This window comes from Pleurodeles waltl, chromosome 11 (assembly GCF_031143425.1).
Source record: "Pleurodeles waltl isolate 20211129_DDA chromosome 11, aPleWal1.hap1.20221129, whole genome shotgun sequence".
In the NCBI taxonomy this organism is placed as follows: Eukaryota; Metazoa; Chordata; class Amphibia; order Caudata; family Salamandridae; genus Pleurodeles; species Pleurodeles waltl.
In genome coordinates, this window is record NC_090450.1 from 822,968,220 (window position 1) to 823,040,308 (window position 72,089).

The 72,089-nt window shown below is 45.6% G+C and overlaps 1 protein-coding gene across 2 annotated transcripts; it reads left to right on the forward strand.

The window, feature by feature from the left end:
- Nucleotides 1-4,610: 4,610 nt before the first annotated feature.
- PLA2G3 (phospholipase A2 group III) lies at nt 4,611-46,420 on the forward strand. 2 transcript variants are annotated; one of them, XM_069214656.1, is made up of 8 exons: nt 4,611-4,663; nt 6,975-7,192; nt 11,167-11,299; nt 12,891-13,025; nt 25,008-26,902; nt 30,537-30,666; nt 39,360-39,479; nt 41,355-46,420. In XM_069214656.1, the coding sequence occupies exons 1-8, from the start codon at nt 4,638-4,640 to the stop codon at nt 41,602-41,604; spliced, it is 2,907 nt and encodes a 968-aa protein (XP_069070757.1). In that variant the 5' UTR covers nt 4,611-4,637; the 3' UTR covers nt 41,605-46,420. The 2 variants fall into 2 exon arrangements, with proteins under 2 accessions (XP_069070757.1, XP_069070756.1); XM_069214655.1 differs by lacking the exon at nt 4,611-4,663 and having other exon boundaries at nt 5,547-7,192.
- The last annotated feature ends 25,669 nt before the right edge of the window (nt 46,421-72,089 follow it).

The window sequence follows — 72,089 nt, forward strand, 5'->3', positions numbered from 1 at the left end:
GCTCATTACTAGCTGATGTGCCCACTTACACATTGAGGGCTACTTCTGTCTCAGCTGCAGCAGAGGCTCTAGCTAGACGACAGTTATTGATGGGAAAGAAAAGGGCTGAAGCAACTTATAAATCGTCCCATCTGAAAATTCCCTTTGGTGGCAGTTAGCTTTCAGTGAATTGAAACACCATGATCACCAAGGCTAAGGACAGAAACCCGTCCTTACCATACAAGGGAAAAAGATCTAGATCTGATAAGAAATGGAATTGCCATTCCTATGACTTATCCAAAAAAGATTCAAAGGCTCTCACAAGTAGGAGAAAGAAGTTTCAGCAGAAAGTCGAGTGGAAAGGATGACTCCAGCAACTAGTCTGGAGGGTCCAAACGTAAGTCCGGACAACTATCCGCTAGCTTCTTCAGGAGCTGTGAAGGGACAAATACACAGGATTTTTCATGTTTGGAAAAAGTGTGTTGCTGATCATTGGGTACTATGCATAATCAAGAGAGGCTATCACATAGAGTTCTCAGATTGTCCTCCCAATTCAGGACACCGTCTTATGCCTGTTCCCAAAAAATCCACCCAAACGCAAGGCTTTTTGGGATGGGATCTTGGCATTACTTGAAAAGAAAGCAATCATCCTGGTCCCCCAGAAGCAAATCAGTATGGGAGTGTACTTGATCCTGTTCCTAGTACAGAAGTCTCTGCGGTCTTAGAGGCTTTTGTTGAATCGTTGAATCTAAAAAGATTGAATTGTTGGTTAGAGGCATTACATTTCAAAATGGTGACTCTGAAGAGCATCTTTCCTCTGGTTCAAATCCAAGACAATGTGAATACCATAGATCTGCATGAAGCTTATTTGGATATCTTGATATACAAAGATTATCATAAGTTTTTACATTTTGCAGTAGAGCATCGCCATTTCCTGTTCACAGTCCTACCTTTTGGACTGAAATCAGTGCTGATGCTCTTCATAAAGGTGTTGGTTCCACTGTTAGTGATACTGTATCAGGGAGGGATTTTCCTTCATCCCTGTTTTGATAAATGGCTGATTCATGCTGCTTTAAGAATTCAGTTCATCCAGCAGATGGAGACGGCACGTTTTGTTCTGATGTGCCACGGTATTCTGTTAAATTGGAAGAAGTCTGAGCTAATTCCATGTCAGAACATTGACTCTAAATTATGAAGTACATTTTGAGCTGCTGAAGTCTGGTGTCACAGAATCTTACTATATGAATTCCCAAGTCCAATTCTGCACAGAAAGAAATGAGCTGGTAGCTGAACTCTTGAAATATTTTGCAGTGGGCACTGTTATCCCAACCGCTTCCTCTGATAGTGTCAATGAATGCCACTTTTATAGGCTGGAGGGCCTGGATGGAGTCCTACCAGGTGCAGACTAACTTGGCCCATAATTTAAAGCTTTGGGTGCTCTGAAGAGGGTTAAAGATTATTTGCCTAGCTCTGTTGGCTTTTTTCCAGTTACAGGAGGGAAGAGTAGTTCTGGTAAGGACAGGCAATGTGATGGTGAAGTCACAAGTAAGCATGCAAGGAAACAAGGTCATTGGCTTGGTCCTGCATCTCAGATCAAATGTTTTCTTGGGCAGAACTGAACCTGATTTCGACTTGCTAGTCCTCATTCCGAATCTGTGCAACATGGCTGCAGACAGTCTGAGCAGGACTCTTATTTACACCTGCAGGCGTTTACTCAGATTTGTCAGAGATGCAGCCAGCCAATATTGGATCTGTTTGCTTCCCCACTCCCTCCCCAGTGCTCAGGTAGGGAGCTTTTACTCGATGGAGAGTGCAAAGGGATCCTGGGGGTAGATGCCTATTTGTAGTGGAGTTGGTTCAAATCTTATCTTTCCTCCATGGTCGTTTTCACGTGGTTCTGAAGGTAGCCACTTTAAAGATACAGGGCCAGATTTTTCAAGGTTTTGCGTTGCACTTGCGCCACACAAGGTGGTGCAAGAGTGACACAAAACCTAAGTGAGATTTATCAAGCGATGCAAAGCCACCTTACGTGGCCCTGTGAGGCTGGATAAATCTAGAGTAACGCAAGGCAGTTGAAAATGCTGCCTACCATTACTCTGTGGCAGGGAGACATTCCAGGTGTGGAGCGTGGGTGCTCCCACGCATCCACTCATGGATTCTGACACATACCCAGATTTACCAACACTAATGTTAAGGGTTTGCTTCAGCGTCTGCTTAGGGCATCCTGTCTTTCCTTGTGGAACTTGTCATTGGTTTTAGAGGCCCTCAAAGATCCTCCTTTTAGACCCTTTGGAACCAGTCGACATTAGAGGGCATATTTACTAAGATTTCATGCAATACAAGGCAGTAAGAAAGTTGCTGTGCTGCATTGCCTGGAAAGGAGAGAGGAGAACTGTGCCGTATCTATTAAGGTATGGTGCAGTTCTTGTCTCTTGTAGTACTGGCAGACTTCTGGCTGCCTAGGTGCCAATGCACAAACCCTTGCGCGATGACGCAAGGGTGCCTCCATTGTAGTCAGAATAGGTTTTGTGCTGGAACATATCCCTTCCTGCACAGAAACTATTCTTAGAGGATTATTCCTCTTTGCATGTGTACTGCAGAGCTCTGCAAGCATTCAAAGAGGAAATAACATGGAGAAAAATAATTCTCTTTGTCACACCAGACTCAGGCAGGTGCATCATTTTGGTGCAAACCCATGTTTACTGACTTTAATAAATATGAGTTTGCAAACAATACTGAAGCACATGTGACATATAGTCCAGAATATATAAAGTCATTGAGATTCAATTAATAGTTTCCAGAAGTTTTATACCAAAAACGTCCAAAGTTTTATTTTTCACATGGACCTTGATTGCACATTTGTATACAACAACTGGCAGCTGACACCTGTTTCGTCACAAGGGGACTTTTTCAAGGCTCAAGCACAAGTCATTATGAAATAACTAACGTAGATGCATCCAATATTTCAATGAGTATCGCAAAAAAGCTAGACATCCAATGGTGAATGGTCTAAACAACTAGTAGGCAATGCTACAGTCAACTTTTCCCAAAAGGTGCTCAAGTAACGGTAGTCTGTCCATAAGCAGCAGTCAGCCAAGGTCAGTGCCGTGTGGGCTCAGAATTAAACCAAAATTAGGGCCTTGATAGGCCTCCAAGTGTCCTTCTGTCATTCCGAAAATTACAAATTCTCTTTTCAGAGGGAGCAAGAGGTGCTGCAATGTGTTTCTTTTTTAAATCGTAAGATGTTAGGTTGCATAGATATGATGTAAGGAGAGCTTTTCTTGTCTATTTGGAGAGCGTTTCCTCTTTCAGAGCCCTGTTTGTCAATTTCGGGCCAGCAAGAAGAGGAGAGAAGCTTCAATGTCCTCCGTAAGTCGATGGGTTAGGAACCCTGGTTACTTTGGTTTATAGATCATTGGGTCATCAGGCACCTTTTGTGGTTCAGGGCAGGTCCCACAAGGGAGATGCCAACCAACCTCTCTTGCAAAAATTCAAGGGACCTCAATTGTGGAAGTTTGCAGAGTAGCCAACTAGGATACCATGTACTGTTGATAACCACTCTAGAGTGGCGCAGGAACTAGATTTAGAGGACATTTTTGGTTCCAAGATTGTTTCTTCTATGGAATAAAAAGAGAGAGGGTGATTGATTACAATATGAAATATTTTTATCTGCATACAACCTGGTTTTCCTGGATTTTGGGTTAGCATATCTCATAATGGAAGGATTTTAAGCGGGAGATGGACAAAGGGATAATTAATCAGTTACTTACTGGTAATGTAGGGATTTCAAGCAAGTGGGTAGAACTCACAGTAATGCAATTACCGTTAAGTAATTCGTGCATTCCTTAGACAGACTGATGTCCGTTTCTCACACACACCTACAATCCTCTCACACACTCAGTTTCTCACAGACACCGCCCTCTCTCAGAAGCAGTTGCAGTCTCTCGAACTCTAGAAGCTGGCCTTTCGCTTTCTGCAGTGCCAAGGCCAAAACTCATGCCAGCAGAGGAGAACTTAATCCCCTCCCCGCCTCCTCACAGTTGCTAGTTTTGGGATGGTGCCCACTCCCGCCTCGTGTAAGCCGGCGAGGATGGCCTTCACCCAGTTCACCTTTCCCGATGTTTCTTCCAGCACAGTGAACCACGGAGACACGCTCGCTCGGGGAGAGTCCTCCCCTCGCCCTGGCTGGAATGCTCCAAGCCCCCACCCTCCAATGGACACCTGCACAGCTGGTGGAAGGGGCAGTGCTTAATTTGTAGATAAAAAAGTGCTGGTGCTCAAGGCCCTTCTCTTAAACACGCGACTGTTGCAATGAAATGTGCGAACACGGAATACTGAGGCACCGTAATCCCGGAGCTATCTCGGGCCCCTTTAATCCTTAAAACCACTCCCTGCCTCTTCAACTCACTCCTGCAGTTTTCTGCTTTCTCTCATTGTGACGCTTTTTCGTTTTTCCCTTCCTCCGGTTTTCCCATATGTGTCTTTTGCTCGCTGCAAATGCTTGAGGCAGAATTAAGCCCCGGCCCTCAAAAATAAGTGCCTGTGCTGAGCACCGGAAACAACAAGCACAAATTAAGCACTGGGAAAGGGGCAGTCGGGGGTTGTTATAGAGTCGGAAGGGCACGTGCCGCCGAGGGGCAGAGAGGCGTGCGTGATGTATGGCGCGTGCTCGACGCAAAGTATGGTGAGAACGATTGAGTCTGAGAGGGGTGGGCGGGAGTGGGTTCTGGTTGGGACTGGGGGGTCTGAGAAAACAGCTGCGTGGATTCAGGGGAGGCTGCAGGGGAGAATAGGTGTGTGGGTACGAGATGGTGTGGTGTGAGGAAGGATGGTTGAGGAGGCAGGAGGGGGGGTTTGAGGGCAACGGGGTAATAGGATATGGAGGCCTGAGACGGGAGTGGGCTAGGAGTGACGAGTGAGAGGTGTACGGGGAAAGGATTAAAAAGGGGCCCGAAGGAGGATTAGTGTGGTCCTAGAGCAGACCAGAGGAGAGCAGGGCTGGAGCAGTGGGAAGGTGTGAGAGGGAAGGAAGTAGGGTGTGGGGCTAGGAGGAGTGTGAAAGAGTGATGTGCAGTGTGGACGAGCGAGGGGCCGTGAGAGAACAAGCGGAGTGTGGAAGGATAGGGTGTAGAAGTGAAATGTTGTGAACATAGGTATTACGAACATAGGTATAGGGGGAGTTTGAAGGAGCGGGCGTGAGAGCGGGGAGCGTGGGCTTGGACGAGAAGAGGGAAGAAAAGGAGGAGCGTGAGGGTTAGACGCTGCGAAATCATGGAGGTGTATGGAACTTGTAGAGAGAGGTGCGAAGGTATGAAGTGTGTGAGGGAAGAGGGCGTGGTCAGAACTTGCAGGGCTTCAGGAAGGAGGCAGAAGCGGACTGGTCCGAGGAAGGAGGGGCTTGGAGGTAGGAGGGCACGAGGAAGGGTGCATGAGGGGTAGGAGGGAGTGTAATGAAGTAAGGGCGTGGGAAGGGCACGGGGCGGTTCCCTGGCAGGGACGGGCACACGGCAGCACCAATCAGACGCGGGGCTGGCGGTGCGCCGCGGGCTAACGCGGTGGATTCGGTGAGGGAGATCACCTCATGGTCCCGGGCTGTCTTTAAAGCTCGCGCCGGCTGATTCATTCATTCCACCTCACCGGTTCCTCCAGCTGCCTGCCCGCCCTCCGGTGGCTGCACGCCCAGGCCTCAAGCCTTTTTCAAAGGGGTGTCCTGACGGCTTCTCATCCGTGAACCGCTGCCAGTCTCAGGGACCATTGTAGGGCTCAGGGAAGACTTAGCAGAGTGCGCTGAAGACAGTGTTTGGGGGCCACAGGTATCCGATTTGAAGTACAGAACACATTTTTGGGCCACAGAGAAGTGCCAGCCTCTCAGGACAGTTAGATTCTCAGGTCACATTTTTCAGTCTCGCGGTAGCAGAACGGCGCCGCAGTCCCACGAGACGAGTTTGCAGTGTTACAGGGTGTTGGATTCTCATAGTGCACTGAGCAGCCTTGAGGCTCATTACTGCGGTCTCATAACGAACCTCGAAGTGGTCCAATCCCGGGACACGAAGTGTGTTTCAGTCTCAGGATAGAGTGCTGTAATGTGATGGCACAGTGTTGCAGTCTCAGGGTGCAGTGTTAGTCTCATAGGCACAATGTTGCAGTCAAGGGGAAATGCGCTAAATTCTCAGGCGTAATCATACAGTGTCTGGACAGTGTTAATAGCTCACTGGAATAGTCTTGTCGTCTCGGGTAGAGTATTATAGATTTGGTTTAGACCGTAGAAGTCTCTGAACACACTGTACAAGTTTGTTAGCAGCGCTGTAGTCTAGTGAACAGCAACACAGCTCAGGTAGAGTTTGCATTCTCAGTGTTGCAATCTCAGGACACAGATGCTGTCTCAGGGTTGAGTTTTAGATACTCTGCTGTCAGTCTCACGGTACAGCGTTGAACTATTAGTTTGCCGTGTTGTAGTGTCGGGGACGTGCCAGGCTCTGCAGATAGACTGTTGCACTCCTGTGGGAGAGTGTTAGCCTTTCAGGGCACGGTTTGCAGTTTTGGGGCAAAGTAAGGTTCTTAAAGCACACTGATACAGTCTCAGGGTAAAGTAAAGCAGCCTCGGGAATGACCCTCTCAGTGGCAGCAAGGCTGTTGTTCTCTTTTGCATGTGTACTCTCAGTGTTTGCTCACGAGGAGTCTCTGTCCCTCTTGATTAGCCCTCTCACCTTCTGTCACACGGTAGTGTCCACCTCAGATCAGGTGTATGTCAGTTTCCTGCACACTGACCTGGGTCACGTGACTCTCTACCAAATAGTCTGGGCGCTGCCCGACCGCCATCTCCTTGAATGTACTATCCAGGAGGATCAGTCCCTGGTGGGGTTCTATCAGTCATTTTGTGAGGCTTCCCAGGCCAATTCCACGCAGCACACTTTCACTGACCACCAGGACTCTGAAGTCCTACAGACCCTCTCTGCTTTCCAGATGCTACAGAAGTCGTGTCTCATGTCCTCCAGGAGCCTCTCTGATGTCCCTGAGGGGAGGACCAAAAGAGACACCTCCACAGGAGATGGACCCGTTCCAGAGGCGATCCCATACCAGAACAAGGCTGCTGAGGCTGTGCCAAAGCCCATACTAGAGGGGAGTCCAAGGACGAGAGCAAAGAGAGGGTGGACAATGCCTGGAACGCTGTGGTGTGGAGCCGGCAACTCTGCTGTAAATGTCACAGATATAGGTAAGGAAATGGGAGTGTCTCCTATAGGTCTTCTCCTAGAATTGCTGTCATGCTCCTTTGGGGCAGATAACTGCGTACCAACCAAGCATCAAGATGAGGATCAGTATTAGTGGTATGTTGTGGTCAGGGTAGCAGTCATAGTCAGAGTTACAGTTAGGGCAGAATTGGGGTAATGTAGGGGTATGTAAGGGTCAGAATAAGTGTTGGAGTCCAGGTTACGCTTAGGAACAAGGTTTGGGTAAGTTTAAACAAATACAATTTTTCAGTGAAAAAAGATTTCAACCAAACAGCTTTACTTGAAATGTCACTTTCAAGCAGGGTATAACTTGATCTCAATATTTAATTGAAATAGTGTTCGTTATAATTTTTTTCTCTGAAATCAACAGTCTTCCCTTAGCTATCTGTTGAAACAAAAGGATTGGATAAAGAAATTCCTAAAGTTCAAGGGAAGGAATACAAAGAGGAAGACAAGGTGCTCCTTCCGTCCACTCGAGAGATATGGTACTTTGAAAAGTAAGCACATTGAGCAATGGTAATGTCTATTTTCACTGCAGACATTACTAGATGTACAGCTCCATCCGTGGGTACATGTTGCTCCCTTTTGTCTCTCCCATCCATCCACTGCATTTCTCACACTACTACAGTTGAGAGCAGTTCCATGTTTACACCACACTTTCTGTGCACTTCATTGTCTGAATATTTTTCCAGAATCTGGAAATACTCCCCACTACACCAGCGGGTCCACCCCTAGTAGTCTTTCAAGCGTGTCCCATTGAGACATCTTTGGGTTTCGTTATGTGCAGTACATAGTCCAGGGACTGCCCCATTCTCCATATCCTCCTCTGGGCTATATCAATGCTCTGCTCCTCTTAAACTGTGACATGCAGATGCGGACCCAGTGCTAAGAAATAGGAATCACCATTGAACTGTAAAAAGATAGTCCGGCTCCTTTGTCCAGTGATGCCTGCATCTCTGATGGACATGCCATCATCCCTCTTTACCTCACAAGCAATGTCTGACATGTAAAGGACACACTCTGGTCGTGAGATTTGAGCACATTCTTTCCTGTGTGGTCCTTCAAACATATCCGGCCTTTTGTCGGGTAGGCACTATATTTATAACGCTACATTCAATGCATTTAATTCAAACTAGCACCGCCTTTCAGCTTTTTCAACTCTTACATTGTCTGTGAACTCCAACTTGTGCAGTCAACTTTGTTTCACAACTTAGTCATCTGAGAATTAGCATACGCTCCATTGCATCCCTTCTACAATGTTGGTAAATAAATGAGGGATCTCAAAGCTCATTCTTGCAACACTGAGATGGTAATGTTGTCTCACTGGTGTGGAGTCTTTGTACCAGAGCTCTTTGTTTACTTGCAGCACTTATTTTTAACCTAACAGCGTTCCATCAGAAGACCATGCAAGGGAGTTTTAGCTAATATGTGGAAGGATGTTGTGGGCTTTATTAGAATACAGCCAAACCACACCACTTTTTCTGCTGATCTGATCACCTAGTTCTGCTCAAAACCCTTTTATCTTATTTGTCTTTCAGAGCTTGAGCCTTGTGAATCATCACCTCCCTATCTTTGTGTACCCTTCTGGCTTGTTGTTGTTCAGCAGTTCTTTCCATGAAAGATTCCAATAACTTTCACATTACCAAGTCAGGCCAATAAATCCGCAGTTGCCCAATTCCTGTCTGTTGAATCTTTTATGGAGTGAGACTGGAGACCCTATGCTTCTAAGCCTTTGTTGTGAGATATTGTTATTTTACATGGTATAATAAACACACCCAATTTAACTTAGCCATATTTAGTCTCACTTATGTGCACTTCAAAGGTCTGTGCACTTGTCCGAGTGAATTTGTTTTTCCTTATTGGGTACTTCATCAGTAGTTCGATAGCCAGAGCCAGAGTTATTGCTCTGTCAGATTACTATCTGTCTGCCTTTACATCCTAACTGTTGTCTGACCCTGTAGATTGTCTCAAATCAGGCGATCTGAAACACATGGCTCGAGATCCAAGTGGGTCAGCAAAAAGCTGTGACTGAGTTGCTTTGTGGGTGAGGTGATTCGGGTCTGGGTGTGCATAAAGTTTTAGAGGTAAGATAATTTGCGGACTGCGTATGCAAGCTATTATGTTTACATTTTGTCACTAGTTACAAACGCTAAATGAATCTGTGTATTCATCATGACACCAGTTGTTAGCAAATGCCTCAGTGGGTAACCACAGGCCTTTATTTAGACCCTAAACGTGTTAAGATATAATAAAGTAGATATGCTTACAGGCAGATAACGTTTTACTCAACCTAGCTCTGTTTACATCTACTGAGTGGTGGGTAATCAGGTGCTTGTGTTCACTGCCAAAATTAGAAATGTGTGGCTTTTATTTACACCTAATGGGGTGTTAAGCACCTCGTGGTGTTTATTTACATGCAATTGCTTTGCTGGGTTAGAGACCTGTTTTCTGTGTTTGCATTTGATTAGTTTTTAGGTAACCTGTGGTCTATTTTATACAGGATGTTAACTTCTTGCCTTTTTTTGCAGATTGCTTTATTGCATAACATGTGATCTGGGTTTACATGTAGTTGGTTACTAGATCACCCAGGGTCTAAGTTAACATCTGCGTGTTGTTAGACAACTCATGGCCTGTGTGTACAACTAATAGGTTAATTATCCATTTTTACACTGTATACTTTGTTAAATAATGGCCTATTCTCAGACCACATGATTCAGCAGAAAACTCATGAGTTATGTTTAGACTCAAGGGTTGTTGAAAAAAAACACTGGTCTTTCTTCACAGCTTACTAGGTAACCTGTGGCATGCGTTTATATGTGATAATCTGCAATGAACCCTGTTTTTTTGGTTTACTCCTGATGGGTTGTTAAGTAACCCCTGGCCTTTGTTCACAGGTGAAATTATGAAGTTATTAAGTGCTACGTGTTTACACCCAAAGAGTTGGCAGGTAGCTTACGGTCTGATCTTCCAATCACTTGTGAGTTGCCTTCAGCCTCTGTTTAGACATGTGAAAAGCCATTTTAATTGTATTCGGGAGCGAGAGGTTACAGTTGCTTTGGACCCCTTTATTTCTTAGGTTGCTTATCCTTGCTGCTGGCAGGGCCTTGATTTCCACTGTATCATACATACGGAACAGAAACAGTCCATTGAAGAGAAAGCAATCACAGGCAGAAACGTTTTCAGGCATGGGCGACGTGGGAAATTACCCAGGGCCCTCAGCTTTCAAATGCACCCCCACCCAGATAATAATCTTTTTTTATGTATCTACCTTACTTCTGTCTATTTCCATAACTCAGCTTCTCTCCTCTCTGACTACCTCTAACTCCAAATTGTTCGTACTTTGGACAGTGACAGTTTAAAGGTTTTTAGGGGCCCTGGAAAGTCATATTCCAACTGTTTTTATGTGAGCCCTGTTTCTGAAAATGTGTTAGCATTATGCGGGCTTCAATTAGCAGAAAATGAACAATAACACTGGGAACAGATATGGGGACAAAATATGTCTTGCACGGGGCCCTAAAAATCCTTAAAACGCCACTGATCACAGGCTTGACACACGGGTGTAAAAAGTCCACCTAATTTAGGAGCAAGCTGGGCAAGTAAACAAACATCATTCGGCCTCTTGTTGCACAACTCAAAAGGTCTCCTGAGGAAAAAGTGTTCTCCTCAGGAGAAGCACAATGACGTCATAGTTGGCCCTTCAGCCCTTCGGTCTCTGCGCTCGTGCGTGCCTCCTCCAATGATCCTCGGCTGGAGAGAGCGGGCTCCGCCCAGGACCCGACGTCACAGACTGGACATCCTCACCTCAGGCTTGCATTGTACACCAGGCATATACATGATCAGCAATCTATTGTGTGCAGCCCTTTCAATAAACGGATGCGAAGCGGATATGCGATAACGCTCAAAGCCCTTTGCAACATGTTTTTGTTCTCCGTCATCTAACACGCACCTTCTCTCGAAGGAATATTCCAGGGGACAGACCTGTGCTGCCGGGAGCACGACCACTGCTCAGAGAGACTGCTAGCCCTGGAGTTCAAGTACGGCGTCCGGAACTATCGGATGCACACAGTCTCACACTGCGACTGCGACTACAGGTGAGAGAAAAGAGAGCATGTGCTAGCTACCTGTCTTCAATAACCACCAAGCAATCGCTGCAGGGAGCAAGAAGCGGCGAGAATGTGAGAGGGCGGCTGGAAGAAAGTAAAAGGGAGTGGCAGGGAGAGAACCAGTTGGAGGGACAAGCAGTGAGCCTGAGGGAGTGAGAGGCCTAGAATCAGGGAAAGTGGCAAGACGAGAGGAGATGGCGTGGCCTTAGGCAATCTGAGGAGAGACAGTGAGTCAGAGGGACTGACAGGCGGGTCAGTGGCAAGGACGAGCAGTGAGTCAGACAGAGTGGAAGGCAATGTCAGAGAGCCTGATAGGCCAGGTGACGGAGTGACATGCGGTACACTAGTGACAGGTGGTTCAGAGGGAGTAACAGAGATTTATAGGAAGCGAAAAGCAGAGTCGGAGGAAGTGATAGCAGAGTCGGAGGAAGTGATAACCAGAGTATCGGAAGGAGAAAAGAGGAGGGACGGCGAGCAGAGTAAGAGGGTGTGACAAGCAGCAGAGAATCAATGTCAGGCGGAAGGTCAGACTAAGTGACAAGCAAAGGGCCAGAGGGCGCTACAAGTAGATAATAAGAGTAAATGGAAGGAGGAAAGTGAAGAGGACCACCAAGGAGAGTCCATGGGTGCCACAAGCAGAGAGTCGGTGACAAGCAGAGTTCAGAACGAGCAAAAAGTAAAGTGAGGAGGAGTGACAAGCAGAGTCAGAGGTACAACAAGCAGAGAATCAGGGCTAGTAACTAGTAGAGAGTCGGGGGGCAACAACATGAGAGTAAAAGGAAATGACACGAAGACAGATGGTCAGAGGGAGCGGTAAATAAAAATAGTGATTGATCAATGGAGGCACAGATAGAGAAATACATAGAGGAGCTAGAAAGTGGAGGCAGAGGAAGGAGAGGGACCATGGGCGTCAATTCACCAAAATGCCATGGGTAGCGGAAGTGACATCACACGCCACGCCATTTGACTCGCACACACACATGCGTACACATATACATATTCACACACACTCTTTCACACAAACACACACTGACCCGCAAGCATGCATACAGCATACAGTTAATTGTACTCTATTTCATATTACACAAATAGTGAACGATACTCTTTAGGTAGTAAAAAAAATGACAGAAAACCAGGAAAGTGGGGTCCGAGCTGCCCGTGTTCCAGGCACTTATTTTCCCACTTCTGAGTTCAGTGGTCGCAAAGGCAGTGCCAAGGGTCGCAGGGGGCACCCAGGGGTCGCAGTTGCGACCCCTAAATGAGTCCATGAGAGGGACGGGGAAAGTGAGTGTGAGAGAGACCAAGAGAGTGAGTGGAAGAAGGTCTGAGAGAAGAAGAAGGAGAAGCCCTTCGGGTAGATATGTGGTTGTTTGGTTGAATTGGGTAGATGGGCGAACAATGTGCGTGTATGTGGGAGGGAGAAAGAGAGAGAGACAGACAAGGCAGCGATTAAGAAAGCGCAAGAAATGAAGCGAGTGAGTAAAACACCCACAATGGGAATGAGTGAGAGGGAATGTGGGGGAGATAAGAACACACACTGATAACCATGGCATAATTGATACCCTTTCTTCTTTCCCAGGTTCAAACATTGCCTACACCAATTGAATGACACAATTTCCACGTTTGTGGGCATCACATTTTTTAACCTTTTGGAAGTTCCCTGCTTCACGATGGAAGAAAGGGAAGGATGCCAGGCTTGGCACTGGTGGGGTGGGTGAGTACCATTTACCATTTTCCAGTTTGGAAAGAGGGTGTTCTGTAAAGAAAGAAAGAACACCCTCGCTTGCTCTCCCTTGAAATGCACCGCCTAGAATGATTTGTAAGAGATTTAAAACAAACTGATGAACATTTCCAATTTCTGTACTTCTGAGTAGAACAGTCGGTCCTAGTAGGGGGCAGCTGGAGTTTGTACCTGCTACAGAGCAGACATTCCTGTGCTGCAGGCCTGCGGTAGAGCATCTCTGGGTGTGCACAGGCATGGCAGGAGATTTTTTACGGGGCCCAGAGGAAACTCCATGCGAAACCAAATACCCTAAGTGTCTATTTTTATGTTTCAAAAATGTTCTCCATAGAATGGGAAATGAAAGGAGGACCAGCGTCTGGCCGCATCTATTGTTGTAGGTGTGTTAGCTACCTAATCATTAATAAACGGGACATACGTGCTTCAAAATGTATAAATACATTTGGAGTGCGAGTCCTGGGCTTTGAAAACGTGTAGTGCTGGGGAATAACCTTTCCTCGTGTCAGCCTGTCTGATGGCCCTGGGAGTACAGCAGAGGGGCACCTCTGCTTGCATTCCCAGTTAGTGTTCTGGCTGGATGTGTCTTTCCCTGCACCTGAGTTCACTGCAGCCTTTGAGTAAATATAACTTCTGCAAACAGCTGCTTGCAATAAGGTGTTTGGGTAGCGCATACATTTTCTAAATGTTCCAAAACATAAATACATAAATATACAGAGACATGGCTGCAAATGATTCAGTGGGAGAATAAAGGTTGTATGTTAGAATATTGTTGTCAAATAGCATCAGGCATAATGATTGTGTCCTAAATATTGTCTGAAAAAAAATGTTCTCGGTAAGTGTAGATTTTCTGTTGGTAACTCCAAAGGAACGATATTTTTGTAGACGGTTTTAAGGGCACACAATTTATGCCAGATGATATTCTGACAACGAAATTTTATTAGCATGCCCTTATTACTCACAAGCAGTCCCGGCTGTGGCAAGCATCTCTTTTGGGCTAAGGGAACTGATGCAAGAGAAAGGGACACTGGGAAAGGTGGCATGTATACAGGGACAGAAATGTTTATACCTCGCCTGGGTGGCATGTACACTTGAAGAGGGAGATGTTTTTTCTGTGATATGGTGGCACACACCCTGTGACCGAGATGTTTATACTTGGAAAGGGTGACATGTACACTCGAGCAGGGAGGTGTTTATGCTTGGAAAGAGTGGCTTATACACTGGAGCAGGTAATCTTGTACAGGATAGAGGCATGCACCTTAGGACAAGGAGATGTGTATACGTGAACACTGTAGCATGCTCAGTGGGACATGTTTAAACTTGGTCAAGGTGACTTACACACTGGGGCCTCAATACTTGTATACCTGAACAGGGTGGCATTCCCACTCAGACAGGGAGACATGTACACTTGGAAAGGGAGGCATGCATACTGGAGCAGGGAGTCTTGGGCAGGGAGGTGTGCACCTTAGAACAGGGAGACATGTATACTTGAACAGTGTAGCATGCGCACTGTGACATGTTTATCCTTGGTCATGGTGGCTTCCACACTGGGGCCTCAATACATGTATACCTGAACAGTGCGGTGTGCACACTCAGACAGAGAGACGTATACTTGGAAAGGTGGCATCTAAACTGGAGCAGGTTGTCTTGGACAGTAAGGCATGCACACTAGGACAGGGGAACATTTAGACAAGAACAGGGTGAGGGTGGTATGTGCACTGGGAGAGGGAGATCTTTATACTTTGACAGGGTTGCATGTGTACTTGAACAAGGAAATGTTTATTCATTGGTCATAGTGGCTAGCACACTGAGGTACGGATACTTCTGTATTTGGCAAGCGTGATATTGAAACTGGGGCAGGGAGATGCTTATACTTGGGAAGGATTGCTTTTACATTAGAACAGTTTAAAGTGGATATTTTTACAAGGTGACACATAAGCTGGGACAGGGCGATAGGTACACTGAGACAGGTACACATTGTGTCATCGAGAAACACTTGAGCAAGGAGAGCGTACAGACACCAAAGACACTGACCCTGCATAGGGCATGATGACACCACCCTAACTCTGAGACAGGAAACAAACAAGATCAAGGTACATACAAGCAATATATAGGAAATGGAAGAGTGAACGCTCAGGGCCTGATTTAGAACTTGGCAGATGGAATATTCCGTCACAAACGTGACCCATATCCCATCCACCATCCTATGATCCCATTATATCCCATGTAGATCATAATATGGTGGGCGGGATAACTGTCACATTTGTGACCGGAGTATTCCATCCACCAAGTTCTAATTCAGGCCCAAAGTGCCTGATTCACAAAGGTAAACGTACATTTTTGTGTAAGTTTATGACTGTTTGCTATTCACAAAGCTATTTTCTGAGTAGTATCTTTAAGACTGTGGAGTCTCCGCACATAAAAAGGTTGGACAGTTCTATCTTTTTACGTGTGAAGGCTCATTTAAGGACACAACTGGTAAAATACCTTTGTGAACAGCAAAGAGTCCTAAACTTACACAGAAATGTAAGTTTCTTTGTGAATCGGGCCCACAGAAAAAGAAATGGGAACGTACCTGCACCACCACAGAGACAAAAAATATTTTCTTGACTAGGGAAAACCCCAAAAGAAACCCTTCAAAATAGGGGCAGGATGGGGTAAACATATAAGAGGGTGCCTCGCGCCAGACTTGGAAGTAACCCAGCAACCTCAGAGAGTTCATTTGTAGAATCACCCTGAACAATGAGGCACAAGTTCGGAAAAAAGTCCTCCACATCCCCTCCTGACTTTACCAGGTCTGCCCCTTAGTCCTCCCCTTGCTTATTACGTGTCAGGCAGCTCAGTGACGCGGTGAAGTTATTGGAACAAGATGCCTCTCAAACTGTGCATGAAACAGTGAGTGCATTGTTGCACTTAGGAAAAAAACCTTCGACATATAAATTTATACGTTAAAGTACACACAAGCGGATTGTTAGGCAGGCGTCCATCAATTCCTTCCATGACTCAGTGTTTAACTTCTGTATAAAGGAATTAAAACAAACTCAGTGCGGACAAAAGCCAGCCCTGTGAGAAAAGAGCAGGGTCTGGCCTTAAACATGACCGCACACCCCTGACAGAAAGAAAGTCCTCATGTGAAAGTCACCATTCTGGGTTCTTGCACATTGAATAGAAGCCAGGGTCCGACTGGGGACCCAAAGCAGCCTTGGCAAACTCTGTCAGCCCAGCTCCGCATTCGTTGTATAGTGAGCGAGTCTGATCACTACTATGGGGCTAGGTGGGGCAGGGGGCCCTCCTCCCCCCCAAGAACATTTGGGGAAAAATGGCAAAAATGATGTATTCTACAACACATTTTTAAATTATATATTCAATTGTATTAGTTTTAAAGCATAGTAAATGATGACCGTACACTGCACCAGGATTCAGAAATCTTTATTGGGGGGCTCTTCAATGATTCCCTCACCTTCACCCTCTAACAGTGCCTCTAATCTCTCCATAGCCCCGCTCACATATGTTTTATAGTGCCTCAGACCAGTGTACGGTGTTGTAGTACTTTGCATCACACACACATACAGAGATAATGAATCATATGTGTGTAAATCAGTTTACAGAAAATAATGACAAAGGGGAATACAAGTCGTAGGATTGACACATTATTCATACTGGTAGGCATTTTTAAAGAGTGCTTGGTCTGGGGAAGCATAAACTTAGGATTCAGAACATAACACAGGTGTTAAGGTTGACTTTACTATTAACAATTTATTTCTACCAAAACAACACCATATTAGCAACATTAGGATGCTCAAAGACTGGTGAAAGAACATAACTTTGTAACCTGTACCATGCAGTCTGCGTGCAGCTCTTTGACAGCAGTTAATTGCTCACCATGCTAGATTATGATTGTAGTTTATGAACTGCACAGTAACAAAAATGACTCTGTGACAAAAGCAGTATCCCCCAGAGCTATGCACATAACATACTATTCTGTGATCTGCATATTACATGTTCTTTGCAGCAGGTATATTAACCCTCCGCTTTCACTTAAATGAGTCGAAACTGACTCTAGGCAAAACCCTGATCTTTCTCCAGCAGGTACATTAATCACCAGAGTTATCTTGGCACTTTTATTGTTGCCTGAAAACTGTTGGGTATACACAGAACACTTCAGTGCTTTTAAAACTGCTGCCCTGCTACAAAACCACCCCACAGTAACAAAAGCGGCTGCCCACCCAGCCTCTCGGGGAAACGCCCGATGCCCGGTACAGCCAGTCTGGCCTTGTTGAAGGACTTTGCTGCCTGGGTCGGACTGGAAACCAAAAACCAGACCTGGACAAATGTTCAAACCAGCCTCACATTCCAGTTGACTGATGCTAGAAAGTCATCTTGAGGGTATGGACAGAGGTCGAGAAAGAAAGGCTTGATACTCATTGAGTGGCTTCAATGCACAATGTGTAAACACAAACCCAGGAATCTTTCTTGTTTGCTTAAATGTATAAACAGAGGCAAATATTTTATTTTACATAGACTCCTGTTTCTTCATTATTAGCGTCGAGCATGCGAGTGCAGGCGCTAGTGCATGCCTAGTGTTTGTGAGACTTGTGTACAGTAAAGGGCGTGGAGCCCACTTGTCAATTACCATTTCTTGGCTTGCGTGACACTCTTCTTTACAGCCTCGTAATTAGTTACTTCAGGGCAAGCATAACTTCTGTTCCTGTCTGTGGGGCAGGGATCAAGCACTGATTGATTCAACTTAATCAGTGCCCATCCACTGCTCCTGATGCAATCAAGGTACTATTTTGTTCTTTTAACGCCTAGTGCCCTGCAAACAGAAGGAGTGTGACTGGCAAAAATGTGCCCAACAGGACAAACAGACCTGCTAATCTTTTTTTCTATAGTAAACTTACTTTTATGTTGCCAAGCCACCGTTTCTCACTTTGCACTCATGGGCTCTGTTTTCAAAAGATGACGATTATCTTGTTCTAAATATTGCAAATCAACATTTTTTCTTTAGTATGTGTAATTTCTGAAATTATGCTTTAGCACATAATCATGCAGTACAACCTAAACCCAACCCCACTACAATCTGCCCCACTTCAATCCACACCACCCACACCAATCCACTCCACACCACCCCAATCAACTCCAACCCACCCAGCTCCAATCCTTACAACCCATCCAATCTAATCTGTCACACTCCAATCCAAAACACTCTCCCCCACTCCAATCCAAAACAATCTGCCGCACTCCAGTCTGCCACAGTCCAAAAACAATATGCTCCATGCCAACCCAAAACAATTTGCTCCACTCCCATCTACCTCACTCCAGTCTGCCCCACTCTAATCAAAAACAATCTGCCCACTCCAGTCTTCCCAGTCCAAAAAATCTGCCCCACTGCAATCTGCTGCACTTCATTCCAAAATAATCTGCCCCACTGCAATCCGACCCACTTTAATCCAAAGCAACCCGCCCCACTCCAATCTGCCCCACTCCAATCCAAAACAATCTGTCCTACTTGAATCTGCCCCACTCCAAATCAAAATGATCTGCCCCACTCCAAACCTCCCATTCCAATCTGCTCCACTCCAGTCCAAAACAATCTGTCCCACTTCAACCCGCACACTCTAGTCTGCCCCACTCCAACTCAAAACAACCCGCCTCCCCCACTCCAATCCAGAACAATATGCCCTACTCCAATCCACCTCAGCCCAATCCAATCCACCCCCCACCATCCCAATGAAACCCACTCCCATCGACCCCAGTCCATCCAATCCACCCCAACCCACTCCCATCCAAACAAACCTACACAAACCCACTCCAATCCACCTTAATACAATCTGCACCACTCCAATCCAAAACAACCTACCCCCCTCCACCGTGCCCCACTCAAATTCCAAACAATACACTCCATTCCAAAACAATCTGCCCCAACCCAATTCACTCCATTCCAATTCAGTCTACCCCCTCCATCCCAATTCACCCCACCCACCACAATTCACCCAACTACAGTTCAGTCCACTCCACACCAGACCATTCCACACCAATCCAATCCACCCATTCCAGCCTAGTCCAATCCACTCCACACCAATCCAATACACCTCACTAAAATCAAATCCACCTCACCCCAATCCACTCCAGTCCAATCCACCAACTCCAGCCTGATCCACCCCACCCCACTCCAATCCAACCAACACACCTCACTCCAGACCACCCCACTCTAATTCAGTTCACCCCACACCAGTCCAGTCCACTCCACCCCACTACAATTCGCCCAACTACAGTTCACTCCACCCCCACACCAATCCATTCCACACCATCCAATCCAGCCCAGTCCAATCTACCCCACACCAATCCAATACAGCTCACCAAAATCAAATCCACCCACCCCAATCCACTCCAGTACAAACCACCCCACTCCAATACCATCCACACCACTCCAGTCCTATCCAACCAATCCACCTCACTCCAATCAAGTCCACTGCTACCCAATCTACCCCACTCCAATCAAATCCACCCACCCACACCACCCCTAATCCATCTCACTCTAATACAATCCACTTGTATCAACCCCACTCCAGTCCACTCAAGTCCACATGAATCCACCCTACTCCTGTCAATCCACCCACCTCTAAACTGCCTTAATCTACTCCACTCCAATCCATTCCACCCATCTCCATTTAATCAACCCCACTCCAATCCACCCAGTCCAATCCAACCCACTCTAATTCAGTCCATCCCACTCAATTCAATGTACCCCACTCAATCAAATCTACCCCACTCCATCCAATCCACAACAATTCAATCCACCTCACTCAATCTGATCCACCCCACTCTAATTCAGTTTACCCACCCCAATCCAATCTACCACATCCCAATCCACTCCATCCCACTCAAGTCCACCCCTCTCTACTCCAGTCCACCCAACTCTAGCCCAATCCAACGCCTCCAGCCCATCCCAGTGCAGTCCACCCCACTCCAATCCACCCCAAGTCCTCCCAGTTCATTCCACTCCCCTCCAATCAATCCAATCCAGTCCATCCACCCCACCCCACTCCATCCACCCCACTCAATCCACTCCACTCCACTCAAACTCTCCCTACTCCAACCCACCCCGCTCTAGCCCAATCCAATGCCCACCCACCCCAGTTCGGTCCATCCCACTCTAATCCACCTCAATCCAATCCACCTCACCTCTTCCCAGTTCATTCCACCCCCTCCAATCCATCCCACTCCAATACACCCTGCTTCAATCCACATCACTCCAATCCACCTAATCCAATACACCCCAAATGCAATCCAACACACCCTACTCCAATCCAATCCACCTCACTCAGTCTGATGCACCCCACTCAACTCCAGTCCACCCCACTCTAATTCAGTTCACCCCACCCCACCCTAATCCACTCCTTCACTCTCTACTCCAATCCAGCCCACTCTAGCCCAATCCAATACCCCCACCCCATCCCAATTCAGTCCACCCCACCTTAATCCAATCCAATATACCCCACCCCAATCCAATCCACCCCTCCTTCTCCCAGTTTATTCCACCCTGCTCCAATCCACCCCACTACAATCCACCCCAATCCACTCCACCCCACACCAGTCCACCCCTCTCTACTCAAATCAACCTCACTCTAGTCCATTACAATGCCCCCACCCAATTCCAGCTCAGTCCACCCTACTCCAATCCACTTCAATACACCCCACCCCATCAATCCACACCATCTCCTCCCAGTTCACCCCACCCCCCTCCACTCCAATCCGCCCCACTCCAACCCACCCTAATCCAATCCACCCCAATGCATTCCAACACACCCCACTCCAATCCAATCCACCCTACTGCAATCCAGTCAATCCCACTGCAGCCAACCACACCCCAATCCAATCCACCCACACCATTCCTATCCCCCACCCCACACTCCAACCCACTCTACTCCAACCCACCCCGCTCTAGCCCAATCCAATGCCCACCCACCCCAGTTCGGTCCACCCCACTCTAATCCACCTCAATCCAATCCACCTCACCTCTTCCCAGTTCATTCCACCCCCTCCAATCCATCCCACTCCAATACACCCTGCTTCAATCCACATCACTCCAATCCACCTAATCCAATACACCCCAAATGCAATCCAACACACCCTACTCCAATCCAATCCACCTCACTCAGTCTGATGCACCCCACTCAACTCCAGTCCACCCCACTCTAATTCAGTTCACCCCACCCCACCCTAATCCACTCCACTCCTTCACTCTCTACTCCAATCCAGCCCACTCTAGCCCAATCCAATACCCCCACCCCATCCCAATTCAGTCCACCCCACCTTAATCCAATCCAATATACCCCACCCCAATCCAATCCACCCCTCCTTCTCCCAGTTTATTCCACCCTGCTCCAATCCACCCCACTACAATCCACCCCAATCCACTCCACCCCACACCAGTCCACCCCTCTCTACTCAAATCAACCTCACTCTAGTCCATTACAATGCCCCCACCCAATTCCAGCTCAGTCCACCCTACTCCAATCCACTTCAATACACCCCACCCCATCAATCCACACCATCTCCTCCCAGTTCACCCCACCCCCCTCCACTCCAATCCGCCCCACTCCAACCCACCCTAATCCAATCCACCCCAATGCATTCCAACACACCCCACTCCAATCCAATCCACCCTACTGCAATCCAGTCAATCCCACTGCAGCCAACCACACCCCAATCTAATCCACCCACACCATTCCTATCCCCCACCCCACACTCCAACCCACTCTACTCCAATCCACCACTCTACTCCAATCCACCCCACTCTGTCCCACTCCAATCCAATCTACCCCACTCCAATCCACCCCATTGCCAAGCTAATCCACCCACTCCAATTCAGTGAATACAATTCAATCCACCCCATTCCAATCCAATCCACCCCTCTCCAGTCCAGTATAATCCACCCCACTACAATTGAATCCACAACACTCCAATCCAGTCCACCTCACCCCAGCCCAACTACTCCAATCCAAACCACCCACCCCAATCCAATCAAATCTAATTCACTTCACTCAAATCCACCCCAATCCAATCCTCCTCATCCCATTTCAATCTACCCAATCCACCCCACTCCACTGCAGCCAAACCACCCCACTACCTCAATCCATTTGAACCCAATCCCTCAATCCACTCCAACCTACTCCACCCCATTCCACTCTGACACTAAGCCAGTGAACTCTAGTCCCCTCTACTCAACTCTGACTCTTTAATCCCCCTATGCCACTGTAAAACACTCCAACAAATTCACTCTACAACACTCTGCTCCCCATGCCACTCTGACACTCCATGCCACTACCTTTTAGCCATTCTGGACAGCAGCAACACTGGTGTACAACATGGCAAAACACATTGCTGAAGTCTATACCTGTTGTAGAGGCGAGGCCTATTAGCTTTGCCAATGCTTGTCATATATGTGACTACATTCAAATACATGAGTTCAGAATGTGACCTGTGCAAAGCCCTTTTGTGTTTAGTCTATTAAATCAATAAATCAATGTTGCTCCATTTATATTTAGAATCTATGATAAGAATCTAGGCCACATGTAGGGTACACATGACAGCTGACTCACCTCTTAGTTTGGTAATGGCATTGTCTTCTGTGGATTGTTTTTTGGTCGGAAATGCTTCGAAGTTCATGTTTAAAAACTATACATTTTATTAAAAACCACTCAATGCGGTGATATGATCTAAAGTACTAAGAGGAAACACATCAGCATGTCAAAGAAATACAGTATTTCAAGTTATAAGGAGACTTTTTCATATATTTCCACCATGTCCGTTGCATGTTTTAAATGCCAATCATTTTCAAGGTCGGCTTAGGCACAAGCCTTTAGAGTCTCCCTGCTAATTTGTTTACTTTAGGTGTGCATGGGTCATGACAGCTCATCCATCTTTGAAGATAGAGCCTTACCCATCTTCCTACCGGGGAAATGGCAGTGTCAGAATGTCCAGTGCCAGCCTATAAAATAAATACCTTTATTGTCTTGGGAATCATTTGAGCTTCCTCCCCACCAGTGCCAGGTCAGAGCCATACACCTGCAGCAATTTCAGCATCATCCCTACAGTGACCTCCCACTGCTGTGGGGCTGCTGCAGCATGAGCTCCTTCCCATCAGTTGCCATATGTGCCACAACGCTCCACTATTAGAGTAATCTTTGGCAGTACTGTATCAGTGCCGTGGACTTGAGCAGTGTGAACGCACTCTCTACAGTATTTTGCCACACCTAGGGGTCACAGCAGAGCCTGTTCCCTTCTGCACTGCTCTTTCAATGTTGCAGTACTCCAATAGTTGAGGTTTTCTCTATAAATGCCCCATCAGTGTTGTAGGACCCCAGAAGCATGAATGCACTCTATACAGTGCCATTTTCCAAGCTACCGGACGTACAACACTGCTCTTTCTCTTCTCACCTGTCCTATAAGTACACAAAGGAAAAAGCGGCAAAGGGAAGAAGGTTTATAGGACTGGGTGCTCACAGTGAATCATCAAGTTATTTTACGAGTCAATCAATTGTAAGCACGGTGCTCCTGGCAGGAGGATCCTCTCCACTCCTCCAATGTTTCTCTACGAAAAACACAATATAATCAACAAATGTCAAGGCACTCATGAATTTAAAAAAAAGTAAAAAGTCCATGTTCGTATACAGTAAAGTTCACTTCCAGGCAATCAGGTATAATGCAGACCGAGAAAAGTTAGCATGAATCCAATTTATTCTTGAAGTGTGATATTCATATAACTGGAGGACACGAAATATTGTGTCCAGAGAGCTAATTCCCACTCCCCGGCGGCTGACACGCCGACCAGACAGTAGGATTTAGCTCTCTTGACACAATATTTCGTGTCCTCCAGTTACCCTAGAAATATGTAGCATTTGGGACTACTAGGAGAGCAATTAAAGCTCTTTTAAAATCGTCATCAACTCTGCCCAAACACTCTGTTGAGCCCTGAGGAAGTCATTGAGATTATTTTCTCTCAAGACGAAACACGTGTTGGCTGTTGTCTGTCTTACCAGTATATGAATATCACACCATAAGAATAAATTGGATTCATGCTAACTTTTCTCGGTCTGCATTATACCTGATTGCTTGGAAGAGAACTTTACTGTATACGAACATGGACTTTTGACCTTTTTTTAATTCACGAGTGCCTTGACATTTGTTGATTATGTCCTATAAGTACAGCAGGATCCCAGAGCCATCAACATAATTTTGAAGCTGCTCTACCAGAGCAACAAGTCTCCAGCAGGGCCTGCTTCCTTCGGCACTGTCCTTTTAGTGTTGCAGGACTCCAGCAGTGGCGGCTTTCTCCCCCAGTGCCCCGCCCCTACTGTGGTCCCCAGGTGGGCCTGCTCCAATCAGCACGGTCCTGTCAGTCACTGTCTAATAACGTAAATACGGTGTCCATGCTGTGCCTCTTGGTGCTGTGATGTGGGTCCTTGTCTTGTTGACTTCCTCCAAGAACTTTACTGTATACGAACATGGACTTTTGACCTTTTTTTAATTCACGAGTGCCTTGACATTTGTTGATTATGTCCTATAAGTACAGCAGGATCCCAGAGCCATCAACATAATTTTGAAGCTGCTCTACCAGAGCAACAAGTCTCCAGCAGGGCCTGCTTCCTTCGGCACTATCCTTTCAGTGTTGCAGGACTCCAGCAGTGGCGGCTTTCTCCCCCAGTGCCCCGCCCCTACTGTGGTCCCCAGGTGGGCCTGCTCCAATCAGCACGGTCCTGTCAGTCACTGTCTAATAACGTAAATACGGTGTCCATGCTGTGCCTCTTGTTGCTGTGATGTGGGTCCTTGTCTTGTTGACTTCCTCCAAGAAGGGTTCTCTTATCACCTCATCAAATAGGTTCTTCATTCTTGCAATTGTTTATACAGTATTTTTGCGCCACTTGCTAAATCTTCTTATCTGCTTTTCTGTAGGTGTAAAGAATATGGTCCCACTCCTTTTGCTGTGCTCCAGAAGCAGGGGCTCTACAACTATACTCACCCCTTTTCAGACCCATTGGATGAACGATACAAGCCTGGTAGTGCCACAAATGGCAGCACCACCTCACAGGCTGGTTCCATGGCTCGCAAAATCATACCACACCGTCACTCAAAAAATGGGCGTCTCCACCCAGACAGAAATCAGAGGAAGAAGACAAGGTTGCGGAAGCACAAGAGGCGTCCAGTGCAAACAACTAGACCAAGAGCTTCTGAGGTACATTTGGCGAACCACCTGCCCAACATAGAGACAAGCTTTGCCAGGACTGATAGTAATTCTCTAAGACTTAAAGATCTGAACGTTACTAGTAGTGGGGCTGCTCTATGGCCTGAGGTGATAGAGGACACAGTGCCCAAGGTGTTAGATAAGCTGCTGCCTGAGGTGATGGAAGGCACAGAGCACAAGATAGTAAATAGTTCACTGTCTGAGATTGTGAGGGGCACAGTGCACAAAGTGGTAGATGATCCATTGCCCGAGGTGATGGAGGACACAGTGCACAAGATGGTAGATAGTTCACTGTCTCAAATGGTGAAGGACACACTGCACAGGGTGATAGATAGTCCGCTCCATGAGGTAATGGAGGAGAGAATGCACAAGGTGGTAGGTAGTCATCCGCCTGAGGTCATGGAGGAGATCGTGCATAACGTGATGGTGGGCACAGGTCACATGCTAACAGACAGCTTCCAGTCGGAGGGATCTCAGAACCCTTTACCTGAGAAGATGAAAGCCTTACACAAAACCATTTTGGAGACACCACTTCATAAGGTGATGAAGGTCCCACTGCATGAGAGACTTGATTCTTCAGTGACCCATCTGACAGAAATTGCACAAACTGAGGGGATGAAGGCACTACCATCAGAGTCTTTTTCGAACAACTCAGAGGTACAAAAGCATGTAAGACTTGAACTTTTTTATGGTGAGAAACCCCAGAGTAATATGTCTGACTTAAATGACAGCATAGCCCACCTCATTACTGACCAGTCAAGGATGAGTACATCATCTGCAGATCAGCTAAGCCCTGACCAGACCGTCACTGACTATACCAGTGTGGCTGAGAACAGAGAAGGACAACAGAACATTGATCAGACACACACAGGATATCCACATGCTGGACAACTCACTGCAAGCAACATGCATGCTCACCAGAGCAGCATGTCCCATCCAAGCACTGAGCCACTCACCACAGGCCTTTTTGCGAGGACTCATTCCACTGCTGAACAACCTGGCCTATCATGGGCCAGCTTTGACGATCAAATATTAATAGCTCAGCGAACTGAAAAAGAGGACACAAGCACTTTAAGGACCAATCAAGGACAATTTCAACTGAACATCCCCAATACTTACCCATTGACTCCATCCATAATCATCCATTCAAGTAGTCATCAACCCAGCAAGGATGTGCCCATGACCGGAACTGTTCAAGGCATACAAGAGACTGTCCCTATAACTGAAAGCACTTTCACAACATTTAAATCAGAAAACAGATTAGGAAATTATGCGTTTCATGGACAATTAGCAACCTACCCTCAGCAGAGATATGTGGACTCTCCAACAACATCAACCCCCGTTGACAACCCTGAAACAGAGATTACAAGAGTGCACAATTTTGATTTGTCAACTATGGAAGCAGGACTGTATAGCCATTCAAAGGAGAGATCAGCTGCTCCGGTTCCTTCTGAGGTGGATCTAGATTATAACCAAAGAAACATTTTCTTGAATGAAAAGAGCAAACCTGTGCAAGACTTTACAAGGATCACATCTCATCATATCCCTGTGCATCACCCTTCCACTACCCATCGCCTCGCTGAGAATGACAAGTCGAACAATCACTGTGAGTACTAAAATGAATGGCATATACCTAGGGGTGAGTCAAGTGACTGGGGCACATATTGAGTGATGCAACACAGTTTGAAGTGCCAGGGAGTTTGTGTTAATCATGGAAGACTTGATTATGTGATGTGGGCTCAGTTTGAGTGACGGTGGAATGGGTGCACTGATGCAACTTTATTTATGGTGATGAGGCATGTGCTTTGTAATGGTTTGAGCGGATGCATGGGCTAATTGATGGCAGCTTACATCTGGTAATTAGATTTACTTTGAGTGATGGCACTTAATTTTAAGTGAAAATCTCTTGGATATTCTTATGCACATGTGCAAAGTGATATGGCTTATAATAACACATGGCTTGAGGGGCAGGTACAAGTTTGAGGGGGGAGTGCCTGGACCTCATATTGTGTGATGGGGTGATAATGTCTTAGTTATTGTTGTGGTTCATGTGTAGATTGACTTGACTCGTCAAGTGATGGAAGCATGTTTTGAGTGGTGGATTTGAATAATGGGACTCAGATTGAACTATGAGATTTACTTTAGGTGATGACACTTTAGTGTAAGTGGTTGTTGTTATGGAGCATTTTTACAGTGATGTGGTTGTGAGCATGACTTTAGTGATGGATACATGCCTTGAGTAACAGGGGATCAGACTGAGACATGGGGTTTAGCTTGAATGATGGCATCCGAGTTTAAGTTATAATGACTTGGCTATTGTTATTAGGTATTGTGTGGAGCTACACGATTCTTGTTGAGTGAGGAGGCAGGGTTTGAGCCATGAGCAAGAAGGTTTAGGTATGAAATGTAATTTGAGTGATGGCATCCTAGATTAAGTGATGATGCTTTGGTTGATGTTGTGGGGCTTGTGCAGAGGAAAATCGCTCTTGTTGAGTTTTGGATGTGTAGTTTGAGTGCTAAGTGCATGAATTGAGTGATTTAGTTTATATTAAGCGATAATGCCTTGACTGTTTTTATGCACCATGTATACAGTGGTTATTGTTAAGGTGCATTTACAGAGCAGTGAAACTCATGTTGCGTGATATGGTCATGATTTCCGTGGTAGGTGCTTGGGTTAAGTAATGGGAACTCAGGTTTCAGAATGGGGTTTAGACTGAGTGGAAAAGTATGTTAGTTGTCTTTTAGCCTTATTTTTTAGCATGAAATGCGGCTTTGCATCAATTTTTGATGGGAGAACACATTTTGCACTAAATAAGTGTACATAAACAAACTAACTCCAAACAACAGCTATTCATATTCTGTTCTTCTTTTGCATTCCCAGTAAAGGTTTACCACAAATGACACGTACTTTTGCATAGCAAGCTTAAATCAAAATTTTCAAAATGACTCAAATTATGCTGGTATAATTTAAATTTCAGCAACAGAGTGCTGAACAATGCAAACACTCACCCTAAGTCACAGATCTGGGTTTAATCCATCGTTCTTTTGCTAACCATGCCACCCCAGTTTGGACCAGCAAATCAGTCTTGACCCTGATCCTCATGGGAACAGTCCAGCCCGCACTGCCAAGCCAGGTTCTCCCTGCAACGGAAACAAGCATCCTGGGACCGGTTTCAGGGTATCCCCCTTTATCAGTCAGGCTAGCTTGAATCCAGTGGCACAGTGAGCATGGGACCCACATCTGGGCATTCCCTTCCCACTTAGGGCAACTTTAGCAACACAAAAGGATGATGACGGAGTGCTGAACAATGCAAACACTCACCCCCAGTCACAGATCTGTTTTAATCCATTGTTCTTTTGCACACCATGCCACCCCAGTTTGGACCCAGCCATATGCAAATCAGTCTTGACCCTGTTCCCAGTAAAGGTTTACTACAAATGGCACGTACTTTTGCATAGCAAGCTTAAATCTAAATTTTCAAAATTACTCAAATTATGCTGCGATAATCTAAATTTCACCTAGGCCTAGTTGAGTGAGGAGGCATTGTTGAGCAGTGCAGGCATGTATTGAGTGCTGAATGCATGGCTTTAGTGATAAGGTTAGTTTGGTTTGAGGAATGGCATCTTAGGTTAAGAGATAGTATCTTGGTTGTTGGTCTTGGGCATGTGTAGAGAGTTGTAACTCTTGTTGAGCGATAGGTGAATGGCTTATGTAGCAGGAGCTTAAATTGAGTGACAAGTTCATTTGAATGACAGCACCTACTTTTTAGTCACAATACCCTTGTTATTGTCAAGGGACATGTGTGGAGTGATATTATTCTTGGTAAGTGCTGGGGGCACGGTTTGAGCACTGGATGCATGACCTGAATGAGAGGAACTCAGATTAATTGATGAGTTTAGTTTGAGAATCTGCACCTCGGTTTTAATGATATTGTCATTTTTGTTGACAGGGGGCATGTGTAGGGTCACATTATTATTATTGAGTGGTGGAGGCATTCTGTGAACAATGGATGCATGTCTCAAGTAATGGGAGGTCTGACTGAGAGGTGGTTTGTATGATAAGATCTACCTCAAGAGACAATGGCCCTCATTCTGACCTTGGCGGGCGGCGGAGGCCGCCCGCCAAAGTCCCGCCGTCAGATTACCGTTCCGCGGTCGAAAGACCGCAGCGGTAATTCTGACTTTCCCGCTGGGCTGGCGGGCGGTCGCCTTCAGACCGCCCACCAGCCCAGCGGGAAAGAGGCTTCCACGATGAAGCCGGCTCGGAATCGAGCCGGCGGAGTGGAAGCTGTGCGACGGGTGCAGTTGCACCCGTCGCGTATTTCACTGTCTGCGCAGCAGACAGTGAAATACATGTAGGGGCCCTCTTACGGGGGCCCCTGCAATGCCCATGCCAGTGGCATGGGCACTGCAGGGGCCCCCAGGGGCCCCGCGACCCCCCCTACCGCCATCCGGATCCCGGCGGTCCGACCGCCGGGATCTGGATGGCGGTAGGGGGGGTCGGAATCCCCGCGGCGGTGCAGCAAGCTGCGCCGCCGCGGAGGATTCAATGGGGCGGCGGTACACTGGCGGGAGCCCGCCAGTGGTGCCGGTCCGACCGCGGCTTTACCGCTGCGGTCGGAATCCCCATTGGAGCACCGCCGGCCTGTCGGCGGTGCTCCCGCGGTCCTCCGCCCTGGCGGTCAAAGACCGCCAGGGTCAGAATGACCACCAATGTCTTAGTTGGTGGTGGCTCATGTTGAGTAAAGTGTTTTGTTTCAAGTGATAAGGGAGGGTCCTGGAGCTTGAACACCTGCACAGGAATTGGAGTGTCTATTAAATGATAAGGTAGGAAGTGTCTTGCCTGTTCTCACAAAATTGTATGTGATGGCTAATTATATTTTTAAATGTAAAATCTGTATTGCAGTCACACAGCTGTTGTGTTTAAGCTGCACCTGCTCTCTTTGTTTTTGTCGCATTTGCTTGTAGTAAAAAGGAAACAAAAAACGAAATATCACACTAGTGTGCCAAGGCAAGTTTTATTGGTTTGGCAGTTCTTGTTGCGAATCCCCTTTTTCTCTCTTTGTCTAATTCTACCTCTATTATCTTGGGTGTTTGTGCAATATTTCTTTTCTCGGTCTTCCGTATGTTGTTCATGCCATTTCCCTCTCTCATCCTCTGCTGAATTGTGTCTCTGTATGACATGCTCCATCTTGGTCATATACTTGGTGTTAACGCCCTTCTTTACTGGTTATATATAGATATATCCAAGAGCTGTGGATGTTATCGCCGTCTTGACCAATGTGAATATACGATTGCGCCATATGAAGAGAAATTCCAGCTCTACAACTTGGACCGGAAAACACTTTACCACTGTAACTGTACCAGGAGGTGAGAAAATGTACCTTGAAAATCATGATTCTTGCAAAACTACCTACAACCAGCCGGCCTCTGAGACATTTGTGGTTACGTGGGCTGACCTCTGCCCTCACTGGATCCCTATCCCTAATGCTTGCTTTACCTGCAACCCCTGGCTCCTCTCTGCCTCCTCTGAGAGACCAGCCTGTCCCTTCTCCTCCGCTAGATCCCCAGACTGCATTGTGCCCTCTCATGTGTTCACAGGCTGCCCTCTAACCTCTCCTGAATCCCAGGCTTTCGTATCCTGTCCTTGGTCAGCCTTAACTTTTTCATTGGTTTGGATCCCTCTGAAATACGTTTATTGTTTTTCTTCACCCACAGACTGACCTGCCACTTCTCCTTGGAAGCACAGATGCATCTTTGAATTCTCAACAGATTTACAAAGCTATTCTGCTTTCTCCACATGTTTACAGACTAGCCCCTGCACTTTGCTCCACACTTATGCCCAAGATTTACTAATGTTTGATGCAACGCAGTGCAGGAACCAAAGCTGCTGTGCTGGCTTGCGTCGGAGGGAGAGAGAAAAAGTGCACATTTTTTTTCTCTTCCCCAGTGCTAGCACACTTTTAGCTGTCATGCACCAACACGCACCCTTGGACCATAGTGCAAGGGTGTGGGCCTTACCTAAGGCATGGATTGTTTTACTGGAAGGGGACCTTTCCAGTACAAACACTATTCTTTCAGATTTTCCCCAGTTTGTATGCGTGCTGTACAATGCAGCACAAATGCAACGTTGTAAAAATAAGAAGAAATTAAAACATTTCTCCCATTACTCCTGGCCTCAAGGAGGCTTAAGGCTTTGGCACAAAATACTGCCTACGAATGTTAGTAGATAGGGACTTGCATCAAACCCATAGGCTGTTGCATGGGAACACCGATGTAGCACCCATGGAACGCTGCCTTGTCACAAACTAGCACAAATCAGTGCATACCCGTATTTTAATTACTTTGGGGAACTTTCCTGGTTTGTGTTGGATAGTAAATCCCACCTCAACACTCTGCACCGCATTTGTGTCATGCTTGTGATGCAAACTCAGCACAAAGCATTATTAAATCTGGGCCAGAGGCTTTATTAATCTGTTCCTTCGCCCTCTGTCCCTGATTTTCTTGTCCTCCATTTTCAGATCATCACTTACTTTCCCTCCCTCTCCTTTGAAACCCACATGCCCTCTTTCCTCTCTTATTGATCCATAAAATCCCTCTCTCATGCCGATGCACTGATAATTGGTTTTCATTTGTAGTGTCAGTATCAAACTTTAAACGTGTGGCTTGAAAGTGCAGCTTTCTGCATTCCTACTGTTACCAATTTTGTGAAATGTAGTGGGTTTTGGCTCCACGTAGAGGAGTATCCCTTGTTGTTGGATGCCTGGTGTATCATTCCACCTTCTAGGAAGATTTTCGATTGGAGTGCACAAGGGACTAATTTACATCTGAAAAGTGCACTAGATCATCACAGTTATCGCTTATATGCATTTTATACAGCATACAATCACTTGTTTTTTTTTCCCTTCAGCAGTGGCAAAGTCAGTCGGTCTGAATTTAATCTACTAAACAATGCAAACAGCATTTATGCATACCCGTGTTTTCATGTATGATCACATTAAAGCTAGACCTGTTGATTTTGCAATGCTTCTTTTCTTCCTTGAACCTCTTTATTAAGTAAATCCTTTCTACCTCTCTTCTTCATCTGACTCTTACTCATGCCTGTCAGTATGTACTTGAAAGTGTGTCTGTCCACCCCTAAATGCCCATCTCTCTGTACTTTAATGGCTATCTCTCCAAACTTAAGTGCTCATCTCTCTGTGACTGAATGTTTGTCTCTCCCTACTTGAATGTCTGCCTCTCCTCTCCATAATTGCATGTCCTTCTCCCTGTACCTGAATGTTCACCTCTCTGTGCTTACAAGGTCATGCTTCTCTACCTGTAGGTACATCTCTCCATGTCTATATGCTCACCTCTCTGTACGTGAAGGTGTGTCCCTTTGTACTTGAAGGGCTGCCTTTCAGTAGATGAATGTCTGTCTCTCCATGCTTGAATGTTCATCTCTGCATAACTGACTGCCAGTCACTCAGTACTTCTGTATTCATCTCTCTGTACTTTAATGTCTGTCTTTCATTACCGAAATAGCTGTATTTAAATGTTCATCTCTCCGTACTTGAATGCTCGTTTCTCAAACTCAGTACATGACCTGATGTCTCTCCATACTTGATTGTCCCTCTCTCCATACTTCAGTGTCTCTCTCCAGACTTGAATGTCGATCTCTCCGTTCAGGAATGTACTTCTCGCAGTACTTGATTGTTTGTCTCTCCTTATTTAAATGTTTGTTTCTCTGTTACTCTCCATCACATAATTGTGATACAATATCTCATTATGGGCCAGTGATACTAGTGGCAAAAAGTGGTCACAAGTTGTGCATTGACGTTTTGCGGACAGTATTTGATTTGCAGGGCAACCTATGTACTATTACGTTTTGTCACAAAATCACCACTTGCATGGGGGCATAGAACAATCTGCCTGTTGAATATTTATCAGGCAAGTTGCAATTTGCGACCATCTGTGACTGGCCACAGAGATAGGATGGTGACCTGAAAGAGACAGCAGACAACCATCCCTGTATTAACATTCCTATTCAGAAACGTTTTTCAAAGCAACACATCTCTTAAAGCAACCGGTGCTGCTTCAACAAACTATACGTTTTCCTTTTGGGGAAACATCAGAGCGGAGCAGGCTGGGGTCCCCAACCCAATGCCTACACCCCTTAAGGCTGCCAGCAAGATTCCCAAAGGGGAATTCCTTTTGCAAAAAAGGTTACCTTGTCCTTTGACATGTTGATAACTGTTTAATGGTTTGTGACTGGAATTGTTGTTGCAAAGCATTGATACCTTGCATGCTGAATTGCAATTTGGAAGAAATGCCCCTTTTATTCCCTTCCAAACTGCGTTATGAGTCACACAACTTATTTTACCACTCATAAAAACTTTTATGACTAGTAAAATGGATTTTGTACATAAGAAGGAGACATTTTGTTGTCACAAACCGAGTGGCTTTGTGCGTTGCAGAGTTTGTGATTGAAAAATTTCTTTGGGCATGTGGCCCTAACTCTCTTAGAAACTATTTGTCCTTTCACCTGTGTGTACATGACCCATTTCTATGCACTAAGGGCAATCTTAGATCTTTTTCTGGTCCTCGAGGTGTTCTCTCAGCTCTCCTGAGGTCACGAGAATGGACTTAATCCACTCATTGAGGTGCCACATTTACATATTTTCGTTTTACTTGACCCTTCATGACACTTGACCTCTCCTAGAGGTAGGGTGGCTAGGCTTTCTGGATTTCCCCGGACGGTCCCAGTTTTCATTGGACTATCCCGGTGTCCCAACATGTTTGTTAATTTTAAATACATGTCCTGGTTTTTGGGAGAAAGGTCAGGTCATCCTGCAAAGGCGATATTAAAGGTATGTTTTCTTTTCCACAAGTGCAGCTAAAGTCTGAAATAACTTAAGTTTCTGTTTCTGCCAGGCAGCACAGGAGGAGCCTGCTCCCAGCAGAGACACAAAGTGGGGAGGAGGGAGCGGGGGGGGGGGGGGGGGGGGGAGGGGGGGGGGGGGTCGAGGGGTGTAAATCCTGCCACTGCTGAAAATATATGTGTGTGTGTGTATAATTATGCACACGTTTACAAGATTTAAAAACGTAGTGAGCGCACACACATACCTATTTACAAGGCTATGCAAAAAAATAACCAGGACAGGCGAGATGTAGAAATAAGGCTAAGGGCTTTAGTCCTACTTTTATGTCTGACCTCCCCGGTTTTTGCTTCTCAAAATCTGGTCACCCTACCTAGAGCCATATAGACAAAACCGTTTCCAGTAACAGGGACTACAGTGCGCCATCCAGCTAACTGCTGCCAGAGTTGGCTAAAGTGTCTCCGCTTAGAGCTTAATGAACGTAATTAAAATCTTACAAAAAGGGGCACTTAGGATGTTGGCTGTTACAACTCTCTATTAGCACACCCGAGATAATTCCAATTCAGGAAGGTCAGAAACTAACTGATCAAACCAGCCTGTGGCCTGCATATCTATTTCTAAGATTCATATACAGGTCATCTCTTCTGGTCCCCAGACTGGCATTTGACATCTCTTCAGGCTCCTAAACTGACCTCTGCCCTCTCCCTGAATCCACAGACGTCCCTCTGCCCTCTACCAGTGCTTAAAAATCTCTCTGTGTTCTCTGCCTGGGCCTTCCACCGCGTCCCCAGACTGGCCTACGCAGGTCTCGAATGATGTCTGTCCTCTCCCCGGTCTCCGCACCCGGTCTACCTCTCCCCGCTCCCTGCGCTCCAGACCACCCTCTGATCTCTCTTCGAGGCCTCAGGCTAGCCTTTAATGTCTCCCTGTGCCCCTAAACTGACCTTTGCCCTTTTCCTGGTGTTCCATAATCACCTACTTCTGATTCATGTGCGACTTGTGACCGTTCACCTCTTCTAAAGTCCCTGTTTCTTTTTACGGAGTCCAAACAGCGTGTCTCTTTCCGTCTCCAGCCCCTGGCAGAGGCCTGTTGCTACCAAACGCTCTTAAAGAGGGCGTCACTAGGAAAGTATCTGTCAGAGACACCAAAGTCCTTCAGCACCTACTCCTACACAAAATGTTCCACCCAGATCCGTAACGGGACCTACTCGGCAACTATCCAGTGTGCACGGAACAATGCATTAGTCTGTCCTACCCTCGCCAGCCAGTATCGAATTACAACTCACGCCGAAACAATGCGAAACACAGCCAGTGCAATGGCAGCAGACCACCTTGCCCGAATCAATGAAATCCCCACCCATTAACTGGGCCCAGATTACGAAAGCGCCTGCGGGTCATGAAAATTATCCAAGTAAGCGATAGAAATGCACATAGCACAAAACACCAAAGTCCTTCAAGGTAAATATGCTTGGAGCAGCCTGGTGACAAATACGTCCACGGTCCCGGTGTACTTATTCGTCCATTGGATGTAATCGTATGAGATGGAAAATGCCGTAGTGTCGGGAACGCTCATTAAGTATGCTAGAGTAAATGTCAGCGTTGCGTTTGCACTGTCTTGTGCAAACACCAGTAGATTCATCATAGATGCACTTCTATTATTTGGAGGGTTTCTGCAGGGCCAGAGCAAAACGTCTGCTAATTTATTTATTTTTTCTCTGCGTTCTATTTTTTGTGGCATTGCAAACATAAACAATGGGACGCATCTCTGAACAAAAGCTCATGGGACTCGGGGCACAGGGACGACGCCACAAAGGAAATTAGGACTCACCTGAGGGGGAGACTTAGGGACAGTGAGATGGGACAGTAGAGCACACGGAGCAGGGAGCACAGGGCATTGGGACAAGGTTTAAGGGAGACTGGGGACCAGTGGGAGATGGAAAGGCAGAAAACAGGTGAGCAGGGAGTCTTGAGGCAAAGGAGACGGGGACAGGGAGGTAAGGGTGGGGACACTAGTCCGGGGACTAGAATCATAGGACAAGGAGGCTTAAAGACGGGGTGATGCGGTTACTGAGGATCTCGATGACGGGGAGACACCAGGGCATAGGCGACTAGGACCAGAAGGACAGGGCAGTTGAGGGACATGTAGTAACAGAGTCACGGGGACAGGAAGATACACAGGAAAACAAGAGGCAGGGAGACGTGAGCAGGGTGACATAAGGCACAGGGATCACAGAGTGGGCACAGGCTAAAAAGATTAAGAACTACTGGGAGGATAAATCTCAGTGAGATGCAGCGAAATCACGAGGACACGGAAGCAAGGAAAATGAGAGACTGGGAGACCCAGGTACAGAGATAAGCATGGAAATAGGTAACATGGACTAGAGTACAAGGGGGAGGGGAGATTACCACTTAGGTCAGAGGTCTACTCAAGCCCCTGAAGTGAGAAATTTTGGAGTCAAATTCGAACAGCCTTTCTCCGTGGAAGCTCAGGGTAGTGAAGTTGTCAAGTCCTATTCCTTCCATCAGCAGGTTTTGAAACACATTCATTTTCTCTTCTTTCTACAACAATGGGTTCAGATGATCAATGCACGCACCTAAAATAACCATGCATTGAGAAAATCTGACTCACACTTGGGCAGCTTTGAATAAGGAAAGGTCACATTTAAATTCTTATGCTTGGTTCACATTCCAGTCCTCTTTCTGCTAGGCTTACCCGCTTCAAGCCCAAGCGCTGATTTAGGTCGGCCTCTATCTTTGTTAGTTGTTCCAACATTTAGACGCTCTACCCTGGACGGGAGAACCTTTGCAGTCGCAGCAGCTAGGTTCTTGAATGAACTGCCATTAAAGATTAGACCTGAGTCTTCCCTTTAGTTTAAGAAGCTGTGAAAGCCTGGCGTTTTCCATCTGTGCATGAACTACCTCTGGTGTTTTATGAGTTTGTATAACCTTTAGGCATTCATCCCATTCGGGTGTTGTTTCATTTTAGACATTTAAAATTAAATGAAAATGATGGAGTCTCAGGTACAGAGAAATCTAGGGACATGGACTTGGAGACATGGGGACTGCGAGTCATAGGGAAAGGGGGACACATGGGACAGGATGCACTGAGATGAAAGGTCAAAGAATAAAGGAGATTAAGAATCTCAGGAATTAAGAAACACGAGATGTGGGAGAGAGGGAGAAGCTGAAATGGGCGAACTACAGTGATAGGAAGACACAGGAATAGGGAGTTATAGGTACAGGGAGACGTGGGCACAGTGAATTCTGATGACAGTGAGAGACATGGGGATTGCCACTACACCAAGAGGACAAAATGTTATGCTGATTAAGAACCACAGGAATAGAAGAAGGAGGGTGCTGGCGTAGAGAGACGAGGGGACAAGGAGACATGAAGACCTGGAGATACACAGAAAAGGACATGTAGGGACAAAGCAAGATGGAAGAAAAAGGCAGAATATAGAAGAAGAAAGGGAACTTAGGAACTATAGAAATATGTTCAGGAAAATACAAGAACAGAAAGACCTAAGCACAAGGGGACACATGACAGGAATACCGTAGGGCACATCAAATCTGGAACTAAGCAGATGGGCGGCAAGAGAGGCATAGAGACAGGGCATCAAGGATAATGCACCAATTCTGCACACCTAAACCCTCACTCAGTTACCTGTGTTTGGCAGAAGGTCGCACTACACTACCCCTAGGCAGACCTGCTCAGAGAAAATCCACAACTCACAGTTGACACTGAAAGACCCAAAAACATTAAGCCACAAGACCTGTCCTCCCTAAGAAGCGCTCTCAAATAGGAAAACCAATAACAGCATACAAGACTGTGCACTCCATGACTGTCAATAATCCAAAAAGAAACAAGGAATTTGGAAACATTGTGCTATTCAAAATTGCATAAAGTAACATAACTATGTCTACTTAAAGATGTAACAATGGGTGTTTTATGCAGTACGTTGTGATATTTTCCAGAGCAATTGCTGGCTAACTTTCTTTTTTTAAAACAAAGGGAATGATTTAGGATTATTCATTGTCTGTTCGGATGGTGGTATGCCCTTCAAGTGCCCTCATTCGGGCTTTGGGCTGTTTCCCACTGGGGCTGACAGGGGGCCTGTTCCTGCTTCTCACATTAGTACTACAACACCACCCAGTGGCTGCCTGCTATGGCTGGCAGTGCCCTCACCTATTTGTTTCTAAGTGACATATCCCATCAGGCATCTAGGTACTATTGTCAACAGTGATAGCCTTTTTAGGGCATATTTATGGCAATAGTCACACGGTGCAGCGCAGCAAGTCACCTTGTTGCGCTGCACTGCGTGGCTGGTAAAGGACAGGAATGCACAGTATTTAAAATAATACAGTGCATTCCTGCCTTTTTCCCTGCACTGGCACTGTTTTGGCTGCCTAGCGCCAACGCAGGCACCTTGCACCATGGTGCAGGGGTGCCTGCGCTGCATGCAGGATTGTTTTTGTGCAGGAATGGGCACCTTCCTGTATACAAACAATTCTGAAAGGCTTTTTCCTCTCTCTATGTGCGCTGCAGAATGCGGCACACTTAGAAAAATGATAAAACAAGAATAAATAAAGATATTTCTCTTTGTTACGCCTCACCTGGGGAGGTGTAGGTGTTTGGTGCATTCCCAGGTCTACTACTTCTGTTAAATCGGGGAATGGGTGAAAATCCTTAGATGTGTGGGAACACCCATGCAACATCCATGGAAACCCCATAGGTGTTGCGTGCAGAGTAATACAACGCTGCGATTTGCTCTCCGTTGCATTACTTGATATCTATGAAGCCACTCAGGGCTATGCAAGGTAACCTTGCGTGACTTCATAAACCTCACTTAAGATTTGCATCACGCATATACCACATTGCATGGTGCAAACATGAAGCAAACCGGGCCATAAATATGGCCCTTTGTTTCTTACAGTCCAATGTGCCCCATCTTGGCACCAAGAACAGTTGCATGAAGTTGGTCTAATCTAAGTATCTGTAACATAATACCATGGCTCCCCAGTGCTCTTTCTTTTATAGAGACTACCACTTTCCTTACTAGAAAGGTCTGCCCAGGTGGTTTTTGATAGATTCTCATTGTCCGATCCTGGTACTTGGAACAACCTTCTGCTTTGGCTGTCAGTTTATATCTTTCATATCTCTAACATTGCCACCTGACCTACCATGTGCCTGCCTTCTTCTTGTAGGTTGGCCCGGTTCTTGCAGAGGAAGAAGAGGCCGAATGAGGTTCAGGAAGTTTTATCTGACTTTGTGTCACCTTCTTGCTTTGTGCTGGAGCCCCGAGAGGTGTGCGACGAAAAGAACAGGTAGGTGATGAACACCAAGGCTCTAGTGTGTCTGACGAGCGACTGTGTGGAGGACGTCAGGTGATGGGCATGAGACCTGAACCCCACACCACCCCACTATGTAACATAATTTTTGAAGTCTCAGATGTTAAATGTAAGGGCAACAGGCAACCTCAGAGGGAGGTGCAGAGGAACCAAGTTGCAAACGTACTAGGTTGAAAGAGCTGGAGAAGGCACTAGGTGCACTGGTGGAACCAGATGGAGCTTTAGTGAACAGGGTGCCAATGCTTGAGGTTGAAAGAGCAGGGAAAACATTGGGAGTTTTGGCTGAACTTGGCTCCCAGTGTATGTGGTTGAAACAGCTGTAGAACAAGGGTGCAAATGCATGTGGTTGAAACAGCAGTGGAAGGCATTGGGAACTGTGATAGAACCAGGTTGCCAACGCATGAGGTTGAAACAGCAGGGGGAGGTATTCGGAGCTGTGCTGGATTCAGTAGAGCTTTGGTGGATCCAGGGTACCAATTCACAATGCTGAAACCGTAGGGGAAGGCGCTGGGAGCTGAAGGCATTGCCTTATTGAATAGGTAATACTGTTGAGTAAAGTGATTATTGACATTTGTGGGAGCACAGGTGGCAAGGTTGTTTCCAGTGAACAAGATTGAAGCAGTTTGTTTTTGTAGGGGGTGGTAGTTTACACTGTGAGGACTGCTAACATCCATGAATGAAGCTGATGATGTTCATTATTTGGGAGGGCCTCGGGTATGTGCAACTGGGCCATCAGGTGCCATTGAATGAATTAAAAGGTCCTTCCGGTTCTGCAGGCACAAGTTTGATAGCTGGCTTTTGATGGGCATTAAATCGATTATAAACAGATTCTGCTTTGTGAATGGAGCATTGGGTGGCTGGATCACAGGTGTCTGCAAGCCAAGCTGAAGTGATTTCTTGGGCATGTGCTTTAACTGCAGGAGATGATGAATTTAAAATATGTGGTTTAGTTTAGAAAGGGCCTTTTGGTTGGATCATTGAGACTGCTGAAAGAAGTTCATGGTTTTTGCTGCTGTGTGGGAAGCAGTGATTGTAGAGCATAAGGGCCATATTAGCGAGAAAGTGGCACAGCGTCCCTGATGCGCCATTTGTCTGGAGCCCCCTTGCCTCCCCTAACAACACCATGGTTGCGCCATATTTATAATACAGCGCACCATGGTGGTCAGTACCACATCAACATTAACAATTTTGATGTTGTTGTGACGCTTTAGCGCAGCAAAGCACAGGGAGGCCTATAGATTATCAAAGGTGCGTCACTTTAACTCCTGCCCTGAGCAGGCATTAAAAATGATGAAAAAAATCGCGCAGTGAAATCTTGTAAATTTTACTGCACCATTTTTCAAGCCTCCCTGTGGGGGAATGCCCCCTTGCATACATTATGGCTGGTGCAGACATAATGTGGCGCAACTGGTTGCAAAGTGGTGCAAGGCATGCATTGCACCACTTTGTAAATATGGTGCAGGGGGAATGGCCCCATAAAGCCTCCTTAGCCTCATAAAAATGATGCTAAGGCAGCGTTAAGGCTGCGCAAGGTGCTTGTAAATCTGCCCTCTGTAAGCAAGTGGTGAGCAATGATCTTAGCGGCTGATACATGAAGTTACTGCAGTTATTGGTTTGCAGAGAGGGAAGCACATGCATATGAGTGGATTGTGGGTAGCAATGATTGAGTAGTTTCTGCTTTTGGACTGCATTATGAGGGTACTAATCTGGTGAATGGTGCAAAAGCAGCTTCTGTTTCAAGGCAAGTGTTTACTAAGGTGTGCTTTTCAGCAGCAGACAAAGTTATTTCTGTCTATAGCCCCCGGGGACCACTGGTCCTTACTGAATATTTGTAACTTTCTTTGTTTCCAGGTGCAGAAGTGTCCCTGCAGCGGTCCTTGCTCCATCCGGACACTTGAAGCGCACTTTTAGACTATTGCGGAAGAGCAGCAAAGATTGGACCTCACTGCCTGGAACAAACCCAGAGTGGGTGAAAAACCGCAGCAGAGGGGGAGCTTCACTCAAAGTCAAACGGCAAGAACTAAAGAGGCCAGGAGCGAGCCTCAAGCCCGTCAGACTCTATGAGCAATGCCTACAGAGAGTCAGAAAATCGTGGACATGACGCCATTGAAATATGCAACGCAGTTGTGCTAGTCAGCACAGATGTGCTTCTACACATGTGCCACACAAGCGCACAGGAAGGGGTGTACATACAACTATATTTATATACGTATGTTTATTTATAATTAGGCTCTTCTGACATGATGAAGCCTAAATGACTGTTGTGTAATGTTGGACCAGCACCCAACTCGGAATCAGCCGGTTTAAGTCCACAGTGCTTGAACTGAGAGACGACATTTGCAGTTTTCCTTTTATGTTTCAATATTTTTTATTTACTCATGAAAGCCCTGCATAAACTGTAATAACCTCTTCGGTCCGGGACATCAACATGCTTTTTTTCCCCTCTCCTCATCCCTGCTAGGTCTGCTGGGTGCTGCATGTTATATGTAATTATGTGAGATTAAATATTCGATGTGACTGTGTAACAAGCCCACCCTCCTCTCCCCCTCCCCATTACCCTCACTCGTATAAACCCGATGTAGACAGGCAGAGTGAAACTGGAGACTGTTGACGTTTAATGAGGTGTGTGTTTTGTTTTATATGACAGAGTGAAATTGGAAACTGTTTACATTTGATAAGGTGTGTGTGTTTTAGACAGACAAGCAGAGTGACACTGGGGAATGTTTACATTTAGGAGTGAGTGTGTGTGTGTGTGTTTTACTATGCACTTCTGTTTAGTGGTTAGTTTAAATTGTGTTATGTACGTACGTGTATTTGAGTGTATTTAACGTTCATGGTTTTTGGATGTATGAACTTGATGTGTTTTCTTTTTTGTTGTGGTTATTATTAAGTTGATAACTTCCTTCTGTGTAAGATATAGTCCTCAAAAATGCATGTTGATGGTCCACCTTAGTTAAACAAATGTATGGCCCAGGTGTCCCGCATATGGAAAGATGCTTGGCCCGGGCTGGCCTCAGATGAACAGATGGTTGTTGAGTAACTTCTGCTGGACCTGGGCCACCCCGGATGGTGGAGAGATTTGTGGCTCTGAGTCCCCCTTATGAACAGATCTTTGGACCCCATTCCCAGTCCATACCACGTGGCTGAATGATGATTAACTTCTATTGGACCACCCTGAGGGTGGAGAGATGTGTGACCTTGGATCAACTCTGATGGCAAAGAGATTTGTGACTCTGGACCATCCTGAAGCACAAATCTATGATCTCAAACCACACCACATGGATGGATGGTGATAACTGCTACTGATGGACATATGGATGTTCTCAACCTCTGAGATGGACAGATATGTGGCTCTGAACCACCTATATGGACAGATGTGTGGCCCTGGTCGACATTTAAGGTTAGAGGTGTGGCTCCAGGCCCCACCACATGGACACAAAAAGTGATGGGAATAGTATAGATTGTCTGACCCTAGTTTCTCTCTATTACCTACTAATGCTGTGCCAGAAGTTTGAAGCTCCTGGGTACATTGGTCACAATGAATGCACTTTCAAAGCCTTGTGAGGCGGAGCACAGATATGGTTTTAGGAAGGATTCCTGTGAGTGATCCCCACCATCGTTTTATATCTGCTCTTTGAGAGTCTTTCTTCCCTTAGTCTAAGTTATTATGAGTATTTCTCCTTATCCTTCTCAAACTCACCTTCTGTTTGTATCCCAGTATCTTTCAAATGTCTCATTTATACAACATTACCACTTCCTCTCATTTCTACAGTCTAGATCTGCCTTTACCTTCACCCCAGTTCCTCCTTTACCTATACCCCTAGGGCACCTTCTTCCTCTCCATCTACAGGAACAGCAATCTCCCCACGTTATACCTTGCTTTGCTTCTTCATTACCTTAACCTGGCATCCGCCTCTTACACGACTTGTATTTCAGTATTCTTTTCCTCCACAGGCACATCATTGTTTCTCTTCCTTGTACCCAAGTATCTTCATTTTTGCTCACCTTTACTCCTATGTCTCCATTTCCCTTTGCACTCCAATGTGCCACAGTGTCTACCTCTTCCACTCCATGTACCTCTCCCCCATGATATCCCTATGTATCTCCTCTCACATGTACATTTGTGTCTCCCTTTTTTATTTTATTCACTTGTAAACCAGGGTCACTCTCTGCTTTAGCCTCAGCTGTACCCTAATGTTTGCTGTTCCTCTGCCCTTGCCTCTAGCCGTACGTCTCTGTAACTCTTCCCCACACCTTTCTTCAGGCTCTCTTTTCTCACATACACACCAGTGTCATCTTTTTTCTCCATTACCTCTTATCCAGTGCCTCTTTGTATCTTTCAAATCTTGTTTACACCATTGTTATCTACAATTTCTTTCCTTACTCCTGCACCAGTATTCCCCTCTATCCACATAAGCCTCATCTTCCTGTCCTCACCATGCTGTATTCCACTGTCTCGCTCTTCACCCATCCCTAGACTTTCCCGCTGTAATCACTGACACTAAAATAATTGGTGCTTCTTATCAATTACGTATCCCAATACCTTCACCCATACTCCAGTGTTTCCTTCTTCTTTCACTTATTCACGTTTTACTCTGTTCACAGGTGTTAAACTGACTGCCTTATTCTGAACTCCTGTTTACACATCCCCTCATACTCCAATGTCACCTTCAGACTCAGGCCTATAACAGTATTTCTTTCCCTTATAGCCCAATTTCTCCTTCTTAATGCCTTTCAAACTCTAAAATAGTGTTTCTGTCTGTGCTCACTATACACAAGTGACATCATCTTCCTCTGACTCACTTGCGTCTTCACCATCCCTCATACACACCCTCGTGTTTTCCACATTTTCTGGTCCAACCCAATGTTTCCTTCACCTCCTGCCCAATTTCTCCTACTTAACCGCCCTAATCTGTAAACAATTGTCTCCCTCTCTGCTCACCTGTTTTCCAGTGACTCAACATCTGACTCAGACCCGGGTCTCCATCATCCCTCATATACACTCTGTCTCTTTCATCCTCAGCCCATAACCACTGACTCCCTCCCTTGTAACCTAGTTTCTCCCTTACACAAACTCCTATAATTTTGCCAAGGTCCATACCTAGTGTTTTCCTCCCTTGTAATGTAGTTTTCCCATCTTAAACTCTCTTCTGCTACAAACAAGTGTCCTCTCTCTTCTTTATCTATACTCAAGCTGCCTCTTCTTCTAACAAATACCCTTGTCTCTATCAACTCTCTCTCATATCCTAGTGTCTGTCTCATTCTTGGCCCCTTTCCCAATGTTTCCTTTGCCTGTAGCCCACTGTCTCCCTTTTAAACTACCATCACCTGCAAATTCCGCCTCTTGTGATGCTTTACTTATGTATCACTAGCCTCAGTGTCGCCTGTTCTGTAGTGATTCTATCGTACTCTCAATATGACCCCTGTCTCAACCACCACCATATGAACATCAGCTTCCCTATCCTCCCTCATAGGTCACTCACCTCTAGTCTACTTTTTTATCTGAAGCTCCCTTTATTTGTTCATCAGTGTCTCCCCTCCTTCTTCTTTGAGTCATACTTCAGTCTCTTTCCCTTACTCAAGCTGCTCACATGTGCATCCACCCAATTCTTCCTCTCCTCTCACCCATACACCTGTACTGAACTTCATTGACTCATCCATGTATTCTATCCCTCCCCCCACAACTTTGCTTCATCCTCTGGCCCACACCCTGGACTGTATTCATAAAGCCTTTGCATTGTTCTTGCATCAAGCAAGGTGATGCAAGGACAACGCAAAGGCTTCAGAAATAATTACAAACCCACACAAGCCCTGTTTTGCATGGCATGATAAATAAATATAAATCAAGGAAATGTTAAATTTCAACTTGAGAGGCTTACCATGGGTGGAGCATGGATGTTCCCATGTATCCACCCATGGATTTTGGTGCATTCCAAGATTTACAAAGACTTGTAAACCAGGGAATGTGTTTAAATGTGACACCTTCCCAAATGAAGTGTAACAAGGAGAAGTCATTTTATTTCACCTCGTTATTTCTTCCTATCCACGTGTACTACATTCTGCAGCACATATAGGAAGAGGAAAATATCTCTAAGGGTTGTTATTGTGCAAGAAGGTGTTGCTTTGTGCAGAAACACTATCCTCCCTGTCACGCATGAATCCTTGCTTTGTGGTGCAAGGGTGCCTGCATTGGCGCTAGGTGGCACACAGTGCGCCAGCACACGGCAGGAGCAGAAATGCTTTGTATCATTGTAAATGTGGAGCATTTCTGCTCTCTCCCTTTCATGCAATCCAGTTCAGCAACTTGCTTGCTGCCCTGTGTTGTGTGAAAGTTTAGTAAATGTGGCACCCAGTTTTTCCTTGTAAACTCCATTCACTTTTAGACTATTGTTACCTCTCCTCTCATCCGTACTCAAATGACTCCCTGTTCCTTTGACTCATACACACATATCTGACAACCCCTACACATACTCCAGTGTCTTCCTCATCCTCAGGACCATAGCTTGTTTCTCACTCACCTCTAACCCAGTATTTCCCTCTTAAACCCCCTTGATCTCTACTCCAATGTCTTCCTTTCCTCTCATCCGTACTCAAATGACTCCACATTTGTGTGATTCATTACCATGCGCCGGTCACCCCATACACACTCCAGTGCCTCCCTCATCTGCAGGCCCATATCTAGTGTGTCTCCCTCACCTTTAGCCAAGTTTATTTCTCTTAATCTCCCTTCACATGTACCCCAGTGTCTCCTGCTGTCATTTATTTCCTTGAGACATGGCTCTTCCCCTTCACAGATGCTACTACCCGTTAAACCTTCCATCAGTGTATTTATTCAGATGAATGAACTCAGTGCCTTTGGAGCGGATACAGGCGATGTAATAGTTTTCTGATTAAAACTAATACAAGTTTTTATAACAAAGTCATTTCAAAGTCAAAGTTTGCTGCTTTCGTTGTTTACTGTCTATCACATCTGACCTGTGGTCATTTAAATAAGGCTTTAGTTTAATTATTAGAACCATGAGCGTCGGCGATTAACACAATATCTTGCAATCTTTCGACCTACCTCTTTCAGAGTTCATTGTACAACACTGTGAAATGGCCAACTGGTCATCATTCGGGAATTCTGGAGACAGATCAGGTTTTGAGCAGCATGCGCAACCACTCAGCAGGGATCATCATTTTCTCATGCTTAAGTATTGCAGTCAGAGAGTGGCAGTATATTGAAAATGAATGTTTGTTTTGTTCTGTGGTGTTACTCAACATCGATTGAGTGAAGGATTCTACACCCGAGTCTTGAACAGAATACTCCGTCAGCTGTTCAAAACCCAGTCTATTGCCTTACCCTGCACCCAATCCAGGCACTCCCATTATACAAGACAATGGGCTTGACCTCCACTCCAGATAACTGAGGTAATTGCGATTGCTATTAAAACTGTATCTGAGCCAGAGAAGCCCTACAATATTGATGGACAATAGCTATAAGAGGTATGTCACCAAGTTCAAACACCTGGGAGGAGTTTTAAATGTACACCTCTGAGGGCTATCTAGTTGAGGAGTTTTGGAAAGTACTGAACCATGTTACTTTGCAATCACTTTACAATAGGATGCAGAGTGATACCCTTGAAGGGCTCGATGATGGATTCCATGCAAGTCTCACCACAGACCAGGAATACCAGGTGAATGGAACGTTCATACTTGGTAGAGGTTAAGGGCCATATTTATACTTTTTGACGCAAAACTGCGCTAACGCAGTTTTGCGTCAAAATAATTAGCACCGGCTAACGCCATTCTGAAGCGCCATGCGGGCGCCGTATTTATTCAATGACGTTAGCCGGCGTTAGCCGCCGGCGCTGCCTGGTGTGCGTGAAAAAAAATGACGTACACCAGGCAGCGCCGGCGTAGGGGAATATGGAGCTTGGGCGTCAAAAAATGGGGCAAGTCAGGCTGAGGCAAATTTATCGCCTCAACCCGATTTGCGCCATTTTTTTCGACTCCCAACCCCCATTGAAATGACTCCTGTCTTAGCAAAGACAGGAGTCATGCCCCCTTGCCCAATGGCCATGCCCAGGGGACTTATGTCCCCTGGGCATGGTCATTGGGCATAGTGGCATGTAGGGGGGCACAAATCAGGCCCCCCTATGCCACAAAAAAAAAAATATATATATACTTACCTGAACTTACCTTAATGTCCCTGGGGTGGGTCCCTCCATCCTTGGGCGTCCTCCTGGGGTGGGCAAGGGTGGCAGGGGGTGTCCCTGGGGGCATGGGAGGGCACCTGTGGGCTCATTCCGAGCCCACAGGTCCCTTAACGCCTGCCCTGACCAGGCGTTAAAAAATGACGCTAACGCGGGTAGACGTCATTTTTTTTTACCCGCCCACTCCCGGGTGCCGTTTTTGCACGGGAGTGGGCGTCATTTTTTTGGACGGGAACGCCTACCTTGCATATAATTAACGCAAGGTAGGTGTCCACGTAAAAAAATTACGCTAACTCCATGAACTTTGGCGCTAGACGCGTCTAACGCCAAAGTATAAATATGGAGTTAGTTTTGCGTCGAATTTGCGTCGAAAATAACGACGCAAATTCGGCGCTAACGGAGTATAAATATGCCCCTAAATTTCCTTGGTACCGGCCTCAATCAGATCCAAAACCATCCTGTGTTGTGCATGCTTTCAAATTGCTTGCTTCCCTCCTTGTACTGAGCTTGTCGTTTTCTAAGCCCAAGCTATAGAACTCTTAATAAGAGCAAGACAATATCAGAGCCACAGGAAGAGTCTTTCCTGGGTTATTGATGAAGAATTTCTAAATCAACCAAACCGACAAGGGATGCAGCCTGGGAGAAATTATCTGCAAACTCTTCTCATCTCCGCCTAACTCAAGACCATGTTGCAAAGGCAAGCAACCATGCCCCAAAATTAAGAAAAGTGGCATTGCATTATAAGCAGCGCCACTTTTCTTGCACACCTTATCACCCCCTAATACCACCATGTGTGCGCCATATTTAACATAACAGCGCACCATGGCGCAGGTTAGGGACCATAGCTATTGTGGTACATTGCAAGATTAAAGCCAAAAATGTTGGTGCTAACCCTGCAAAATACATGGTGGCGCATTAGGAAAAATGGTGTGCCCCCTTCAAAGCCTGCTCTGTGTAGGCATTAAAAATAGCTTCTAAAAATGGTGCAGTGGAATTTTATAGATTCCACTTCACCATTTGTGCGGCCCCCCTAATGGGGTAACGCCCCCCTTGCATATATTATGCCTGGCCCAGGCATAATGTGGCACAAGGGGTTACAGAGTGGTGCAACGCATGCATTGCACCACTTTGTAAATCTTGCACTGCAAATTCGGCCTCGTTGAGCCACATTAGCGTCATAAAAAAGTGACGGTTATGTGGCGCAAGGAGCTAGGCCTTTTTAAATCTGGGTGCAGGTTTGTTTGAGCGGAGCCAAATGTGAGTTACTGGGAGAGTTCACCAGCCCAAACACTCTTTCTGAAACCCTCTGCCTGAAGAGGTCCACTTAATGATGTCAACAAAGTAACGAGTTTGACCTTGATGCTTCAAGGTCCCTCCAACCATGGGTGATGTCCAAGCTTTCTACTACCTCTTACTACTATTGATCTTTCATTTTAGATGTAGCATCATCACTGTTGTAATCTCACGTATGGACTCCTGCAACAGACTAAGCACTAGCATCCCCTTGAGCATGGGAGTCCAGAACCTAGAAGCATTGCCGCACTCCTGCTCCAATACTAGTTCTGTCAGTTTGAGAATGTCATCACATTGCCAAACAGGGCCTTTCCTTTCTTGAACACTTTAGCAGATTTACATGTAAGCCAACACTTAAAATAGCAAAGAGCCAAGCACACACTAATAATTCTAGTGTGACCCACAAAAATAAATGTGAACATTTAAAAGATGACCCACTCCATGCTTTCTTTCCTCGTTAGCCTAATGCATTTAGATTTCTAGGTGTGTGCTTTGAACATTATTTTGTATAGACAGTTTCTATAAACTGCATTTCCAACTTCCTTTGGTTGCAGCCTGAGCTGATAGGGAAGAATGGAGCCCAAGAGACACTTGGTACAGAAGCCTAAATTTAAAAGAATTATGTGGGTGCTCGCAAAGGCTGTGTAATTTTGCGAGGCACCGTAAGCCATTTCCAATAGTAAGTAAATCTATGTTTCGCATGCATTTGCACCATGCGAACCCTTAGTAAATACCACCCTTGATGGCTGTGGACATAAACTAAATTCAAGACTTGCAGCAGGCAGATTACGCATTTCGAGGATGTGCTAGGTTTTTGCAAATTTTAAATGTTTGCAGGTGCTTGCAAACTTAAGATGTGTAGGGATGGCCCGTGTTAGCAGAATTTCAATGTTTGCAAGTGGGATGTCTTTGCAGGTGTGAGATTATGACTGATGGTATGTATTGGTGGGTGCTTTTAAATCGGATGTATGTAATGATAGCTGGTGTCCAGTTGTGGATGTCTATAACTTGCACTTCTAGGTCGCTGTGCAGAAGATAGAAGTAAAAACTGGAGGTCGTGGTAAGAGGGCATTTGGGAGGGTGCCCAGGAGCACAACAGGGACAGTTTCATACCTAGTGCCTCTTGGCAGCTCCCCCCGTGTGCTTTGGTATCACAGAAAGTGCTGCTGATGCTTGTGTGTCACCCTCCTGTTATATGGCACTAAATGGTGTGGCCCCATTCAAATGAGGATATCCTTAGTCTTTGCACCGCACTAATTTAGAGGGGGGGGCGCAGAAGCACTGACTGTGCGACACATAAAGGTGTCACACAGTCAGTACGTCTGCTGAGGGCACACCCGGAGAAAGGTGAACAGGGTTTAAAGAGCCCCCCCCAAGTGTACTACCACAGTGGGTTCAGGCACTCACTGCACCCATCTGAAGAGACCTCTCTGCCTTCCCCTGAAACAGAGGCCGTATTGTCTCCTCCACCAGTGCTTTAAATGGGCCGGTACTCTCCGGTACTGAGTACCGGCACTTTTTTATTTTGAGAGGGAGAGTACCGGCACATCTCAAGAAAAACGTAATACTTTTAATTGGAGAGTACCGGCACTTCTCAGAAACAAGCAGGTACTCTGGTACAGAGTACCTGCACTTCTATTTTACCATTTAAAGCACTGTCCTCCACTGAAATGTGGACCAGTGGCTTTAAACAACCAAAGCTGCTCCTCCTTTATCATGCTGTTCCCAGTACAGGCAGGGGTTCACACCTGGACTGGAAACATCCCAGTTGTTGTAATTGGGTACACTTTCGGGTTGGCACTTGGCTCTTCCAGTTCAAGGTTCACCGGAGTGTAGACGGGTGGAGTGCTCCCTATACAACCCAATAGGTGTGCTTGCCAGTCATCCCTAATATATTCACTTTTTCTGAGCTACATACCTTGTTTCTGGACTTCTCATGCCTGTGACAATTCTCTCCAACATCTAAATCTAAAATAATAATATCTGCAAAAATTGGTGGATGAGCACATAGCATGCACATACTTAATTTAAGTGGTTTATGGTGCCAAGGTTTAATCAGTTGCTCTAGAAGCAACAGTCAATTAGACCAGGCAAGGCGCAGCAAAAGTATACATTTTAAAAATTCCCAGAAGATCTAATAGTCTGCCAAAATCTGCTGTGGATTCAGACAGCACTCAATGACGGTGTAACCATGCAGAGGATAATTGCCTTTTCATAGTAAAATATTTCAGTGTAGAATCAACAAATGCACAGAGATTTTCAGCGTGAGTAGCTATCAGCTACAGGGAATGACTCATACTTGCCAATTTATGGACCATTCTGGATACCAGAAAACAACCTGATCAAACATCAAATACATTCTTAAGAAGCTCCTGCTAAAGTGTTATCTCCATCCTACAAATACTTATCACATGCCAAACCCTACCTTTGCGCACTTGCAAAAGATTTCCTTATTCCCAATAACTGCCATAATTGATAAAGCTAAAACTCTGGCTTCTCAGACTGTCAGACTGTGGCATATAAATTGAATAATCCAGCTGTTCTCAATTCTGTCATCCTCTACTCAGGTACTGCATCAATTTGGTGATCTGCACATGATCTGTGCCCCCCTCTTAAAGTAAGCTTTGGTGATCCCCCTTCCAAGAAAACAATGTTTGACCCAAATTCAAAGGTCTAATATTGGTGAAGTTCAACTTGCTCTCCCAGACAGGGTGCTGGAGAGGATGTTGATTGAGCATGCCATTGTTGAGGACAATGCTGTCCTGAACGTGGCCTGGGATGGCATTAGACCATCTAGAGTCACTATGTCAGTGATCTAAAAAAGGAGGTTAGCAACACAATTTTGGAGTGCTGATTTTTCTTTACCTATGGACCACCTTCAACATCGCTGAGAACGCTTAGTTAAAAGCCTGCAGTACAAATGGGGTACACAGTAATTGCTGATTAAGATTTTCTTGACTAGCGGAACCCTGGAGGTTTCCTCCCCCTTCTTTTATGGATTCACTCAACCATTCAGAAACAACCACACCTTTGCAGTTGTCTAAATATTTCTCTTACTCCACCCTAAAGATCAGACCAAGATAATTGAACAGACCATGACACTACTAATGATTCTAATGGTGAGCTATAGCAAATTTTTATACATGAACTAATTTCAGGAGACTACATACTGACTCGCTCTGGTAAAACCAGTTTTGTATGATATGTTGGGCCCTCTCCTTTCCCCTGACTGAATGTGGAATGTGGTTGCATGAGCTTGGATACATGTAAAGTGTGTTACCCACATTGGGTCTCTTGTGTATTTAATCCCACTGATGTGGAGTTCTACACATTTTTAGTCGTGATCATAGTTAGCTATCACCGTTCTCCCTGCAAGGCCCCACATGCTGCTCCTAAAATTCCACTCCCACAAGAATTTACTTGAAAAAGCAAACCACAGTGCTTGGATTTGAATCATCCAGAGGAAGGACCTTTTGTTGTAAGGCACTGGAACTGAACCAGTTTCAGCAGTTGAGTGACCGAACCATACAGCAAGACTTGGGCAAAGACCATGGCCTGGGAGTATGGCCAAAGACACCCTCTTTTTCCTTTCATAGACGGAGGTGGTCTCCCTGTTCATCCACCACATCATATTCTTTGTGCTGACAAATAGAACTATTTTCCTGAATTCCAAAAAAGGAAATATTGTGGTGTTACCAATAAATGGTTGCAATGGAGCCGATGGATGATCAAAAGAAAAATGCAGTTCCCTGTGTTTTGTTTACCTCCACAAACTTGCTGAGAACTTGAAACTTGATTTGCCACCAGAAATGTATGTATGCTGTCCCCTCCAGCACATCTAGGGGTTTACCTTTTCTCTCAAGGAGCTCTGCATACCAGCCCAAAGGATGTTCCTTCATCTTGGTTCATTGTATCTTCACTATGATTGAATGAAGCACATTTCTAAAGCGTGCTGCTACCCGAGGAAAGGATGAACGTCCACGATTTAAGCAGCTAATTTTATGGGCTTCTGCTGGTAATAAACATTTGAAAAACTTAAAGACAAATTATATATGACTGAGCTGAAACTCCAAATTATAGTGATGGAAGCCCTAGCGGAAATGCAGATTAACTCCATTTGGTCAACTCTTGCCTTGACCAGCCATGGTACCTGCATAGATTTGTCTTTAACCACAAATCCCCGAAACATTGCTTCTTTCACTTGAACATTCTCAAATATGTTTTAATCTACTGCATCCTAGATATCATGCATTGTATTGTATTGTAAACTATTGAAAGAGCACATTCCAGCCATAGCATCGAAGCGCTAGCGAACATTAAAAGGAGAAATCTAGTAAGAATAAAAATAAAAGAAGATAAAAGAAACACCCTAGACTAGAAACTCGGTAGAGTACAGCACAAAAGCTCCAAATAAAGGAAAGCCTAGTCTAATCTGAGAACAGCCAAGTTTTAAGCCACTTTCGAAGATGGAAGTACGTCTTCGTCTTTATGGAGTGTGGGAGAGAGTTCCAGAGTCTGGCCGCTGTGACCGTGAAGGCTCTATCTCCCATCTGACCATACGGCAGTGAGGGATACATATCATTTCCAATGTAGATGATCTGAGCTGACGTCCTAACTGGTAAAGCCGTAAAGTAGAGCTTAAATAATTGCAGCCTTTCTGATAAAAAAGCCTTATAGGTAAGATAGAGTGCTTTAAAAGTAACCCAATTTTCCACCGGCAACCAGTGCAGCTGTCTTAAACTGCTGCTAGCCGATGCAGAACGGAAGTTCCAAAATTAAGCGAGCTGACGCATTTTGAATCAATTGTAGTCGCTTAATAGAGACCTTCTTGATGTTAAGCATCAGCGCATTACAATAGTCAAGTCTAGACATCACTCATGCTAAGGTCACCCGAATTTTAAGTCCTCTTTGAAGAAAGGGAATTAAAAAAAAAAAACATTTTCAGGCACCAATAGCAACTTTTAATTGTACTGTTAATTTGATGTTTGAAACAGAGAGTCATATCAAACAAAACGCTGAGGTTTCTCATCGCGGAGCTTGGAGTAGGACATTCATTGCAAGACTTAGGCTACCAGTGAGCACCCCATATATTGGTATCTAGGCTGAAAAGGAGACTTTCAGTCTTTTCTCCATTTAACTTTAACCAATTGTTGCTCATCCAATTATTGATTTCCTTCATGCATGTATGGAATCTATCTGCCACCTCCTACCAGCTCTGAATAACCAGTAAAATTAACTGGGTGTCATCGGCATAAGAAACCACATGAAAACCAAATGAACTGATCAATCTGGCAAGAAGAGCCACATATAACTTAAACAAGGTGGGGCTGAGTGATGAACCCTGTGGGACCCCGCAGGGGAGTTGAAAAGGGCGAGCCCTAAAATCGCCACAGCTGACCGTGATTGATCTGTCAACCAAAAAAGACTTTCAAATATCCAATGCCTTATCTCTGACACCAGCTTGATAGAGACATTGTAACAGCAGCTGTGGAGATATTGGCCCATATTTATACTTTTTTTGCACTGCATTTGCGCCACTTTTTGATGCAAAAATGGCACAAACTTACAAAATACAATTGTATTTTGCAAGTTTGCGCCGTTTTTGCGTCAAAAAATGATGCAAATGCGGTGCTAAAAAAGTATAAATATGGGCCATAGTGTCAAATGCTGCAGAGAGATCTAAGAGTACCAGAATGGCTCCTTCCCCTTGATCCACTCTCCTACGGATCATGTCAGCAAAAGAGACCAAGGCAGATTCCGTGCTATGATCTCTGCGGAACCCGTGTTGAGACGGGTCCAGGACCTCACATGTCTGAAAGAAGCTAGCCAGCTCTGTATTAAGATGCTTCTCTAGTATTTTAGCTATAGCTGGCAGCAGTAAGATAGGGTGTAGAGTTTTTTAGATCAGTGGGTTCCCCGCCTGGTTTCTTAGGAAGGGGAATAACAATGGATTCCTTCCAGGCAGGAGGGAAGCGAACTTCCATCATAATTTTCTGATAAACTGGCTCAAGGTTGGTAGAAATCAAATCTGGAACTAATTTTAAGATTTTAGGAGGACACGGATCTAGAGGGAAACCTGATTTCAAACCCCCTAGAAGCTCTTTGATTTTTGATGTCTGTAACATTAAAAAACAGGTAAGTTTAGGGCCAGAATCTTGGAGCGGAACGGCTCCATAATCTTCTCCTCTCATCTCCATGGGTGGCTGTTTAAAGTTAGCACAGACTTGCTGAACTTTATTCTCAAAAAAGTCAGCAACCCTTTGGCAGAATTCAGAAGAGTTCTCCAATGCCAGAGCCGAGAGGGGAGCGGTAAGAGTACGGACCACCTTAAGGAGTTCTCTGGGTCCATTATCTGCTTCTATAATTTTACGGGTATAAAATTTGGTTTTAGCTTTTTGAATAGCTGATTTATAATTCTCTAACTGAGTCCTAAGCTTGGCTCCCTCCTCCAGATTTTGATGGAGCCTCCACCTCCTTTCCTGGCGTCTATACAATCTCTGAAAGTTTTTTAATTCCTCCTTGTACCAAGGGGAAGATATAGTTCTCTCAGGCTTAAAGTCTGATTTAACCAAAGGGGCCAACCAATCAGTGGCCTCTCTAAGACCTAGTTCAAAACCCTCCCACACTGACATGGAGGTTTCTCTAGCTAGATTCCATCTGTTCTTGAGGGCACTCGTCAAGTTCTGTTCCTCAATCCTATGCCATTGTCTAGAAAATTTCAAGGCCAGAGACGCCTTAGAGGAGGCCAGAAAGCATGCTGCCTTTATAGTTAGCAGTTGGTGGTCTGTCCAGTCCATAGGAGAGTTGTCTAGTCTACAGAAATTATCATGGCGAACGAAAATAGCATCTAACGTATGTCCTTCAAGATGTGTGGGGACTGTACTAGTGCTATCGCAATCCAGGCTTACCATCAAATCAGGTAGCTCCTTTATTGCTGGGTCCTTCCTATTTTCCAAATGAATGTTAAAATCCCCCAGTATTAAGGCCTGTGGGGTCATGGCAATGGGGTCAATAAGCGCTGGCCAAGCAGATAAAAGAGCATTTTTTGGGCCTGGGGGGGGCTATAAATCAGTAGACCTTCAAAAAGTAACACGTGTTGTCGTCTTATCTTAAAATAGCCCCCTTCACAGAGGGCAGCATTGACCTTGAGAGGTTCTAAGTTATACTGCAGATTATTCCTGACGATATTGCCAAACCTCCTCCCTTCTTCCCCATCCTATCCAGCCTAGCAAACAAGTACTCATGGGGAGAGGCAACCAGAAAGTCAAAGTTGGAATCCTTTCTGGCCCAAGTATCCGTAATAAAGAGACAATCAAAATTAACCGATTCAATCACCTCTCGTATTTCCACACAGTGTTTGCTCAGTGAGCGCACATTAATCAGGCCTTATTTAATATATTGTGAGGTCTTAGTTTCTAAATACACTAATTGAGTAGAAGCGTTTAGCTTCAGCACCGGTGAAACTTTGTTTCCCCTAATTTTAGGTTCCCAATTACAGAACCCACACTTCCATCCCTTAATCTGATTAGGATCAGCCTGGTCACAGCCCTTATGCGATTTACCAGCAACGATGTGCAGAAGTTCCTGTCTCGTGTAGTTTTGAACTGGGAGAATAGGAAGGGAACATCTTGGAGCCTGGACCCCGGGCCCTGTCGGGCGCAGACGGGCTTGCCTTAGGTGTGTCCGCTGCGCTGCCACATCCCCCTCGGCTTACATGCCACTTGGTGATACAGCCGAGAAAGCAGATCGGACAACTAGACCGCCCCCCAACCTCTACCTTCAAGATGGCCGCCGCTGCCACCTACCGGGGAGGGCTTTCACAGACCCTTCACCACAAAGGGTCGGCTGGCAACAGAAACCGGCCCTTTGTTAAAAAAGAGTCAGAACAATCCCCAGACAATATAGCACCAGAATAAAAAGCAAATACAATTTTCGCTAAGAGTATAGAAAAGCTTTAGAATCTTAGAGCCAAAATGCCTTAAAATGTCTAAAAATGTAATGCTTACAATGTCCGCGATGCGTAGGCGCATCCCCCTCAGCTTAAATGCCGGTTGGTGAACCGGCCGAGAAAGCAGAGCGGACAACTAGACCACCCCCAACCTCTACCTTCAAAATGGCCGCCGCTGCCCCAGACCGGGGAGAACTCTCACAAACCCTTCACCACAAAGAGTCGGCTGGCAACAGAAACCGTCTCTTTGTTTAAAAAATAGAGTAATATAGCACCAGAATAAAAAGCAAATACAATTTTTGCTAACAGTATAGAAAAACTCTCGAATCTTAGAGCCGCAATGCCTTAAAATGCCTAAAATGTGCAGACACTGGTAGCCTCAGAGCTACCAAGATTGCACTACTCCAGCCACTAGTCCCAGGGCTTGCCCATATACTTGCAGCAACAATTACAAGGCTGCAGAAGGCGGCAGCAAGAGTTCCACTGGCCTTGTACTCAGGGATTGTGCTTCCTAGGTCTACAGAGTCAGTTTTAGCCCCTGCAACGATTCATTTTCAAAGCCATGATAACCCAAGTCAAAAAGGAAGATCATCCTAGAGTAATTCTGAAGTCATCTGATGACTTCAGCTGAGCTATTCCTGTAACTATCTGGGGAAGTCATCCGAAACCATCCTGAAGTATGTGTATAGGGTGAAATATTTAAATGAGATGACTACAGAGTCATCACAAAAACTACTCTAGGATGAGTTCCTGATTTAATTTGAATGTGTGTGATGACTGCTTACTATTCCAGGAGTACCATCTGACAACTTGAGGATTAGTGCAGATTACTACAAAATGATTCCAGGACAATTTCAGGATGACTGTGGATTACTACAAGATGATTCCATGACAATTTGAGGATTAGTGCAGATTGCTACAAAATGATTCCAGGACAATTTGAGGATGAGTGTGGATTACTACAAAATTACTCCGGGCCAACTTGAGGATTAGTGCAGATCACAACAAAATGATTCCAGGACAACTTGAGAATGAGTGTGGATTACTCTTAGATTACTTTATGGCATTTTCAGGATGAATGAAGACTGCTCCTTGATGATTATATCAAAACTTTGAGATGAGTGCAGAATATTTCAGAATGGCCATCACAAATTCAGGATAAGTGCTGATTACTGCAAGATGATTCTATGACAGCCTGAAGAAGCCTGCGGATTGCTTTAGGATGATTATATGACAACTTCAGAATGAGCCTCAAATAATCTGAGATAACACTGTAGTAACTTCAGTATGAAAAAACAAAAAAACAAAAACTTTAGGATAGATCTGAACTTGTACACCATGGTTCCAACCCTTTTTCTAGAGATCGTCCATGATGGAAGCCATTTCATCTCCTCAATCCCAGGTCTTCGAGGCACACCACCACCACTGCCCCCTTCTCAGTTTTTAAGAACCATGTTGAACCTCTCATCTATGTCCTACGAGGAGAAGTCACCAATATTTGCCAGTTGCCTATTCTACATCCCAGGTCAAGTATAGTGTTGAGGGCAAGGTCAATGGAGGGAAACTCAAATGGTGGAACAATTAAAAGATGATAAATGGCATGAATGGATGAAGGTCTAATAGGAGGTAGGTGTTTTGTTTATGATGAGCCATAAGAACATGCTGTGCCAAGCAATAATAAGTGGCAAGAGGTGAACAGTTGAGGGCAAGGGGGCTGAGTGTCTGCAGATGATCGCCTGATGGAACATGTGAGTGGCAAAGTGTTTGCAGGTGATTGCTGAGAGTAGGGGAGGCCGTGAGCTCCTGAGTCGCTCTGGGTCAAATATAGAGGATGATCACATTTGGTAGAAAATGGTTAAGCATCCATAATTGAACAGTTGAAGGCAAAGTGCAGAGTGGGTTGTTCAACATAAGAAGTATACTGTAGTGGCTGAGGGCAGAGGAAGTTGTGAGTGATTGTTTTTAGGTGAGTGGATGGGGTAGGCTATGAGTGGCTGGCTGATTACAAGCAAATCACCTTGAGGAAGGAAAGCTGTGAGCGATGACTTTCTAGATGAGATATGCTGCAAGTGGCTGGACAATTAAGGGCACTGAAGCGTAAATAAGTAGCTTTAAGTATGAGAGAATATGCAGCTAAGAAGACCTGTGACAGGGATAGGTGACAAATTAACTGTAGAAGAAGTAGTGGGTTTGTGGCTAAGGGTGTACACTGGAACATTATGGATACTATGAATGACAGAGTATCCTTAGGTGAGCGTTTGAGTGCAAGAGAAGCTATAAGCAAATGGCTGCATGTAGGCAGGTGACTGAGACACAGGAAGCTCCAAAGTGTCAGTTGGTTGAGCAGTTTATGGAGAGTGGTTCAGTAAGTGAACAATTTAGGGTGAGGGAAGCTTTAAGGGTCTTGTTATAGAGGGTGAAAACCGTGAGCAGGTGAACTGCTGCAAGGGAGTTAAGCAGCAAGGAGGTGGGTTACTGATGTCGGGAGAATGTATTTGAAAGCTTCTAGGGAGGTAAGAAGGATAAGGATTAGAGATCAGGTGACCACATGCAAGTAACTCATTCTTGCCCTGTTGTTTGCTTGGATGGGAAACAAGGGCCTGTGTTTGCCGAGCGATGGAAGTCTGAAACCTGTTTTGTGTGCCAAGATATGACAGGGCCTGTGTTGTACCTCAGAGGTGGGAGCCCAACACCCATATTTCAAGGGCTGTGATCGTCTGTCAGGATCAGGAGTTTGGAGGCCAGGACATGTGTTGTGTACCAGTGGGTGTGCTGGGAAAGAGCTCAGGGCAGAGTTTTGTGTCTGATGTGAGAGTATAGGGCCTGTATATGTACAGCAGTAGAAGTCTAGGGCAGACAGTGCAAGTTCAGGGCCTTTGTTGTGTGCTTGAGTGTGAATCCAGGGCCTGTGTTGGGTGCTGGGTGTGAGTCCAAGGCCTGTGGTTGAAAAATGGGGTAGGCGTTTAGGGCCTCCATGTAGGGATTGGAGTCCAAAGCCTCCACGCATGCAGTAGGGCAGGAGTTCACAGCCTGTGCTCTGTTTTGGGTCTATACTAATTGCCTGTGATGAGTATTAAGGTTGGAGTCTAGTTCATGATTTTTGGGGTGAGTCCATGCCCTGAACTGCAGAGTTCGGGTCCAGGACCTGTAAGTCAGGGTGGGAATCCTGTGCCAGGGGTGGGAGTCCAGCAGCAGTGTATCAAGGAAAGGATGTTGAAGTCCAGGGCAGGTGTGGTCTGCTCTGGAGTATGAGGGATGGGGGTTGGGAAGGAACTGGGGCAGTCAACGACCTGCATTGTCTGATGAGGGATAGGAGTCCAGGAACTCTGCTGTGTGCTGAGGGATAAGAATTCAGGACTTGTGGTGTGCAAGGAGTGTGAGTACAGGGCCTGTGTTGTGTCTATGGCATGGAAGTACAAAGCTGACAGTTTCTATTCTACACACAGTTTCTACTATACACATAATTAGGAAAATGTCTCAGGTATTACCGAGGGATGCAGCTGTAATGTCGGCAACTATTAATGTCATAATTTGCATACCCTTATCATTCTCGAAGATATCTCTGGCAGTTATTTTGCTTTCAGGGACAGATCTCAGCATTAGCAGCAGAAAAATCTGCTGACTGGTCTCAGCATTACCAGGCCAAGACGTTAATATGCCAATAAGGGTTGACCATAACAGTATTTAAAGCTCAGCCATTTCCACCGTATTTCCTGGTTCTCTTTTCATATGGGCCTAGAAGACTATTTAAAGTGTCAATGCTTGGCTACCTGTGGCTGGGGTTATCATGAACAACGTAAGTAAATGTTGCTCATGATCACACTTCTGACTTTCTTGCAGTAGGAAAGCAGGTAGTCCTTTATTAGCCCTGCTGCCTGCTGCCATTTCTCCCATCCCTGTCAGAAGTGGTATCACCTGAGATGACTTGTGGCATAGCATATCTCATGATTATGCCCCTCCTACATACCAACATTTCAACAGGAAAGAGTGAGAATCTCTCACCTGAATTGGGCCTGTTGGCATATATGATCTAGCCTTATTTTAAGGCACCTTTGTAAACAATGATTTTTTTTTGCTGATTGCAAAGTGTTACTTCCTAGAAACAGAAAAAGCATTGGCAAGGCCAATAGGCCTCCCCTATGAAAGAGCTATTGATTTTGGCAATGTGCTGTAGTCTTTAAATACACTAGTGTGGCTGTTGTTCAGCATGACTAAATATTAGTGGCGTGCAGTGGGGTGGGATTGGGTACACTGGGGTAGCGTGGAGTGGGGTAGATTGGAAAGGGGTAAGTGGGGTAAATTAAAGTATTAGATAGGAGTGAAGTTAGTTGACTTGCTTTAGATTTGGGTGGAGTAAAGTAGATTGGAGTGGGGTATAATAGAGTGGAATGGGTTAGATTCAGGAAGGTAGAGTGAGGTAGAGTGGGCGGACTGGATGGGGTAGATTGGAATAGGGCAGTTTGGTGTGGGGTAGAGTAAATTGGAGTGTGTGGATTTGATTACATTAGATTGGATGGAGTGGAGTAGATGTGGGTAGTATGTGGTAGAGTGAACTAAGTGGTGTGCAGTAGATTGGGTAAGGTGGAATGGAGTGTGGTAGATTGGGATGGAGTAGAGTTGGATATACTGGAGTCAAGACTGGAGTGGAGTGAGAGACTGGTGGAAGAGTGTAGTGTAGTAGAGTGGAGTAGACTGGGTGGATTAGATTGGGGAATTGGAATAGAGTGGGGTACACTGAAGAGGAATGAGTGGAGAGGGTTGGATTGGTGCAGAGTGGAGTGGAGTGGGATATACTGGGGTTGAGTGGGGTATATTTGGGAAGAGTGGGGTGAAGTGCTGTAGATTAGGGTGGAATGGGTTAGATTGGAGTAGATTATCGTAGGGTAAATTGAATTGGAGTGCAGAGGGGTAGATTTGAGTAAGATAGGAGTGAGGTAGATTGGGGAAGAGTGGAGTGGATTGAAGTGGGGCAGATTGGATGGGTAGAATGGAGCAGGGTAGTTTGGGCTAAAGTAGGGTAATTTGGAGTAGGGTAAATTTAAGTGGGATGATTGGATTAGATTGGATGGAGTGTGGTAAATTCGGATGGGATGGAGTAGGGTAGATTGGGAGGATTAAGGTAGGGTAGGTTGGAGTGGGTACATCAAAGTGGGGTAGATTGAGTTAGGGTAGGGTAGTTTGGGAATGGGGTGGATTAGAGTACGGTGGGTTAGATTGGACTTGAGTGGGGTAGATTTGGGTAGCATGTGGTAGAGTGAAGTAAAGAGAAGTGGGGTAGATTGAGTCGAGTGGAATGAAGTGTGGTAGAGTGGGGTGGGGTAGATTAGGTGCATTGGAGTGAAGTGGAGAGGGGTCGATTTGGGTAGAGTAGAGTTTAGTAGGCAGTGCTGTCTGGTACACTTTGACCTAAAAACAACTGGTAGTGGGCACAAAGCAGGGAATATCTGGTAACATGACAGGTTCATCAGTCCCCTTTGGCCCAGAATGACAACCTTAACCCACTCTTCATTTGCCAACTCATTGCCATGTGTTAGTAACAACGTATACACTTAAAGTGCATCACAAAAATTTCCTTTATTTTTCTACTCTGTGATTACCATGAAAATGCCCTATGTGTTGCGTCTGAAGCGGGTATGTTGATGTACGATTTTAATGAAGTGTCAACAGCAATGTCCCAGATGCTTTGTGTTTCTCTGTGCTAGTTCTGGCATATTGTAATCCTACGTCTGTCTGTAGCATGTCTTAGTTTTCAGTTTTGAAAATCTTGTAAGCACAGGGAAAGGAATCATTGTGTTGGCTGATGGATAGCTAGTTTGCCACATAGCCCTTTTTTTTAACTGGCATGAGCATTATTTTAGAGAGGTAGGACTACATGTCAGTAGTAACATATTACAAAAATTAGGAGAATAACAAATTGAGTATTTTCCCCTTATCAGTACATACTTTAAACCGTAATCATAAGAAGAAATCACTTAAATATGTGCTGTAGAGCTACCTTAATGACCCCTCTGACAACAGAAGTAAACAAAGGCAGAAAAAGCAGTATTAAAACCGAAAACAGACGCTTTTATATAAAGTTTTATTTCTTTATCATGTTCGGGGCTTTGCAGAATCTTAAAACATGAACAAATGGCCAGTATTTGTCTCTCGGGAATTTGCAACCTCATGAGCAGGTATCAACAAGTCTGGATTGGGGTCCGTCACGCTAGGTAGAGACGTAATGTTGGCTGGGGAGGTGCATATGTAACAGGTCATAAGGCTTTGCTAGTTGTCTGTGGTAGCTGGGCAAAATGGTGGTTTTGGATCCAGTGCAAGAGACACCAAGCCCTGCATTTCAGACAGGGCCACTTTGCATTCTGGGACTTGTAGTATGCATCCAGAAATCCCAATGTGCAAAGTACTGTTGAATAAAAACCTGGACTGGCTGTGCTGCTGGAGAAAAATAAAAAGCCCAGAGCAGCTGAAGGTGTCACATATATGGACACTTGTGCTATCGTGAACCTGCATACCTTTCACACTGGCCAAGGCCAACCGTTTCTTCCCCTATGCCGCGTGGCTCCTTTGCCTTGAAGACCTCTCTGCTAGTCTCCCTCTGTCCCTCGAGGGGGGCCTGACATCTGTCTGTCTCCTTGTGTCTCTGTCAGACTGCCGTGGGTCTCCATGTTTCACGGAGCTCAAAATCTCCGTCTCATCAGGAATTGCAACGTGTTCCCATCCGCACGTTGAAAATGCCCATCCTCGATCTCAACTGAGGAGTAAAGGTCATTCATCGAAAGGAAGCCTGGGTTATACCTGCAGCCTCTTTAAGGATGGGGGGGAGTGTTCCATAAATTGTAAACTTATAATAGGGCACCAAGACACTCATAATGCAGATTTTTTAATTATTGCTGCTTTGCTTTCATTTTTGTAAGTACCATGGAAGTACAAACTGCTTTATGTACTAAGAAACTTTTTTAATAATGTTCCCTTTTTTTGTTTTAAGCGACAGCCCTGGCGCCAAAATCCTTTGAGAAACAAAGGCTTTGTTGCTGACGGAAGGGAGGGGGAGGCGCGGGATGTGTGGGGTCCCTGGCTCCATGCTGGCAGAAAGCATTCACACTGAGCAGAGGTGTGAAAATCTAAGCGGGAACGCCCCAGAAAAGAATTACTTGGTTGCTGAGAATTAACTTACTCCAGGGCACACTGTTTTAGGTTGATGACATGGTAACAACTGTGTATAAGGACACCCTGCTAAATCGTGTAGATGCTGCACCTTTATCAGGAAGCGCTGTGTTGATTTCTATTTGTGAGCCGATTTCATAGTCTATTTCTTAGATAATTTCCTAATGTTAAATATCTTTTGCGATATGCTGGGATCACACTATAAGATGCCATGCTTATTCACAACAAATATGCTCATTTTGTTTGTTTCAAATTCAGAGTGCCTGCACACACGCACTGCAGAAGGCACTGTCTTCGTAATCTGCTAGTCATTTAAGTCAACAAGCTACATTTAGGAAGGAGACTCGTGATTTTTACAGCAAATAGTAGCAATATTTTAACTTTCTACCGCTTAGAACTATATGACTTCAGTTCTAGTTTAGGAGAAAATTAATGACTCATAAATATTTGTTGGTAGATACCATTTAGAATGTGTACTACTTAATATTTTTAATTTTAATTGTAAGATCTTTATATTTTATGTAGTGCTGGGATCCTTTCTGTTTCAGTGTGGGTTATGTCAAAACAATGACAGGTGCAGAACGCGCCGAGCAGTTTTGCATCCTTTGCCATTACATTATAGATTCATCCCTGCAACATAATGTAGTACTCCATAGACTTTTTCAGTGGCACTTATAAAAGGCATCATTGTCCAAAGTTTCTCATTGTAGCCATCTTGTGCAGTTGAGAATGAGTCATCACCATGCTGAGATTCAAACCAGAAGCCTGCATTTATTCAGTTCACTGCAGCAGGCAACCAGCCTACTGAACTACCTTAGAACAAACAACTTGGTAAACACTTAGGAAATGGATGGCACAATTTTCGTTGAACTACGAGAAAGCTGTGTGCTAAAAGAGCTACATCCTCACTTAAAATCTTGTGCTAACCCAATTTGCAACCAAATTTGAAATCACAGGTTTCATTTAAAGTGTGCATACAAGCCAATAAATCTATTAACCTTACACATCGATTTCTGAAGCATATTTAATGCCTATTTGCATATAGTGTAAAACGTATATACCATCTAAATGGTTTTCAATTTGCAATAATCTGCAAATAATTTTGAAACCATGCCACAGGTTACAACTTTCTAACAAAAGTGAAACCAAAATTATAGGCATGGCCCTGAGGTAATTAGTAACATCCTTAAATCATCAGGAAGCATTTCCATTTGTTAGTACTTTATAAGTAATCTGATAGTCTTTTTTAAAGTAGCCTGAAGAACCATCCCATCTTGTGCAGTAATCAGATACTCATTTCAAATCACCAGTAATAATCCCATTTTGTGAAATCATCAGCTACTCATTTTTGAGTCATCCTGAAATCATCAAGAACAAACCAAGCTTGCCAAGTAATCTGACAGTCATTTTCAAGGCATCCTCAAATCATCCAGCACACTTTTCTAAACTCTGCTGATGACTTTAGGAGCCTGATGATGTCGGATGATGTGAAAATGACTTCTAAGATAGTTGGATGATCATCCAATTACTCTGGGATGTCTTCTAAAGTAATCTTGTTTGACATGGGAATACTGTATTGTGCAGGAACTCACTAAGATGCATAATGCCTTCAAAACTGACTGAACTTGCCAAGGCTTGACTCAACTTCATTTAGTTATTATTCAAAAATGTAGGAAGTCGCGGGCAAGTGCCTTGGCTTTCTCTCTATTGGCTACAAAAGTCTGGACGATATTCCCAGTCATTTCCATTTCATTATGGATTATGCATTTTCATGAGACTCTCAAAAAGCCCTCCCAAACCCCCATAACTTACAGTTCTGTGGTCGTTCCATCGCTGTGTGATATGCAGTCTATTCACAGCAACAAGAGACTATTTCAAGTCGATAGCTGGGCTCTGAAACACAAAAGTAACATAACATATCACAGTCAGTGCCCACTCAAAGAGAGCAGTGCAACAGGCAGAGCTATCAAATTCAGACAGCACTGCTTGTCAACCTGAGGAGACAATGAAGTCAAGTTGGTCCCTCCTGGTACCCAGGTGTATACTTCCCGATACATACGGCCAGTACATGAAAATCCACACTCACAGTCATTACTGACCTTAAGGGCACGAAGCAGCAAGAGGTCTCTCTGTCGGTGAAGGGCAACAAACGCATCTGATACTGCAGGCGGAAAACCTTCATTCTTCAAGCCTGCTCCCTTGGAAAGCACAAGTCATTTCAGGACTCCTAGGGCAGTGTACTTGACACAGCTCTGTGATCTTTGTCTCTCCTTCTGCACTAGTTGCCCAATCTCCTGAGCTCCCACTGGGAACTCTTCTACAGACCTAAAACATGTATGTATGAGATCAGAAAAAACAGTAGGAGCAAATAGTTGAAATGAACAAAGAGTTCTTAGATGTGTTTTACTTGTTCTTCCATCCTTTCACTTTCTAATTAAAGTGTAAATAACAAAAATACAGACAATTGTGAAAGTGAACTGAAAAACGAACGAAAATTCAAGATGCGGCCTGTTAAATAAACCAGAACACTTTGCACTTGGCGGAAGCCCCTCCTGGCCAGAAGAAAAGGTAGTTTACTCGAGGATAATCACTGCATTTTCTTAAAACAACTCGGATAAAAGCTTGGTTAGACAAGTTTGAATAGCTTCTTTATGTATAACTACTTTATGTACTTCAGAGGGAAGACAGTGGTTGGTCTTAAGGCTTTCAAATATACACATAAATAGTTGTTTTATTGTGGCCATCTCACGTGAAGAGAAGATTATATTCTCTTTGATTCTAAAGCCGAGGGTTACTAGGCTTTGCCCTAGTGCAAAGTGACACCAGCAGTGATCTACTGTCTATTGAAATAACTACTTTACGCTGATAATGTGACCTTTTCAAAGCTCCAAATCCACTTCCTACAGTTTTGCGTCAAGGGGGTGATAGTATGGTTGGATCATTGCAAAAAACATAGCGGGACGTTTATCAATATTTCATGCAGTACAGCAAGTCATCTTCCTGCGCTTGAGTATTTAACATAATTTAGCTCATTCCTCTCCTTTCCTTGCACTGGCGCCCTTTTGGATGCCTTGTGCCAACACAAGCACCCTTGCTTCGTGGTGCAAGGGTGCCCGCATTGCAGATAGGATTATTTTTTGCACTGGAGGGGCAACTTCTTGCACAAAAACAACCCTCTGAGGCATTTTCCTCTTTCTATGTATGCTGCAAAATGCAGCACACAGAAAAAATGAGGAGAAATAAAAGATATTACTCCTCATTATGCCTGACCTGGGGCGGCGAGGCTTTTTGAGTCATTCCCAGGTCTACCAGTAAAGGTAAATCTTGGAATGCGCCAAAATCCACGGGCGGATAGGTGGGAACACCCAAGCTCCACCCATCAAACACCTCCCTGGGTTAGAGTAATGCAATGCAGCTATTTGCACTGCATTACTCTAGATATATCAGCAGCAAAGGGCTATGCAATGTGTCCTTGCATGGCTTGATAAATCTAATTTAGTAGTTGTGTTGCCCTCGCGCCCCTTTGCATGGCATAAGGGCGACGCAACCACTTGATAAATATGCCTCATAGTTTGTGACGCAAAGCCTGATCAGGGTACCTTGACTGAACTTTTCGTCAAAATGCTAATGCCTAGTGTTTGCAGGCACAAACATTGGGGACTATGTTGATTTCTCTCAGAAACTGATGCATTGCATATGCGCTGCAATGCAGAGCGCACATTCAATGTGTCTTGCTCTTGTGCGTTCTTTCGACCCATAGAATTAGCAAATTGTGCTGGAAAGGTACACTTCCAGTACTAATCCTATGAAAGTCAGTGAACATCTTTTTCTAAGCCATAATGCAAGCGTGTCAGTCACTCAAGGCCATCTGTTAGTGCACCAGGGCAGCGGATAGCACCAGCAAGCCAAGCTTTGTAGTTATGCATGAATCGCATAGTTCGTAAAACAAACGTTTCTGGTATAATGCTGCCATCTACAGGCCTACTATTAAACAGACAGAAATTACAGTTCAGCCTTCACTTGAGAATGGAACATGCTTCGTAAATGCAGGGATGAAATCAGAGCAGCCACGAGGAAGCCAGGAGAATCAGAGCAGCAGCTCATTCGGTTTTCTGCTAGGCTCTTGTTGCTGTGATAGCAGAGAACCCCCTTCAGCAGGAAGAAGAATATGTCAGTGAAACATAAAATATCGAGATTTTAAAAATATTCTTGGGTATATTTGCTAAGATTTTAAGCCGTGTTTGTGTCACAAAAGTGACGTAAATCAACGCAAAATCTTTTTTTACCTATTTATTTTCCAGCGCAAATCTTGTTTTTCATTGGTCAGTGTCTGTCTGCTCCCTCCTGTTCAGCTCCACCTCTTCTGTTCTCTTCAAGAGCCTGCCGGCTCTGAGATCAAGGCCTGGCTCCAACCGCAGTCAGCCACTTGCGCCTCACCCCTGGTGGCCTAGTGGCCATCTGCTTCTGCCTTTCCTGCTTTTTCATATTTTTTCACTCTCTTTGTCTGTTTTTCTCCTCTAATTTGCACTCTTGCTCTGCTGCTTCAGCTCTTTCGCTGTGTGCCGTTCCCCGCACTCCATCCCTGCCGCTCCTTCCCGGTCGCCACACCCCCTCCCTGCGAAGTGCATTCCTGCCCTTCCACCTCCCAGCTGACCAGCCCTCCCACCTCCCTCTCCTTCATGGTGGCTGCCGCGCAGTGAGAGGCGACTCCATTGACTTGGTCAGCATCTGTTTGCTCCTTCCTCCTCAGCTCCACCTGCTAACTGCCACTGCTTCTGATCTCTTCCAGAGCCTGCTGGCTCTGAGATCAAGGCCCGCCTCCACTCGCAAGCACATACCTGCACCTCACTGCTTGTTGCCTAGTGGCCATCTGTTTCTGTCAGTTTCTGTTTTTCCTCTTTTTTTCACTCTTTTTGTCTGATTTTTCCTTTCTTTTGCAGTGTTGCGCTGCTGCTTCAGTGCTTTCACTGTGTGCCATTCCCCGTGAGCCTTCCATGCCTCTGCTTCCCCTGCGGGCCGTCCCCTCCCTGCAAAGCGCATTCCTGCCCTCACACCTCACTGCTGACCAGCCCCTCCCACTTCCCACACCTTTTTAATGGTGGCCGCTGTGCGGCTGCACCACTAGTGTGCCAAAGGCAAGCTCGTCTGCGCCTGTCCACTCCTGGACCGTGCCCATGCCATTGACCCTGGTTCTGGCTCTACCCATCGGTACGATGCCAATTGTCTGCACGCCCTCAAACCTGAAAGATCCTCATCCAGCCACCTAGCCAACTCGAAAAACTCTTATGGACCATTCTCCTGCCACTTCTGCTCCCTCATCTGTCTCCACCCATCACATGACCCCGCACCAAGCCCAGATGGACACCTCAAGTGCATATTCATCAATACCCACTTCCTTGTCATACACACAGTAGACGTTTGGGACCTCCTTGACTCGATCGCCCCTGACATTGCCTTCCTCACAGAGAACTGGATCACCTCCACCTCGGTCCCGGACATCGCCACCGCCATTCGCAACAGCTGCAAAATCATCCACAAAGACCGAGTCAATCGACCAGGAGGAGGCATTGTCATAGCACCCTCTGCCTTCCGACTACCATCGAGGCACAGAACCAACCAACCACCCTTGAACACCTACGCTTCCAGATTCAGACCGACACAAACACATCCCTCTGGGACAAGCTTATCTACAGACTGCCCAGGTCCTGGCTACAGTTCAGCAAAGCCATCGTCGACCTCGTTGCCCCCACCCGCTCGCCTCCTCTGAGTACATCCTACTCAGCGATCTCAACTTCCACCTCTATAACCACGACCCTCTTGGACAACCTTGCAACCCTCGGTCTCAAGCAACTAGTCAACCTCCCCACTCACTCAGCAGGGCACACCCTCGACACAATCTTCTCAGCAGGGAACAACATCACCATCTCTAAAAACCTCCGAACACCATTGGACCGACCACCGATGCATCCATTTCACTTTTACGAAGACCACAGCACGCCACCATGCCCCCGTCCCCCTGGCAGAAGCTGGGGCAAAGTCACCAATGTGCAGCTGACCGATGCACTCAGCCACTCCCCCCCAAGTGGACACTGCAAATGACTCAGCACGCAACCAACACTGCTAGATCACAAAATGGTTAACAGCATAGTCCCCTTCAGAAAACCCACCAGAAACCAGCACCGTAATAAACCAAGCTGGTTCATCACAGAACTCCAAGAATCAAAACAGGCCTGCAGATGACTGGAACGAAAATGGTGAAACAAAAAAAGAACTGAAGACCACAACACTTACAAAAATGCAGTCACCACGTACCACCAGCTCATCAGAGACTCCAAGAAAGCTGCCATTCAAGAATGCAACTGCACCAATGCACACAACAGCAAGGAGCTCTTCACCATAGCCACGGAATTCACGAACCCCGGAACAGACACCGCAGACATCCGCCCTCTCAAGACCTTTGCGATGATTTTGCCACCTTTTTCACCAGAAAATCCAGGACATATATGAAGGATTCAAGAACCAAACCCTGCCCCCACCCCTCACTAGCACCATCATGGGCCCCACGCCACACCAGACCCTGAACCATTGGGCCCCTATCTCTGCAGAAGACACCCAGAAACTTATGAACTCCACCCACTCAGTGGCATCCTCAGACCCGTGCCCACATCACATTTTCAAACTGGCCAGTGCCACCATTTCACCAGAGCTCTGCTGGACTATCAACAATTCCATCAAGACTGCCACCTTCCCATTTGACTGGAAGCACGCAGAGATCAACCCACTCCGAAAAAAAACCTCTGCCGACCCAAGGGAGTTGAAGAACTACAAACCCATCTTTCTACTCCCCTTCCCAGCCAAGGTAACTGAAAAGGCCATCAACATGCAACTCACGAAGTTCCTCAAAGCAAACCACATCCTAGAACGCTCCCAGTCTAGATTCAGGAGCAACCACAGCACCAAAGTGACCCTTCTTGCAGCCGCGAATGACATCTGTGCCATATTGGACCATGGAGACACGACCGCCCTCATCCTCCTTGACCTCTCTGCCTCGTTCGAGTCAATCTCCCACTCCACCCTCTTCACCACACTCCATGACATCAGCATCCACAGTAAAGCACTGGAATGCTTTTGACCTTTCCTTACTGGAAAAACCCAGAGTGTCAGACTCCTGCTGTTCTCCTCTGCACCCAAAGAAACATGCTGCGGAGTACCACAGGGATCCTCACTAAGCCTGACCCTCTTCAACATCTACATGGCCCCACTCACTAAAATCGTTAGACAGCACAACCTAAACGTCATCTCCTACACTGATGATACCCAAATGAACCTCTCCTTGACTGACAACCTGTCAACAGCCAAAAGAAATTTCCACAATGGAATGAAAGCAGTCACCACTTGGATGGAAACCAGCTGCCTCAAACTCAACTCGGACAAGGCAGAGATCCTCATACTTGGCTCCACCCCTTCCACCTGGGACAACTGCTGGTGGCCAACCACCCTAGGAAGGCCCCACCGACCATGCACACAACCTGGGCATCATCCTGGACTCCACGCTTTACATGACCCGTCAAGTCAATGGTGTTTCATCGTCATGCTTCCACACCCTGCACCTCCTTCGTAAGATGTTCAAGTGGATCCCCACTGAGACAAGAAGGACGGTAACCCACGCACTTGTCAGCAGCAAACTGGACTACTGCAACGTATTCCTTGCTGGAATCATAAAGAAACTTTAAACAAGAATACAGAGAATCCAGAACACGGAAGCCAGACACATCCTGGACATCCCCCGCCACATCTCTGCCCACCGCAGAGTCCTGCACTGCCCCCGATCGGCAAACACATCACTTACAAGCTACTGACCACACCTACAAGGCACTGCACAATATCGGACCTGCCCACCTCAACCACCGCCTGAGCTTCAACACCCCCACCAGCCAGCTTTGATCCTCCCAAATCACCCTCACCGCCATCTCCAGAATCAGGAAAAGC

Coding starts and splice junctions, on each gene's coding strand:
- PLA2G3 (XM_069214655.1), top strand. CDS start 6,586: ATGACCCTCTCAGTGGCAGCAAGGCTGTTGTTCTCTTTTGCATGTGTA. Junction 13,026..25,007: donor GCTTGGCACTGGTGGGGTGG/GTGAGTACCATT, acceptor GCTTTTCTGTAG/GTGTAAAGAATATGGTCCCA. Junction 39,480..41,354: donor GTGTGCGACGAAAAGAACAG/GTAGGTGATGAA, acceptor CTTTGTTTCCAG/GTGCAGAAGTGTCCCTGCAG.